Source organism: Peromyscus eremicus, chromosome 13 (assembly GCF_949786415.1).
Source record: "Peromyscus eremicus chromosome 13, PerEre_H2_v1, whole genome shotgun sequence".
Taxonomy (NCBI): domain Eukaryota; kingdom Metazoa; phylum Chordata; class Mammalia; order Rodentia; family Cricetidae; genus Peromyscus; species Peromyscus eremicus.
Window position 1 is genome coordinate 8,968,778 of NC_081429.1, and position 71,035 is coordinate 9,039,812.

General features: G+C 48.4%; 3 protein-coding genes across 3 annotated transcripts; 1 reads left to right on the forward strand and 2 right to left on the reverse strand.

The window, feature by feature from the left end:
- Positions 1-5,913: 5,913 nt before the first annotated feature.
- Positions 5,914-6,885, forward strand: LOC131923435 (olfactory receptor 9S13). Its single transcript, XM_059278467.1, has one exon. The coding sequence runs from the start codon at positions 5,914-5,916 to the stop codon at positions 6,883-6,885; it is 972 nt and encodes a 323-aa protein (XP_059134450.1).
- A 19,161-nt stretch (positions 6,886-26,046) lies between these two features.
- On the reverse strand, positions 26,047-31,568 carry Cops9 (COP9 signalosome subunit 9). The gene is made up of 3 exons (XM_059278150.1): positions 30,834-31,568; positions 29,064-29,136; positions 26,047-26,295 (listed from the first exon to the last, which is right to left on the reverse strand). Exons 1-3 carry the CDS (start codon positions 30,894-30,896, stop codon positions 26,258-26,260), a joined length of 174 nt encoding a protein of 57 aa, XP_059134133.1. The 5' UTR covers positions 30,897-31,568; the 3' UTR covers positions 26,047-26,257.
- Positions 31,569-33,441: 1,873 nt separating this feature from the next.
- Positions 33,442-34,378, reverse strand: Otos (otospiralin). The gene is made up of 3 exons (XM_059277962.1): positions 34,321-34,378; positions 34,157-34,183; positions 33,442-33,626 (listed from the first exon to the last, which is right to left on the reverse strand). The coding sequence occupies exons 1-3, from the start codon at positions 34,376-34,378 to the stop codon at positions 33,442-33,444; spliced, it is 270 nt and encodes an 89-aa protein (XP_059133945.1).
- Positions 34,379-71,035: the final 36,657 nt, after the last annotated feature.

The following is a 71,035-nucleotide window of genomic DNA, read 5'->3' on the forward strand; positions in this document are numbered from 1 at the left end:
GAGTAAAAGTGTGGATGAATTTTCAAGCAGCCTGTACAGCACTTTCTGCCACTATTATTTCCAGGCAGCAGGCAGAAAGTTTCCAGCTCAGTTTCAGCTTGATTTCTCTAATGTCCTGCAACCAAAGCATGTGATATCCTCAGCCATCCACTTTATATATTCAAATCACTTTTGGCTATAGACAAAATAATTTTTTCACCTGTCCAATCTGATCAAACATTTTACCACGAAACATATCTTTATAGGTGAACATCTTCCCTTAAGCCCTACTTAAATAGTCACATCAGAATTTTCACGGCTTAACAATTTCAGGCATTTTACTTTCATGTTTTCTAAATATTCATATGAAAGTCATGTCTCTTCAATAGCCTGATTTGGCTTTTACATCCCAGATGACAAAAATTCTGGGTCACTGTTTGGCTTTTGTTGGTCTGTGTTTGCTTCTGAGACAGGGTCTCACTGGTAGCTCAAGCTGACTTTGAACACGTGACCCTTCTGACGTAGCCTCCACAGTTCTGTGAGTACAGGCATCCTAGGCCACCATGCACAGCCTGATACTTTACATCAGTCCACATTTTAACTCTATTTAGTTGCTTATGAAGTGACTTTTACTTGATTAAAGTGATTCCTAATGGGTAAAAAAAAAAATAAGAAACAATTTTAGAATGAGTAGAGCCACAACTTCAGTAGAGTGAAAACCAGACTTGCTCTTGAGTTCTTGCTGGCACAGAAAGTACTGACCACTAGAGGGCACTAAGAGCCAACTTGCCGTTTTGAAATGGTCTCTAAAGAGCTAGATCAGTGGTCCTCAATCTATGGATCACATTGCATGTCCAATACCCTGCATATCAGATATTTACATTACAGTTCATAACAGTACCATAACTGCAGTTATGGAGTAGCAATAAAATAATTTTATGCTTGGGGGTCACCACGACATGAGGAACTGTATTAAAGAGTCTCAGCTTTAGGAAGGTTGAGAACCACAGAGCTAGATGGACCCAAAATTTCTCTGGCATTCCCCATATAAACGTACATACCAGGACATGGTGGCCAATGAGTAAATGTCTATTCTAAGGCCCAAAGACAAAACAAAGGTGGTTTCTCAGAGAGCAGTAGTTATCTGCACAGCCAAAATTGACTTCACAGAAGCATTGTAATCGTCACCATTTTAGAAACCTCACTGAATTAATGCAGCTGGGAAGTACTGTCAGAGGCTGTTTCCATCCAGAAGAAGACAGACAGGTACAATTCTCCTGAGAGAAGAGCCCCAAGCATCCACAGCACAGTCAGGTCAACAATGCCCATATGGTGACAATAACAAGTGGATTCCAACCAGGCCTCCAGGTTCAACTGACAGGGGGCACACAGCATGGAGGAGGCTAACAGGGAATTAATAGAACGGCACTATCAAGTTTGATCCATGGGAAATTCCACACATCTATTTTAAATAAATACAGCCAACATCCTCTGCTTCTTCATAAACAATAGCAACGAAGCAAAGTGATCAGATGGCCCTGCATACGTAGAAGACATCAGAGATCTGTAAGAAATTTTTTTAGCTTATTTGAATAGCCACACAAAAATCACATTATATAATGGGGTCATTGCATGGGTGGATGCTGAAGGATACTTGATAACATTGAGGAATTATTTTTCTTTAGGGAATGCAAATTCTACTCTGCACTTTTCTAAAAGTAAATACCTTACATTTTAGAGATGTGCAGAAAACACACGTGAAAGAAATTATGTAATGTTTGAGACTTTGTTTTGAAATAATGCAAGGAGCTGGAGGAGGAAGATTCCGTAGTCCTTGCCCAAGCTGACTGAGCTGGTTACTATTGAGTGAGTGAGAGGTATTTAAAGCTCACTACGTTATTCTGATTTTGTGCATATTTTAAATTACCATAATCACAGACTTAATTTGACCCAGAGAGTCGTTAGCAAAAATACACTAGCTCCACTCCAGGTCAGGATGGGGTAGCACAGATCTGACTCTCAGAAGAAGACACGGAGAGGTAAACTTTCAACTCCCTCCCCACAGAAGAATTTTACTCGTGTGGTAACAACAACAAAAGAAGGAAGAAAACGGATGTCCTCTACCTGGACTCCTAATAGTACTGAGGGGAGCCAAGTAAGGGCTTGGAAGGAGTGGGATAATGATGCTGCAGACCAGACTCCGCCCACATCCCCCTCACATCAACATGGCCGTGGGGAGCAGCAGAGGCAAGGGCTATGCCATGAGGCCATATCATCCCTACCCGGGGTAACTGCTCTGATGAGGTACACGGGGCACAGGGTCCCTCTGAATTCTTTTTGCTGAGGTCTTTGGGCTTCCTGCCAACCCACCAGAGAGTAGCGACGAGGTGTAATGGTTAAAGAAAGTCCACTTCATGCATCCATCTTGGCACCCACTGCTATTCCTCTGATACCAGTCCCTGGAAGTTAAGTCCCAGTAACCCTGACTCAGGGACCCCGACTCAGTGACCCCCACCCAAAAGTATACAGCCATGACCATCTACTTGTTGTGATGTGAACAACTGCTTTTTTTTTCTTTTTGGCTTCTGTAACTTGTTACAGAGATATCCAAAATTGTTTTGGGTTACTTAACCTCACAGAACAGACCAGTTTTGCTTGCTCGCTGTGGTAGTTTGAATGTAATTGGCCCCCAAAATCTCATAGGAAATGGCACTATTAGGAGGTATGGCTTTGTTGGAGTGGGCATGGCCTTGTTGGAGGAAGTGTGTCACTATGGGGCAGACTTTGAGGTTTCCTATGCTCAGGACACTGCCCAGTCGACTTCCTGTTGCCTGCAAGATGTAGGACTCTCAGCTCCAGCACCACGTCTGCCTGCATGCTGTCATGCTCCCTCATGATGATAATGGACTGAACCCCTGAAGCTGTAAGCCAGCCACCCCAATTAAATGTTTTCTTTATAAGAGTTTCTGTGGTCATAGTGTCTCTTAACAGCAATAAAAACCCTAACTAAGACATGGATAGGGGCAAGGGCTATGCCATTGGGCCTGTGGTGATATTTTAATTGTGCTGAAATGTGATTTTATTTGTATGTTAATAAATAAAGTTTGCCTGGAGATCAGAGGTCAGCAAGCCATAAACAGAAGTCAGGTGGTGGTAGCACATGCCCTTAATCCCAATCACATGGCAGGTCGAGTCTCTGTGTGGTCAAGGCCACAGCCAAGCGTGGTGATATGAGCCTTTAATCCCAGTACCAACCATAGGGACCTGGAGGTCTGTATAGACAGGCAGTGACAAGGAAGTCATGTGGCTAAACTTATAGCCAATGAGAAGGCAGAACAGGAAAGCAATAAAAGCACAGGTTAGGCAGGAAAAAGCTCTCTCGTGTGGGAAACTACAGCTTGGTGGTAAGCTAAAGGGTAGTCAGTGGCTCTTCGTTAATTCTCTTATCTCTTCGGCTATTACCCCTGTATTTGGCTCTGTGTTTCTTATTTACTAACACTGTTTAGAAATTCATCTACAGAGGCCGTATCATCCCTACCCGGGGGTGATATCTTACATAGATATTGAACATCTTCTTTAAAAATCCTTCCCTCACCACCACCACCCCCTGACCCTACCATCCCCGATTTCTCACAGCAATCTCGAATTTGGCTCAGAGAATGTTCATCCTGCCAGCAGCTAATCAATAAGTCTTTTAATTCTAATTGGATTGAGTCTGTGGTCTTTTCCCAGGAGTCACAAACTCCATAACAGAGGCAAAAAGGGCCACAGGCATGCTGCAGCTCTGAAGCCCAGGAAATTGGAATCCCAGCTGCCAGAGGCCAGTGCCTCCCTAATTGGCCACTGGAGGCTACAAGTCCCTGCTCTACCAGATGTAGGGAATCCTCTCAAGCAGAGTGACCCCAAGGGCAGGTGTCTCCACACACACTGTCCTGCTAATGGGAACAAGACAGGAGGCAAGACCTACATCCCTTTTCAGAAGACCTGCAGCTAGTGTAGCCAGAACTTGGACACCTAAAGTCTCGCAGGGACCCTGGTGCCCACCTGTGCGCATGCTCACTCTGCTCCACTACCCAGAGCCATGACTGATCTAAGAAAAGACAAGAGCAACTGGTACCCACTTCTCCATGTTCAACGGAGACCAGGCTCAGCGGTCCTGGGGCATTGAGAGCATGGACGTTGGCTGTGTGATCTTGGGGTAGACCTGACTCTCACCTCAGAAAGGTAAGTTCGGTATGTCACCTGTAAGGAGTCGGAAACCATGTGGGTAGAGAGCAGAATGATGGCATGAGTTCACAGTGTGCACTTGGGGCTTGCCTCAGTATGCTAACATGCCCTGTCCTGACCATCCCAGGCCTTCGTACAAGTCAGGGGGTGGGGGGACCTCTCCCTTTATTTAGTTCTGCAGACAGGTAGGCTGAAGCTCTGCATCCAACCAGACCGCAGGAGACAGTGATGGTGCTCACTCCAGAGGGGCAGGGTCAAGGGGCACAGAAGCTGTTTCTTCATAGACAATGGCAGTCAACTCTCTCACAATGGAGCAGCATCCTCAGCCCTTGGCCAGTTGCGATTTCCACTGACACTGAAGATACCCTGCATCCTTGGCAAGCTGGAGAGGTCATACTTGTCCTTCCTCCAGCAGGGAGAAAGGGACAGCCTTGACATGAACATTTCCCGGCATTTCACACTCCCTGTGAAGGAAAGTGTGATCCGGCAGTGGGAGGGTTGTGGGAATTGCTAAGAGTGTGAATGCAAAGCCAATACATTTACACCTTTGAGCTAGCAGTGAGATAGTCATGGTTGAGACAACAGTGCGTGGTTGTCTCAACTGGGTTCCTCCAACCCCCTCCCCCGCCACACACACACACACACAATGGAGGGAAAGAGTAGGTGCATTATTGGGGCTCACCCAGCCCAGGTCTCTGAGCCACCCAAGTCACCCCAGGACAATGGAGCCTCTTGAATCCCTTCTGGGAACAAACAGAAAAGTGGCAGCCACCTTCACATAGGACACTCCTGTGTTGTCAGTACTGTGATCACTGGGAATAAGAGAAAAGGATCATGAATGGCCCAAGGACAATGGGCAGAGGCCAGTTTTGACTAATTTTCAATAGCAAAGAGTGAAAACTTAGAAAACCCCAAAGCTGAGTGTAGCAGAGAGGAGAGATGCCAGTGAGATGGGGTTGGAAGCCATAACCAGGTCCCAAATACGTCTGGGCCCCAGCCTTGGTTTCTCAGTACATGGTTCTGGGTTACGGCCTCCCCACAACCTCTAACATCTAAAAATTAGCAGGAACCCTTCACAATCAATCAGAAGGTCTCTGCACACTGATTGTCACTCTGGATCAGGCTTGGAGCCAGAGCTACCGAAGTGTGGCCAGTATTCTGCAAGCCACAAAGACATGCAGCTTCAATGTAGGGATGGCTGATCCCTGCTCTGGATTCAGCCTACAGATAGAAGGGTCAGCTAGCATGAGGCTTGAAGGACAAGAGACCCTCCTAAACATTCTTTCATCAGTCAGATGAAGTGTGGAAAGTGTGGGTGGTTCTCGGCAGCCGGGTGTACCAAAGGCACTGCTCAGAAGCATCCTCTGCCATGGAGAATGAGCAACTCAGACACAACACAGGGATGCTAAAAGGCTGTTTGTAACCTGAGGGTCACCGGTGTCTTGATACCTCTTTGAATTCCTAGAGCATAGCTCAGTCTCATTCACAGAGAGAGCTTGACACAAATTAGGTAAACTAGAGGAAATGTCCCTCTTTCAGGCCATTCCAGCTCATCTGGTAGGAGACCAGAACAGCCAGTAAACCTTTGCACAGTGGACAGCATGTCACCAACAGGCTCCTGCAGCCTGTGGAACATCCAACGGCACCAGTGAGATCTGCTCCCTCTCGCTGCCTCCACTGCCATCCTCTCTGCATCTGTCCCCACTCATGGCCACACCAGTCCACAGAAACGCAAGTCTCTCAGCAGTGTCCTTGCATGTGTTTGTGCTGGTGGGATTTGGGGGAGGTGCAGAGACCCAGGCCCTGCTCTTTGTTGTCTTCCTGGTCCTGTACATTGTAACCATCCTTGGCAACCTCACCATGATCGTGGTCATCACCCTGGATGCCCGCCTGCACTCTCCAATGTACTTCTTCCTCAAGAACCTGTCCTTTGTCGACCTCTGCTACTCCTCTGTCATTGCCCCTAATGCCCTGGCCAACTTCTTTTCCTCCTCCAAGGTCATCAGCTTTGAGGGCTGTGCCACACAGTTCTTCTTTTTCTCTTTATTGGCTACCACTGAGACTTTTCTTTTAGCCGTGATGGCCTATGACCGTTTCATGGCCATTTGCAGTCCTCTGAGGTACCCTGTGACCATGTGCCACATGGCATGTGTTCGTCTGGTTCTGGGTACCTTCTGTGTGGGCTGCCTGAACTCCATCGTGCAGACCAGCCTCACATTCCAGCTGCCCTTCTGCAGTTCCAACCGCATCGACCACTTCTACTGCGACGTGCCCCCACTTCTCCAGCTGGCCTGTGCAGACACAGCTCTCAATGAGCTCCTTCTCTTCGGCCTCTGTGGGTTCATCATTGTGAGCACCACATTAGCTGTCCTGGTCTCCTATGGCTACATCACCGTGACCATCCTCAGGATGCACTCAGGATCCGGGCGGCACAAGGTTTTCTCCACCTGTGGCTCTCACCTGACGGCTGTGTCCTTGTTTTATGGGACTCTTTTCGTCATGTACGCACAGCCAGGAGCTGTGACATCCATGGAGCAGGGTAAGGTGGTCTCCATCTTCTACACCCTGGTCATCCCCATGCTCAACCCCCTCATCTACAGTCTGCGCAACAAGGATGTGACGGACGCCCTGTGGCGGCTGGGTCAGAGACACAGCCTCGTGAGGGAGGGTGGGCGGTGAAGGGCTGTCCGAAGCTGAGGGGAAGGATTCTGTGGGGATCGCTGATCAGTGAAAACCACCCCCTTCCTGTCTTCAAAATGGAAATGAATATGTGTGAAATCTATTTGCCCATTGACATTCGGTCTTCTTTTAAACTATTTCACGGACACAACATTGACCTACTGTGAGCTACAAAATTGAGCAGTTTACTCTGCATGCAGAATCCTAAAGGTTGAAAGGAGTGAGATCTCCAATCACATGAAGATCGACTGAGAACTTCAACCATCCACAAGTCAAAGCAGGGCTGGCTCTTCTACCAACCGCTTCTCAGCTTCTCTGGGCCATGTGCTGGCTTCCTCCATAGGAGAAGTTACGCATTTTTTATCTTGATCAAGTTTGTCAATAAACAAAATGTTTCTGTCCAATTAACCCTCCAACACCATGCCTGCTCTGGTGGCCATTTTTGAGAGGTAACTCCAACTTCCTCTCCTCTTCTGCCACTCACTTCTCAGCCCATTTTCCACACTACCGCCAAGAGATCTTTCGAAACAACAGCTTAGTCAGTGGCCAAGGCATCCTGGCCAGTGAAGCTGGTGTCAAGAAAGAGGAGATGGGCTAGGGCTATCTCAGAACTAACAAATGATACCTCTTTTAAGAAAGACACCCGCCCCCCGACCTGGGTCTGGAGAGATGGCTCAGTGGTTCAGAGCACTTGCTGCTCCTTCAGAGGACCTGAGTTCAATTCCCAGCACCCTTGACAGGCAGCTCACAACCAAGTGTTACACAGGTATTAAGTCTGAAACTACCTCCAGGGTGTCTGACCTCTGGCCTCCTTGGACACCTGCACTCATGTGCACATAACCACGTACACACAATCGTGCACATAATTAAAAGTAATAAAAAAAAGGTTTTTAAAGAAGGATCCTAGCTAGATGTCTGTGGGTTTGGGGTTGTTTCTTTTAAGCTAGAACCTTTGTTAGACTCCTGCTCCATCACGGCTCTCAGACGAATCCATTGACAGAGCGCCCAGCTTCTTGGAAGAGTTGTGTGAGGAAGTGTAGACATCCACTTCATATGTAAATTTACTGTAAACAATATATATATAGGATATATGCAAATATAAATTAATATAGACTTGCAGCATGTAAGAACACACTTGGATCATATCTGTAGTAGCTCAGCATGGTCAATACAACCAGATAAAGAGAAAGTGTTTGCTCAGATTTTACAGTGCCCTCACACCACTTCCTGACATTCCCCCTCAAGGTGAACTCCCACCCTGGATCCAACACACAGACACACTTCATCTCACACAGCTAGCTGTGAATAGAAGCGTACAGCTTTTCTTCCTCTGTGACTGGCTTTTGTTTCTCAATAATACCTTTCTAAGGTCAATGCATGCAATGGCCTATAACACCAGGCTCTCTGTAAAAGACTGTATTATTATATTGATTCCACCACAGATGTTCCCCAGTTTAACAAAAGTTTGCATCCTTATTAAATCATCACAAGTTTTTAATATCATAAATTGAAATGCATTTAATGCTTCTAACTTGGCAAATGTTCTAGCTAATATTGATGAGCTACCTTATAAGGTTGCAGTTGAGCAAAACTATCTGACTGTAATACAATGCCTGCTCTCTAGTAGAATGCTAGGTGTCTCATGTGGTCCAATACCGTACTAAATATGGAAAGTATACAACTGTAGAAGTGAGCCTTTACATAATTGTAAAGTTGAAAATAAGTTGATCCTGAACCTTTGCAAGCTCTGGAGACCGTCTGATATGGTATTACCATCATAATTTTATTTGTTCATCCTCCTGACATGAACATTTAGTTTGCTTCCACTTGTCAGTTTCGAAGGTAATTCTTGTTTAGCTTTATGTCTTTTAAATTTTGATTGATATACAAAGAAAAGAACTTCATGGTGATATATTCTTACACATACACACATATATTCATATGTATTATATATACTATGTATGTATGAAAATAGAAAGGGTGTCTATACATAAAAATAAATATCTATACACATAGCCATGCATATCATCACACTCAATTCCCCATTGCCATCCCCAATCTCCCCAGCTGGTCCCTTTCGTCCCTTGTCCCTCAAATAGTTCCATTTGCTTTCCTGACGTACACATTCTATTACCTTCACTGGTTCCTCCTCCCCACCCTTAGACATCCTTCTCTCCTCAAAAGTCCCCTTTCATACACATACATGTATTTGTATGTGTATATATATGTATATATGTATATATTCCATACACCAGAGAAAGATTGTGGTAATCGTTTCTGAGCCTGGCTTATCCCTCTTAACAGGATGATCTTCAGGTCCATGAAGTTTTCTACAAATGTCCTAATTTCATTTTCCTTTACAGCTGAATTAAAATTTCATTTTGCATGTACCTAGTTTTCTTCATTCATTCCCCTGGTGATGGACATCCACCTGGTTCCATACCTTGGTTGTTGTGACGAGTTCAGCAGTAAACATGGATGTGCAAGTGCCTCATTGGTACACTGACTCAGAGCCCGGTTACCCAAGGGTGATATATCTGGTCATGTGAGTTTCTGTTTAGTTTTTCAGGAAGCCCCATGCTGGTTCTTATAAAGGCTGCATTCATTTCTACTCCACCCCCAGTGTGTCAGTGCTCCTCTCCCCAGTGTGTAAGTGTTCCCCTCCCTCCCCAGTGTGTAAGTGTTCCCCTCACAGTGTGTCAGTGCTCTCCTCCCCAGTGTATCAGTGCTCCCCTCTCCAGTGTGTCAGTGTTCCCCTCCCCAATGTGTAAGTGCTCCCCTCCCCAGTGTGTAAGTGCTCCCCTCCCCAGTGTGTCAGTGCTCCCCTCCCCAGTGAGTAAGTGCTTCTCTCACAGTGTGTCAGTGTTCCCCTCCCCAGTGTGTCAGTGTTCCCCTCCCCAGTGTGTCAGTGTTCCCCTCCCCAGTGTGTCAGTGCTCCCCTCCCCAGTGTGTCAGTGTTCCCCTCCCCCAGTGTGTAAGTGTTCCCCTCCCCAGTGTGTCAGTGTTCCCCTCCCCAGTGTGTCAGTGTTCCCCTCCCCAGTGTGTCAGTGTTCCCCTCCCCAGTGTGTAAGCGTTCCCCTCCCCCCTGAAGTAGAGTATTTGAAGGTGTGTGACTTTTGTTTGTGTTGCGTTTGTTTAACTCTGTGAAGCTGTGTTACTTTGCCTGTGTAAAACACCTGATGGTCTAATAAAGAGCTGAACGGCCAATAGTGAGGCAGGAGAAAGGGTAGGCGGGGCTGGCAGGCAGGGAGGATATATAGGAGGAGAAATCTGGAAAAGGAGATCAAGTCGGAGCCAGAGAAGGAAGAGGATTCCAGGGGCCAGCCACCCAGCCACCCAGCCACCCAGCCACCCAGCCACACAGCCACACAGCCACCCAACCACACAGCCACAAAGCCACACAGTCACACAGCCACACAGTCACACAGCCACACAGCCACCCAGATCCACAGCCACACAGTCACACAGCCACACAGTCACACAGCCACACAGCCACACAGCCACACAGCCAACCACAGAGTAAGAGACAAAAAAAGGTATTAAGGAATAGAAAATGAAAAGCCCAGAGGCAAAAGGTAGTCAGGATACATTAAGAAAAGATGTCTAGAAACTAAACCAAGCTAAGGCCACACATCCATAAGTAATAATAAGCCTCCGTGTGTGCTTTATTTATTTGGGAGCTGGGTGGCGGGCCCCCCCAAAAAAGTAAAAACCCCTAACTATACCCCCCCAGCCTCCCAGCATTCAGTTTTCTTTTTTTATTAATTTTTTTATTCATTTTACTTCCCGACTGCAGTTTCCCCTCCCTCCTCCTCTCCCTCCTCCCCTCCCTCCTCTCCTTCCATCCCCTCCCCCACCTCTGTTTGTTTTCTTGATTATAGCCATTCTGACAGGAGTGAGATGACTCTCAACATGATTTTAATTTCCCTTTCCTTGCTGGCTAAAGGAGCTAAACACTTTTCCTAATCCTCATTGGCCAGTTGAATCTTCTCCTGTGAGAACTGTTTGCTCCATCTATTTGTGTATTTGTTGACTAGATGGATTTTTGAAGTCATTTGTAGGTTCTAGATATTGACTCTCTGTAGGATGCACAACTGACATAGATTTTTCTCCATTCTTCAGTATGCTGATGTGCTTTGCAGAGGCTTTTTAAATTCATCAAACCCCACTTGTCAATCATGGGGATTATTTCCTGTGTTATTGGAGTTCTTTTTAAAAGTCCTTACCTTTGCCTACATCTTGAAACATCTCCCCAGTCTTTCCTCTAGCTGTTTTGAAGTTGCTGTTTTGAAGTTTCTTACATTAAGGTCTTTGATTATTTTTTATTTGAGTTGGGTACAATGAGAGATACTTGTGATTTTGTCCTTTTAAGTGTGAGTGTCCAATTTTCCTGGTATCATTTGTTGAAGAGGCTGTCTTTTGACAAATGTATGTGTAGACATCTTTGTCAAGATTGGGGGGGCAGATGACTGGGTTTATTTCTGGGTGCTGTATTCTATTCCATTGGTTTGTCTGTCTGCTTTTGTGCCCACCACACTGAGTTCACTGTGGCTTGTTGTATACTGTGAAATCAGGAACTGCGGTGGCCCAGCATTGTTCTCTGCTTAGTGTGGCTTTGACTTGTCAAGATCTTTTGTGCTTCCTTCCAAATTTTAAGATCCCCTTTCTAGTTCTGAAAAGAACATCATTGGAATGTGATGGGGATTGTGTAGATCTATAATGCTTTTTTTTAACATAGTCATTTTCATATCTTGAATTCTGACAAGTTAAGGACATGGGAGGTCTTCTCATCTCCCACTGTCCTCCTCAATCCTTTTCTTTGGTGTTTTTTTTTTTTTTTTTTTTTTTTTGGTTTTTCGAGACAGGGTTTCTCTGTGTAGCTTTGCGCCTTTCCTGGAACTCGCTTTGGAGACCAGGCTGGCCTCGAACTCACAGAGATCCACCTGGCTCTGCCTCCCAAGTGCTGGAATTAAAGGTGTGCGCCACCACCGCCCGGCTTTTCTTTGGTGTTTTAAGGTTTTCACCATAGAGATTTTCACCTCTTTGGTTAGCTTTTACTCATTGGTATTTTTTAAGCTACTATAGATAGATTTTTCTTGGTTTCTTTTTTAGTAAGTTTTTTACTTACTAAAAGTTTTTTACTTTTGTAGAAAAGCTATTGATTATTGAATGTTGACTTTATACTTGCTATTTTGCTGAAAGTTTTAAGAATTTTCTTCTAGACCCTTTTAGAGTCTTGTATGTATGGGAACATGTCTTCTGAAAATATTTATAATTTGACTCTTTTTCTATTTTTATCCCTTTTGTTTCTTCTTTTGTCTTATTGCTCTAGCTAAGACTTCAAATAGTGTAGTCAGATGTTTTCCTGTGTCCCGGCCAACTAGCCGGCTGGTGATCAGGACAAGTCTCTCCCACTTTTGTCCCCCAAGTAAACACTCAGAGGCTTATATTAATTATAACTGCTTGGTCCTTAGCTCAGACTTATTACTGATAGCTCTTACACTTAAATTAACCCATAATTCTTAACTATGTTTAACCTTTTTTCAGTTCTGCCTTGACATCTTGCTTCCTCTGTGTCTGTCTGGTGACTCCTGATTCAGCCTTCTTCTTCCCAGAATTCTCCTCGTCTGCTTATCTCACCTATATGTCCTGCCTGGCTACTGGCCAATCAGTATTTTATTTATCAACACACATTCACAGCATACAGAATGATATTCACAGCATATAGAGTTAAATAAAAGGAGAGACAATGGGTTTTTGGGTTTTCTCCATTAAGTAAATGTTTGCTGTAGCATTGTCATAGATGGGGTTTTTGATGTTGGTATTTCTTCTGTTCCTCATTTCTTCTAGACTTCTTTCTTCTCTGGTCATTATTATTTCTTGCCATCTACTGCTTTTGGGTTAATTATTTGAGATCTTCCTGATTCTTCTCATGCTGTAAACAGTCATGATATAAACTTTCTTCTTATCGCTGCCTATTCACAGTTTCTAGAAAGCTGTGCTTTCATTCTCATCTCATTATGAAGCTTTCAAATTTCTTCCCCAGTTCCTTCCAAAGCACACTGTTCATTCCAGAGTGAATTGCTCAGTCTCCAAGTACTTGTATAGTTTTGTGAATTCTCTTACTATTGATATCTAGTTTGATCCTATTGTGATCAAATTATTTTAATTATTTTTTATTTGATAGGAGTTGCCTTGTGGTCTAGCATGTAATCTGTGCTCCTGAGAAAAATGAGTATTTTATGGTTTTGAATGGATTATTCTGTGGAGATCTGGAAAGTTCATTTGATTTATGACATAGTCTAACTCTGTGCTTTCTTTGTTCACATTCACTCAGGGGCCCTATCTGAAGATGTCAGTGGGGCATAGCATGTCACCCATTATTATTACAGCATGACATGCCTGTCCTCTTATGCTCATTAGTCATTTTTTATGAAATGTATTGATATATATTTACAACTGTTATATCTCTTGATGAACTCCCCTTTGTTAATATGTAATGCTTTTCATCTTCATCTTTTCTAATTGTGGATTCAAGTCTATGCCACCAGCTTGCTTATGGCTCCTCTCTGATTGGGAAACTGACTTTCAGACTATGAGTACCTTTGTCTATGAGGTGTGTTTCTTGCAGACAATAGATAGTTGGATGTTGGTTTGTTGTGTGTTTGTTTTTGTTTGCTTGTTTGTTTTGTTGTTGTTGTTTCCAACCATTTGCATCTCCTTATTGGTGAGTCCAAGTCATTTCAATGGGAGGTTGTTACTGAGAGGGCCTTGCTGATTCCTATGCCTTTGTTGGTTGTTCCCTGTGTGGCTGGATAGTTGTGTTGGTATTTTTGACTTGTTAGTTTACTTTGTTGGACATGATGGATCCTCCCTAGCTCTCCTTTGTTGTCTATTCCTCTCATGAAACTCAAGTTTCAAACCTAGTTTTGCTGGTTATTGTAATCTTGGTTGACAGTTATTTACTTTCAGGTATTGAATATATCATTCCGCACTTTCCTGTCTCTTCAGGTTGCTGATGGGAGGTTTGATATTATATTGATGTGTTTGCCTTTATAGATAAGGTGCTATTTCTCCATTCCAGCTTTTAGGTTTTTAAAAATATTTTTGACAGTTTGACTATACAATATACGGTGAAAAGGTTCAACTCTAGTTGTGTGTATTTGGATTTTTAAATGTCTCTTGTGTGTATTTATTTTTAATCTACTGAGTAAAATCAGTGTTGCCCATATGTACATGGGTACAGTTGGAAGAGAGATGTGTTAGGTGGTCCTGAGGAGAGTTGGAAAAGGGAAGAGTCAGGTAGATGTAATCAAGTTATATTATATACCTGGATGAAAATTTCAATGAATAAACTTAAAATATTACAAAAAAGAAATTCTAAATAAATATACAAAGAATTTAGATTTTAAAAAATAAATGCCTCTTCTGGTTTTGGATGTCCAGTTCTTTTTCTAGATTTGGGATTTTTTTCTATAATTTAATTGTCTTGATTCTCTATGCCCTTGGTTTTATCTCAGCTACTTCTTCAACTTTGTGGATTCTATGTGGTGATATAGTGTGCACCCCAATAAAACTTATCTGGGGATCAGAGGACAGAGCCAGCCACTAGATTAGACATAGAGGCCAGACAGTGATGGCACACACCTTTAATCCCAACACTTGAGATCTCATGCCTTTGCTTGGGAAGTACACATGCCTTTAATCCGAGGAAGTAAGATGGCAGGGTAGAAAAAGGTATATAAGGCATGAGGAAACAGGAACTCACTCTCTTGAGGCTGAGGATTTCGTAGAGGTAAAAATGTGACTGGCTTGCTCCGTTTCTCTGATCTTTCAGCTTTTACCCTGATATCTGGCTCTGGGTTTTTGTCTTTGTTTTTGTTTTTTATAAAAAAGACCATTTAAGATTCATGTTACATTTGGCATCCAAGGTGGGTCACAAATTCATGAAAAAGCCACTTGCCTGTTACCTTGCAGACCCCTGGCTCAGGCCTGAGCTGCACACAGCCAGAGTCTCCACCCCAAGTGGCCTGGAGTTTCTTTGGCTTCTTCTCTCCTGGTGGGTTGTGGGTTTTCTCTGGATCCCCATCTCAGACTGCTACCACACTTTGGTAGCTGCCTTGAAATCTGTTTGGGCTTCTACTGTTCTACAGAGAAGCAGTCAGCCTCACATCTGAATTGTCACTGTCAGCAAATTTGGTGAGTCAATTAAGATTTCTTAAAAGGAGAAATTAGTTAAAAGAGAATATTTTCTCACATTAAAAAATGGGAAACATTTTTACAATGGAGAGTGTCTGGTCTCTGTTTGATAACACATTAGGCAGTCTGAAAATGGAACAATTAAATGAGAGGATAATTAATGTTGATAGGATAGATGTAATGTCAATTATAAATATTATTTGTTTGATCATTTCTGTTTTATCATTAAAAAAAAAGTTGTTAATGTGAGTGCCAAGATAAAAATTTTAGAAAAACTTGTTAAAAACAGATCATAGAGAAATTCAGACCCAGACAAAGGAGTTTAAAGGTGAACCTATCTCAGCATTGCATTATAAGGTTACAGACAAACAGTCTAAGGCTTTCAAACAGCCAGCCTTAATCTATCCAGTAACCTTACAGGAATTGCCAAATGCTCAAGGCTGTGTACAAGCTGATTGGACTCCTGTGCAAATGTTAAATTAAAGAGATTCAAGGAAGCTATAGTGTTATATGATATACATTCTCTGTTTGTAAAGCAGATGTTAAACTCGTGGTCAACTTGTAATAGAATTATCCCTCAAGATTTGGTTACAGCTGTTTTAAAGTCTGGTCCACAGTTACAATGGAGAACCTGGTAGAAAGATAAGGCTAAGACTGTTGAACAACAATGTAGGGCTAGAGGTATGGAAATTTCCCAAGATCAACTTCTCGGAGAAGGTGGTTATGCTGACATACAAAGACAATCTTTATATGATGACCACACCCTAATTTTATGCCACATGGCAGCCTTGAATGCTTGGGACAGAATTGAAGAAGTAGGAAAAAGAATTGAGTCATTCACTAAAGTTATATAGGGCCCAAAAGAAACCATCATGAATTTCTTACAAAGGCTATCTTCAGCAGTAAATAGAATGATACCAAATTTAGAATCTAGACAGATAATAATTAAATCTCTGGCTTTTGAAAATACTATCACACAATGCAAAAGGGTAATTAGGCCATTAAAGGCAAGATCAGCACCCTTGGAGGAATGGATCCAAGATATAATTAGTATTGAATCTCATGACCATGATGATAGGAAAGGTGATTTCCAGAGGTTTGAAGAAAAATAGTAATGTCAAATGTTTCAATTGTGGTAAAGGAAGTCACCTAAAAAAGGACTATAAACAGGGCATTCCTAGAAACAACGTTTCTTCAAGGAACCATGCCTTTTGTGTTTCCAACTCTGTTCTTTTATCTCTTCTTGGAATCCAGTGTATTTTTCCCTCATTCTGACTCTCCTCCTTCACCGGGTCACACATTGGCAATTTACACCCTGACATCTCATTAGGACCCCAATTCTACATTCTTTACACATTATGTGTGTGGGGGGGGGGTGTGTGTGTGAATGAAACAGATTCCTGCAGGAAATTCTTATCAGGAATAATCTGCTGCTGTGCATCACTGTGGACAAGCACTGTCTTGTCTGTTCATCCACTTCATCCACTCCAGTGCATAGTGGGCATGTCACCACTGTAAGCATCCACAGTCAATGAGTTTAGCTTTTCTTATATTTATAGCCATTTGGATATTTGGAGGAAGTATACATGGCATGTCCATTCTCCTACTGTATTGTTTTCTTTTTCATATTTATTGTCAAAACTCTTTACATGTTCTGGATACAATCCCTTTATTGGTTACAGAATTTGCAAACCTTTCTCCCACTTTGCAGCTTCTGTAGTCATAGTAATACTAGTCTGTTTGTTTTTTTAACTTGAGTCAACACAATTTCTTAAACTCAGTTTAGTCATTCCCTCCAGGGTTACTGAATTCTGGCATCTTGAAAGAATATTTGTCTCCACTAGATCTCACAGAATACTTTTTTATTCTTTCTGTTTTCTTTTCTTACTCTTTCATTTTGGTATCTAATACATAGAAATGATTTTTATGTATTAAGTTTTGCTGTCTTTGTTTGTCTGTAAGTAATCAGTCATCCTGAACCATGACTGCCATGTCCCCATGTACTTTTGTAGCCCAGTATAAACAGACAAAACTGTGAGACTGGTGCATATAGTTCCATGATGTAGAACTTGGTGCTTGTGGTGCAAAGAATTTGTCATCCTGGGATAAGTCACTTTTGTCCCAGCCAATTCAGGAGCCCTTCTCTTGCCCAAATAGTGGGCACCCATGTGTTTTGCTCTTAACAGAAAGCCAACTACCTGCTGTTCAGTACTGTCCCAGTTCAGTCCACCTTCCTTCAGTCTCCTGACACACTAAGACTGTGTTTTTCCAGAACATTCCCCACTGATTGTTTTAAATATATTCCCCAGTGTTGTACCATGTCACCTGCCATAAACCAAGAGTCCCTGTATACACAGCCCATTTCTAGAGTCTATATGTTATTCTATCAGGCTATTTTGTCTATTTTATGCTGTTTTATTATTCAGCATTGGATTTTTAAGATAAAGCACAATATAAACTTTTAATACTTATGAGTAAAAGTAACAAGTGGCATATAAAGTATTTAGAAATCATATAAGATGTTATGGAAGACATAACGAGGGGTTAAGAGGTGCAGAAACAGGTCATAGGTTAGGTTTCAAGTTATGAATAAGCCAGCTATGAAATGTCATGGTACTATCAGCCCTATCATAAAGTACTGGACAAGTGGGCTCTAAAATACCTCTGCAGTAATCAGCTTTAAGAATAATCAATGAAATCCTCCCCCCAAAAATGTAGAACAGGAAGGAAGAATTGCTCAGTAGGAAGACGCCCACATTCTAGACCTTCACAGTTTGGATGATGAATGGCCCTGGACAAAGACCCTGTGTGATCTGCCCCACAGTCTCCCTGCACACTGTGGTCTCTTGGTATGCCATGGCAGCTGAAGTGTTCCACCAGGGTATTCATCAGACAATGTGGTGGTTTGGAAGAAAATGGCCCCTAATGGGAGTAGCAGTATTAGAAAGTGTGGCATTTCTAGAGGAAGTGTGTCACTGTGGGGGCGGGCTTTGAGGTCTCTTGCTCAAGCTTCCCTCAGTGTGACAGTCAGTTGACTTCCTGTTGCCTGCAAGATATAGGACTCTCAGCTACTCCAGCACCACCATGTTCCCATCATGATGATAATGGACTGAACTTCTAAAACTGTAAGTGAACCCCCTCAATTAAATGTTTTCTTTATAAGAGTTGCCATGGTCATGGTGTCTCTTCACAGCAATAGAAACCTAACTAAGACAAACAACTTGTGTGTGAAGCAACAAAAACTTAATACTCAGAGTTCTAGAAGCTAGAAGTCTAAAGTTAAGGCACCCTGCTTTCTTCTGAGGTCTTTCTTTGGATTACAGATTTTTAGCCCTGTGTTATACCCTATTCTCCTCTTATGAGGATAATAGCAATATTGGATTGACTCATTAATGCAACCTCAATTTACCTTAACAACTTACTTAAGGTTCTGTCTCCAGACTCAAACTTGCCACATTCTGAGGCACCAGGGGTGAGGACTATAAAATATGACTTTGGTGAAGGGGGAACACTATCTAATCTGTAACACCCCACTTTGGCCACTCGAAACTTCTGTCTTCTCATTTGCATACTACGCTAATCTCATCAAAAAAAATAAATCCAGGTCTTTAATCCATTCCAATACCAGCAAACATCCCATTTGTGCATCCCTAAAGCAGGTATAGATCATACTCAAGGTATGGTTCATCCTAGATAAAGCTGCTCTCTAGCTGTGAGCTTGTAAACAAGACAAGCTATCCCCTTCCAAAACAAAGTGCTGGGGCAGGAAGAAGGCCAAGAGTGAGGAACTGGAAGGCAGGGTGATACGCTTCACACTCATCTGAAGTGCAGTAAAGCAGGCTCCTCCAGATTTCAACCCTCATGCATTATCTGCTGCGACCTCTACACTCTCACCACTGAAACATTGTGCATTGTGGTGCATTGTGCTGGGAGCATTGTGCTGTGGCGCATTGTACATTGTGCATCTGGTGCATTGTGCTGGGAGGTGTTATTGCATTGATGTGTGTGTCAGTAACCTGCACTTTTTTGTTTGCATTCACTACCCCATTGTATAGATATAGCATATTTTAAATATTAGATGTATATCTGTGGTGGGCATCTTTTCAGTTTTGGATACTAATGAAGTAGTGAATGTTATGCATAAGGCTTTTTGTGATGGCATTTCCAATTTTCTTCATTAGGTGTCTAGGATTAAAACGGCTGCCCTGTTGAAGAGTGTGTCTGGCTTTATAAGAACCTGGTAAATCCTACTCCTGTGTGATTATAAATTTGTATCATCCCTACTGGTAAGTTCCAGTGGAGTCACATAACTCCTGACATTTAGAACTGTCACACTTAAAAATTTCGCTATCCTATGGATTATATATAAAGACAGTTTTCTCTGGTACAGTATCTACTCAGTATTTAGCCTACGGGGTGGAGGTGTTTATCTTCTTACTGGGGTTTTACAGGACAGTGAAAATATTTTTTGCTTTTCTGTTTTTCTTAAATTAGAAAAACTCCAAACAAGCTGAGGTTAACTGAGCATTTGCACAGAGGACACCCTCAAATCCAGAACAGGAACAAGAGCTCCAGTAGCCATGATGCTCTGGCACAGTCAGAAAGCAGGCGAGATTCGAGGACACACCTGCTTTCCCTTACCTAAATATGGTTGGCCATCTGTGACTGACTGCTACCAGGACACAGGCTGTGTTAGGTCTGGGCTTGCTTACTGACAAGCTCAGCTGAGGCTCATTACAGAGGGACTCAAGCACAGGGCATGTTTTCATGCCAAGCTCAGTTCAGCATATGTTCGTCGAGGAGTGTTAACTTTTAGATTGAGGTTACTAGTTTTTCCATTGTTTTTTATTTTGTCCTGAAACCTTGTGCACTGCTAAGACAGCCATGAAACTCTATTTTTGTTTGTTTGTTTTTGGTTGGTTTGCTGTTTTTTGTTTGTTTTGTTTTAGTAATGTAGCTTTCCATCAATGATCCACTTCAAATTAATTTTTATGTTCCATGTGAGGAAAGGGCTGGTGCTGTGGATATCACTGTATAAATAAAATGCTGATTGGCCAGTGGCCAGGCAGGAAGTATAGGCACGACAAGCAGAGAAGAGAATTCTGGGAAGTGGAAGGCTGAGGCAGAGAGACACTGCCAGCCACCGCCGTGACAAGCAGCATGTGAAGATGCTGGTAAGCCACGAGCCACGTGGCAAGGTATAGATTTATAGAAATGGATTAATTTAAGATATAAGAACAGTTAGCAAGAAGCCTGCCACGGCCATACAGTTTGTAAGCAATATAAGTCTCTGTGTTTACTTGGGTCTGAGCGGCTGTGGGATTGGCGGGTGACAGAGATTTGTCCTGACTGTGGGCCAGGCAGGAAAACTCCAGCTACAGGCTAGAGATAATAACTCCAAGTAAATATTTAGTTCAAGCACATCTGTCGAAAGGCTGTTGAATTTCCTTAATGCCTTCATTAAAAGCCACCTAACCCAGCCTGGGCTTGTTCAGGGATCTGTATTTATGCTGCGGTGTGCACCTTGGGAAAAATCTCTGTAGTGCATGCAATATTCCTCTTTTCTCTTGGGGAAATACCTACATGTGGACTTTGGGGGAAAGCATTCTGCACATCATATAATTTAGGAAACTGAAGCAAACTGAAGCTTTTCGATGTGATCACATCACATGGAACTCCTACTAGCTGTGGAAGTTCAAGGGTGACTCCATCATTGTGATGATATTTGGTGCCATCTTTTAAACTTCACACTTAGGTTGTTGAAATCAATGTGGACTAGATCTTCACTGTCCATTTAATTTGCATTTTGATGGTGGCTGATGGGGCTGGGCATCACATAGGAGCTCTCTGAACATTTATATGGAGTTACAAATATAAATGAGTTATACACAAAACATCTTTTGCCACTTTTTCATTAGCTTGGACATGCTTACTCTTGGTTTATAGTTTCTGACATAGGCAAACTGTTCTTGGCAAAACATGTCAGATGTGCGAACTGTGAACATCTCCTCAGAGTCTTAGCTTGTCCATTTCCTCAAGAGTATATAGCTGAACAGAAATTGTCAGTGTCTTGAAGTCAGTATTGCAGTCATCCCCCTCAGTGAAGACAACAGAGCACAGGTAGAGGAGACAGATGCCCTGCCTCAGGTCGCTAAGATAAGACCCAGAGTCTCTTACAGAGATGGAATTGCAGACAAAGACAGTCTATCCTGCTGCTCACCTCAGCACTAGACTGGGTGCCCATCCTACCCTCTGAGCTCCGGCTGCCCATCTGCAAACTGAGCCCACTGTGCCCTTCCTCAGAATGTTCTGAGGATAAATGCTAGGCTCCACACTGGCTTGCAATGAGTGACATCTTCTGGAACCATGTTTATCAGTAAGATGTCAAATAAATAAATCTATAATTACCCTAAATGTTACTTGTGGTGGGTCTTGTGGTTGTCCTGCCTCAGCAAGAGTTCTTTCAGGCTTTTCCAACATTTATGCAACTGCACTGGGTACAATTGGGGACACAAGGCTGAGCTTCCCAGGTCACAGTATAAATTAAGTCTCAGCAAAATAAAAACTGAAGTGAAAATAGACAAAAGCAAACACTAAGCAAACAAAACACCCAACCAGAGACTGCTGACCAGAACAAACATCCCAGGTCCTGCATGCAAAAAGCTCCAACCTGCGGACCTGCAGTTTAGAAGTCCACTTCTGCATTGCCACAATGTAAGCAGAGCAGACAGCCCTGAGTACAGGGAGACTGCAGGAGAGCCTGGTGCACCTGCTCTTTAGAGGAACTCCTCCCTCTGTAGGTCCCTTCCAGAGCAATACCCAGGTCATCCAGATAAAACTGGCTAGGGAAGAGGACTCGCATGCTTGCAGACCAAATGTACCTCAAGTCCCAGTGAGGGCCAAGCCATGAAGTCACTCACTCTTTCACAGCACACACCAGCTAATAGACCTTGTCCCTGGTGCTCAACCTTCCTTTTTATTTTAGCTATAGATAAACTAAAGAAAATGGAGTAAGACCCCAGCCTGGGCGCCAGCCTCTACCTAGGACGGCCCACCTCGGGTGGCCACACACCTTGGCTTTCCATCCTCCTCCCTCCCTCTAGACTAAGCACCTTCTCCTAAGGCTCCATCTAGGGGGTGCCACACTGTCCCTGCTCTCTGAGCTCCAGCTCTCACGCCTGATGTGCACATGCTTCCTCATAGGGCTGAAAGCATGACCTTTTAGGAACATTAGTATACACATACACATATAATCACACGTGTAGGTGTTTGTCCATAGATTAACACGGGCTGTACAGGTAATAAGTTTTGTATACATATATGCATCATATATACTCACCCAAAAAATATATACCTTTACTCACAGTGTACATTTTTTTGGTACATGTAAACAGGTAAAAATGTCACTTAATGCCACTCTGTATCTCACCTTTCCCACCCATAGGCCCTGAGGAGTCCCCTCTGTGATAAGGTAAGAAGTCTAGCTCACTGTTCAGTGAGTGCAGGATGGTACATATCACCTCCCCAGCAGCTGAGCATCCATTGTGGACCCACAATTTCGTTAGTGAAAACTCTGGAAGAAATGTCCGTTTACTGCACTGCTGTGTCAACGGCACACGCACCTTTGGTGTCCATCACTGTTGCCACAGGGCTGCCACACAGACCAACAGAAGACACTTGTCTCAGCATGGGGGAAGGATGTGTCCACTGCTGCTGTTATGTGGGACGCTCTGTGCATGCCTGTCAGGTATCCGCTCTAGGTTGGCTTTCCGTATCACTTTTATCTGGATAATCTGGCCACTGTGGTAAGGAAACTAGAGTGTCTTGCCATTATAGTGTTGTCCTATGTGCAGATGCTGGGTGCAGATTCGTGACATCAACCCCACCCCCACCCCTTCACCACCAACGGATAGGGTTTCATCTTCTCAGAACATTTACATCTTACCAGCTGTTTCTGAAGATTTACCATATGGACAGGCTGTTCTACTAACTCCTTTTTACTGTTTTCTGTGCCATTTCTAAGTCCACTTTTCTAAAGAATATTGCACTTTGGCTCTGTGACTTGCTTCAAGAGTGACTTCCAAACCAACCATCACCTGGCCTTGCTGATGGCCTCTGAGGAGAGAGGACACAGTATGGGGCCTGGCACCTTAGAATCCTGGACAACCGGGCCAAACGGCAAGTCAGTGTCCACCGGAAGGCCAGGAATCCACGGGGCTCAGGAGTTTACAGGAAAGCCAAGGGTAAGCAGAATTCTTGCAACCCATAATGTGTTAAAAACAGCTATTACACGGTACCTGGCTGCCATGTGCGGGACGCTGCTGAATGTTACCTGAGTAATTGGCTGACTCTCCTTGTAGGCACAGGAAGATGGAATTGCTACCTTAGAGCTCAGGAGACAGGCCAGCCTCAGACCACGGGGACAGTTGGGCTCTGACCCAAGCATTGAGCTCCAGGACCCTGGTAACCAGGCCCTCTCTCACACACACATCCTGGCCCAGGCAGCACACTGCAGGTGTGTTTAGGTCCTTGTCCTCTTTAGGTTGGTGTCAGGCTGTCCCTGTTTGCACATTCTCCAATTCCAAGGTCAGCTGTCTGCTTTTTGTGCTCCCCCCCCACACACACACACCCAGGAAACCCAGCCCCGAAAGTATGAGGAGGCACAGCCTTTGGGAGGTGACTTAAGTTGAGCCACCACAGATGGACTCAGGGCTCTTGCTGGGACAAGGCTTGGCATCTCTCTCCTCCTTAGGACCTAGGACATGGTCTGCAAATCCCATGCACATCAGGCATGCTGTTGTGTGGTTACAGTGAGCAGACATTTGCTGAGAACCTACCGTATGTCAGAAGGTTGGCCTGACGCTGGGGACAAGGTCATCCCTCACACAGTGACTGTTGCTAGACTTCCCTGCTGCCAACCTTGAGGTGACAAGCCACCTGACTGCACACATCATTGACTCTCCTCAAAAGTCACCTAGCAGCCGTTAGAACTGTATTCTGGTTCATCAGGGAACCATTATTCAGAACCTATGGTGTAGCTGGGACAATTCAATGCTGTCCAAAAATCTACACTAGCTGATCCAGGGCTGGATACTTCTGAAAGGCCTGTGGTGCCTCATAATCGCTGAAGCAGGAAGCTCAGTTGACCCTGGCTGGTACCCCACCTGGGGCCTGTAGGTCACGGTGGATAAAGGACAACACAAAGCTTTGGCCACTGGAGGGACAAGGGGCCTTTTGAGACTTTCTCAGCATCTCTTCCGGCTCCCAGCAGTAATCACAGCAGTGGAATTTCTAAACCAGTGAGGGCCCTCTTCTAAAAGTACGGCTATGTTAGCAGAGCGACTGGTTCAGCTTCAGTTTGCCACAAACTTGGATGCTTGCTGGACGGGGTGACACATACCTTTAGTGCCAGTGCTCGGGATGCAGATCTCTGTGAGTTTGAGGCCAGCCAGGTCTACACAGCAAGTTCCACGACAGGCGGGCATGCATAGTGAAACCTGTCTCAGAAACAAAACAACACAAACTCCGAGGTCCGTCTCCTCCCTAGCGCTTTCCCACATCTTGGTAACACACCTAAGTGTCTTCGCGCTCACATGGCTGGTGTTGATCCTGGGGCAGTGTCCACAGGGGGATGGAAGCTTTTACCCACCCCAGCAGCAAACCTGAAGCAGGAAGGAAGCACTCCCTCCAAAGTCCTTCCCTGTGGCAGACAGACTGAGACACCAAACACGGCTTCTCTACTGCTGTCTCAAAGGACATGCGACCCACACAGGACTCCCCTAGCACCCTCCCTCAGAGGCTGAACAAGGACCACAAAATTCTTGGTTAACAGAAAACATTCTCCAAATAAATCATGGCTGCTCCCCTGCCCTGGCTAAGAAAAGGCCCTCTCATGGAATGTTGGCATTTCCATCTCCCATAGCAGAAGCATGGCCACTGTTGGCTGTGAGATTGTGTGAGACCTGACAGAACGTAGACCAATCGAAATGTCCCCAAGTGTTCCTAATGAGGCACAAGCTCCATGAAGGTGTGTCACTGGAAAGAGCAGGTGCCAACAGCAGGCAGAAGCTGAAGTTCCTTTCCCCTGGAGTTGACCCTGACAGGTCAGAGAGGAGGGAGCTCCCTCCTCTCCTCAGCACTGAAGGAGCGGCAGGGCGTCTGTGAAGGGAAAGGTGGACACCACAGAGCATGCACAGGCTCACATGTGTAGATCACTACCCTGATGCAGCTTGGACTACACTAGTCTGAACTAAGGCCAGAAGGCAGTCCTCTGGGGTTCCTAGCTCTGGTCTCTTGGCCACGCCGTGTCCTTACAAGGTTCTCTGCACATGTGAGTGGTTACTACACAGCTCTCTTTACTTTACCTGAGGTCTTTCCTACATGCTGAAGACTGGGGATCCCCAAACCAGGAAGCACCTCAGACACCAGCATCCTTGTCTGCCAAGGACACTAGGGCACTGGCAACTCCTGCTCTGAAAGTGTAAACAGTGGAACCTGGTAAAGGCCTCCTCAAGACTTCACTGTGACACTGATACGAAATAGTAATCTTAACTGTCTCAGCCATTTGTGACCTTGGCTAGTAAGTCTTTTAAAACTGTCCCCCACAGCCTCTGTATCCTCCTTCGGGAAGAACCAGTCAGCATTTCTCATGGAGATGGCACCTCCTTAAAATCACCACTCTAGGCATCCCGAATCTTTCCACCTGGGGTTCTGCAATAGGAGCAGCTCTGAGAAGGAGCTGAAGAAAAATGTGTGCGCAGGGGTCTCCATCCACAGGGCAAGGGCAGCTTTAGACAGGTCTTCAAAGTGCTCTGGCAGGCATCTGCACAGCCTGCACAGCCCATGCTGGCCCAGACAGTGCATCCCCAGTCGCTGCACATGGAAAGCAGCAGCATGGTGTGTTTGCACAAGGGGAGGAGGAGACTGCGACACTCATCCACAAGTCAGGAATTACAATTACCCTGCGTGTCATGGTACTGTTTTTAATTTACGTAAGAACGAGGGGCTAGCATTCTCAGAGACAGCAGCGCTCAGCTGGTTCAGACAGTCCCCCTCCTTTGGCTGACCAGGTCCTGACTTCTAGTGATCTCTGCAAGGTCTCTATGATCATCCGATCCTGTCCTGAGAAATTCGAGACACATCACAAATGTGGAGCATATACGACTGGACAGCTTCACTGGACATCATCATCATCAAAGAGATCTTCAAAATCTACGAAAAAAAAAAAAAAAAACCCGCATTAACAAGTACCGAACAAGCAAGAGAGGACACTGCTTCAAAATGAATTTGACAACAGCTGGAAAGGCAGAGGAAGTGGTAGACAGCAGAGGACTCCCCAAGAAGGCTCTCAACTTTATCCAGCCAGGGGGAGCAGATGGAACTCTGGAGGATAGTACCGTCTACAGTATATTCTTAATTGGTGTGGGATGTCTTACTGTATGCTGTGAATATGTGTTGCTACTATTGGTTAATAAATAAGCTGCTTTGGCCTATGGCAAGGCAGAACAGAGCCAGGCGGGGAATCCAAGAGAGAGACAGGGAGGAGAAAGGCGGGGTCAGAGCAGACACCGCCAAGAGAAGCAAGATGTGAGAGAACAGGTAATGCCATGAAGCCACGTGGCAAAACATAGATTAATAGGAGTGGGTTGAGTTAAGTTGTAAGAGCTGGTTAATAATAAGCCTGAGCCTGTGGGATGTCTTTCTATACGCTATGAGTATGTGTTGCTACCACTGGTTAATAAATAAGCTGCTTTGGCCTATGGCAAGGCAGCTTAGAGGCAGGCGGGAAATCCAAGCAGAGATACCAGGAGGAGAAAGGCAGGGTTGGAGGAGACGCTGAGCGCTGCTGGGGGAGCAAGATGTAATGGAACACAGGGAAAGCCATGAAGCCACGTGGAAAAACATAGATTAATAGAAAAGGGTTAATTTAAGATCAAAGAGCTAGCTAGAAAGAAGCCTGAGCCATAGACCAAACAGTTTGTAATTAATATTAAGCCTCTGAGTGATTATTTTATAAGCTGCTGTGGGCCGGGCGGGGCACAGGAAATCTTCCGGCTACAATTAATCACGTTTTAATTTAGAAGGCATTTTTACTAAAGCACACGGGGTGCTGTGGACACATGCACAGCCACATTGCAGGGTGGAGGCCATCCCTGTGTGAGGACACCAGCAGTGCCGTCCCTGCACTGGGAGAGTAGAGTGTACAGAGTTTGTCTCCTGGGCGGCCAGAGCTGACGGGCAGGCAGGAAGCCTCCTGTCTCCCCACACTAGGCCTTTCTGGGCAAAGGCCATGTCCACAGTGCAGCTCTGGCCATGCAGGATGCTCCACTCTCCCGCCTCCTGACCTCGGCATCACCTGTCTCTCTGGGTGGTTACTGCCCTGACACCACTCCTGTCACCAGAGACGCTGCCCTATGATAGTGCTCTTCACACAACACTGCCCAGCCTGCCAGGGCCCTCATCTGCCTGTCTGCAGCCTGTGTAGATCTCCACTATTTATAAACCACAGGAAGGGAAGAGAGAGTCAGATCCAGTTAGGACCCATGTCCACCGGACAACAGCTCCAAAGCCCATCTGTCTAAGGAGCCAAAAGTCTCAAAGGCCTCCCACAATAAACAGCTTCCTGAGCACCGGGGTTTGGCACGAACTGTGGAACAGCACACACTCTCCTGAGCTCAGGCACTGAGTAGGCAGGAGCAGAGACAGGGACCCTTTCTATTCCTTCCCTGTCCAGCATGGTCACTGGGAGCTGGGTGTCTGTTGCCCAGGGTACCAGGTGCTCCCTAACAGTGCAGGCCAGGCCACCTGTTGCCTATAGGATCGCACGCAGTGACCACGGTGACAGCTGGTCCCTCAAGGACCGTGAGCTGACCCAGATGAATGGGACTCTGAAGGAGTCCTGTTTCAACACTACGAGCCCTTCAGGTGGCACACCCCACAGAGCCAGGAGCCTCCCAGGGGCCCACAAGGCTGCGCTGGGAAGCAGTCCTGCTCCATCTACTCCTTGAAGAGAATTTAGAGAAATGTCTTTGAAGGCTCCAGTGTTACATGTGTTGCCCCCCCCCCCGTCACCCTCAGCCCCTTCTAACACCAATTGGAGAGAAGCAATGTCCCCAGGGAGGAATGCACCATCTGACAGATGGCTTCCCCACTCAAGCAGCAGCCACCTGCCAGTGAGCCCCCAAACCCATCTGGACTCAGGACTTCAGGACCCTAGTAAGCTAGAAACCAACATGGCAGGATGAGTCACGGGTCTTTGGAAAGCCATGCACCACAGAGCTAAGGTGGGATGAAAGGGGAGAAAAACACTCCTACCCCCCAATAGGAAACTGAGTCTAAACTTCCATATGCCACTTGAACCTAAGTAAGGGTTAACTAGTAGGAATGAATCCCTCAGAAATCAGAAGCCAAGACGTACGTGCCCTGTCACATGCCTGGAGACTTTACAGTCGGCTTTCACTGTTTCTTTGGTAAAATATTCTAACCAAGAAAGCTCTGAGCGATGAGACAGAAGTACGCCCTCTGTCCTGACTTCAGACACAGGCTGAACTCAAGTACAGCACAGCTGTCCCTCTACAAAACCAGCAGAGGACATGAGAATCCAGGTGGGCAAACAGGTGTGACCCAGGAAAGATTAGACACAAACCACCAATAGGACAGAGCAGAGGGAAGGTCCCTATGCCCAGGTCTGGGATCCAGGCCATAAGCAATGTGTCCATTTGCATATGCTATCCATACCAGTGCTCAAACTCAACCTTGGGTAGTGAGCTGGGCAGGGATTTATTTCATGTTTTTCCCCTCAAATAGGGCTGACAGCCAGAGCTAACAGCCAGGTGACCACTCCATAAACTTGGCACAGGACTGAGAAGGGCATAAGCTCTGGGTTACACTATTCCACGATCCAAATTATCCATGACACAAAGCTGCCTACGGCAGAGGAAATTCAGATTAAGCCTGGCACCCAATCCTGGCACACTCACCATTAAAAAAGTCCGCATGAACTGCCTTTTCATTAGCTGCCAAGTCCATCAGGAGGCCGGTGCTCCCTCCAGCCTGGAGAATGAAAGGTGAGGTCCTTCATGTGTTTGTTTTCTAAAAGCAGGTGGTAGGTCCATTACCATATCCATCCTACTCCCTGGGACAGAACACTGGTGACAGGAAGAATGCTCAAGTTGGAGCCAGAATTTTCCAGACAAAGGGAGTAGTGTGAATGAGGAAGCCAAGCAAATTATTTTAGAGGTCTCTCAAGGTCCCGAGGTCCTTGAGTCCTCCTTGGCATTGCCCTGTGTAGGACTCTCTTGCTGGGGTCTTCAGCCCCCTCCTGGACCATGGCACAGGCCACAGAAGTGCAGCAGCAAGTCTGCTGACTGAGAACACAGCCCTTCCCCTTGGGAAGCTGACCATCCCAGCACTGAGGTCTGGGATGCTGGTCTCAGAGGACCCTCCAGGGCGGCCACCATATGGTGGTGGTCAAATTGGGCCTCACCCAATCTGTGAGATATGATGCTCTTGGGACTCTGTGCCATTTAGTTACCCGGAAGACAGGAGCAGAGACCTCAGGCAGCAGCGCCCTGGACAGCTGGCCCAGGCCCCTTTCTGCCTGGGCCCTAACGCCCCAAGGCTGCATGCTCAACCCTCTCCTGGTTCTCAAACGGCTGAACACCTCTGCTGTTCCCTTTCAAATCTGCTCTCTGGACTCTCTGCCTCCCTCCCCAACCCCATCACCACAGTAAGCCATACAGACTCTGCCTCTGAAATCCTGACCAAGCTCCCCCTACCTTCACTGCCTCATTCAGAACCTCTTCCAGTCTTAATCCTTCCTGTTTCCATTTCTCTACTGTCTCCCTACACATCCAAACTCCAGAGCCTCCAAAGGACCAACCTCCACAGGAAGTCGGCCTGTGTCTCCTCACTATGAAGCCCTCACACCACCTGCTCCAGTACTGAGGAGCTTGGGGCTGGACACAACGGCCTCAACACTGGATCACAGAGCCCATACACTCATTCTGCAGGCTCCATGATGCGGCCCTGCCTGTTCCCCTTCCTCCATGCCCAACTACATGGCATTCCCTTCCTTTTGTGGGCCAGGGAACATCACTCTTCCCGAGCTCTGCTCCGATGGCTCTTTTCCTCCATGTCTACATGACAACAGGACATATCCTTCACCATTTGACTCAAGGGAAGCTCCTCTTTTGAGCCTCAACTGCGCCAACCAAAATCCCATGGGTACTTCTGTAGGACACCCCACCCCCTACCCTTGCTATTATTACACTTCGGTTTTGCAATCCGCCTCTTCTGGCCATACCTGACCTCTCTTAAGGACAGGGCTGCATCTGAGCATCTCTCTACTCGCTGAGCTTTGAGGGGAGCAAGAGGCTACAAGAGCCGGCCACCTCACTGGAACACCTGTTGCAGATTAAAATCGCTCTGTGACCATGTTGGAGACCTAAGGCATAAGACCGCTCCAAAACTGTGTGTCTACACGAATTCACCGAGTCCCAGCGCAATGCACACAAATGCCACACATCGCCTCTTGCCCTTGCCCCCAGGGCTTGGTGCTGGCGGCCAGTCAGTCCATAGGCCTCGCTTGGGATTTCTCTCCCTTTGTCAGGACCACCAACACGGACTCCGGCCCTGCGACCGTCGCCACCGGCCTGCAGCTTTTGGATCCCCAAGGGCGTGGGCTCCCGCGCGTGTTTGCGGGCCGTGCTCCCGCCCCCGCGCCCCGCTCCGCGCTGCCGCAGCCCCACCTCATCCAGGTCCACGTAGGGCCCCGCGCCCTCGGGGAACATCTCATCCACGGCCGGCTTCATCTCGGGGCTGCGGCGTTGCGCTCACTTCCGGCCAGCCTCATCCACTTCCGGCGTGCCTCCGAACAGGTCTAGACGCGGGAGGACCGCGACTCGGTGGTGGCCCGCCGACCGGGCTCCTGGGCATCTGAGCTTTCTCCCTCGGAGGAGGCTAGGGCGGCGATGACCGGTTAAAGGGCCTGCAGCACCCCACGAGCACGAGTAGTTGGCGGAGAAAGGAGACTGTCCGTGTCCCAGAAGGGATGCAGTTCAAAACCGCCAGAATGGCTACTATACAGATACCGCAGGCGGTAATGCGGTAGCGAGAAGGTGGGGGTAATTGGACCCCCAGGCGCTGCTAGGAGTAGCAGACATCCAAAAGTTGTGCACAGTGGCCGTGACCCGGAATCCCAGCCTGGGTTCACTCGGCAATCGCTCAGGATCACCTCAGTCAAGTGGAGGAAGCAGCCCAGTACCCACCGATGCATGTGCGCAGACAAAACCAAAACAGGCGTTATCCACGCGGTGGGATGGTGTGGAGTCTTACCTAAGAAGGGATTTCTAACCCATGGGCATGGGCGAGCCTCGAAGATGCTGTTACGTGAAATAAAACAAACGCTGTGCCCCCACTCTTATGAGATCCCTAGGGCAGCGAAACTCCTAGAAGTGCCGCAGTGCAGTGGCTTGGGGGTGGCCGATGTTGAGGGGTGTCCGTTATATCAGTGGTGTGTTCACTGAGAGGTGTTTCATTTTAGGGTGCTATATTGTATTGTACCATGGTTTTTAAAGAATGAATGAAAAAGAGACGAGGAAGGGATGGAGGGAGGTCCATTGGGAGAGAAAGCCTGAGATGCTCTGACAGTCTAGACTATTCTAGTGAGGCTCCTGGATGTGCCCCTAGGACCCTCTGTGCGCCTCCTTCTAAGATCTAGGGGTTTATTTATTTATTTATTTATTTTATTTTATGTGCATTGGTGTTTCGCCATGGATGTTGGGTCCTCTGGAACTGGAGTTGCAGACGGGTGTGAGCTGCTATGTGGGTGCTGGGAATTGAACCTGGGTCCTCTGGAAGAGCAGTCAGTGTTCTTAACCATTGAGCCATCTCTCCAGCCCCAAGATCTAGGTAGGTTTAATAAACATCCCTGTGAAGTCAATGTAGCAAGAAGCCAGAAACCAACTGATATCTGCCAGCCCTCCATGTCTGATATAAGGCTCATCACCCTCCACTATCCCCAGATGGTGTCCTCCGACCCTTCCGTCAGCAAAACCCCTGTTACTCCTGAGTCATTTCCCATCTACCTCCCCCCCACCCCACCCCCACTCCTTGACTGTCAATCAGTCCCTGTTTGCTAACGTTGTTGAGCCAAGTCTCTCCATGCAGTACAAGGCTATGGCTCTTGTACCTGTCACAATGGCTTTGGATGGCCTCCCTTATTCTGATTTTACAGTGTTCAGGGACCGTTTCATTTTGTTGTGGTTGCTTGTTTGTTTTGTTTTGTTTTGTTTTTGTTTTTCCTGTAACAACTCTGAGAAGTCAAGCGCTCAGGGTCCGGGCTGCTAGAGTGAGCATGGGGGTCAAGGGAGAAGACGGCTCCAGGGAAACCGTCCTAGCCAAGATACAACGGGAACTGTGGCCTGGGCGGTCATTGTGTGCCCCACCCCCACCCCCCAGCCTAAGTGCAGGATCTGGGAGAAGTAAGCAATGACTGGAGAGCCTCAGATGCCAGGTCAGTGTTGTCCTGAGATGCCCAAGTGAAGGTCACAGCAAGGACGCTGAGACAGGCTGGCAGTCAAGAGGAGCTTGGTATTCAGTTTCTCTCCCAACTAGTGTGAGGGGGCATTAACCAGTGTGTTCTTGGCTTGTATGCCGGGGAAGCTCACCAATTGTACATCGGCTGCACCTGAACTATGTTACACTGTCTGCACATCCTCCCACACCCACAGGGCTACCCAGGGTGGCCATCCCCTTCCCCCAGCAGCCTCAACCTGGAATCTTTCCCTCAAAGACTGAGTGTGGGCTATGATTCTCCCTCACGGACAGGGATATGACTTCTTGATTCCTGCTTCTCCCAGGAATATGCTTTGTACTAAGCATGGGTGCCTGGCCCCAATGTGACTGCTGTTCATAGGCAGCCAAGGGGAGGAGCTGCCTGGGATGCTGTCTGGCTTGCCTAACTAGGCACGTGGCTTTGACAAGTCAGGCTGTACCGGTGTCTTTGTTTCAGGTTCCTCACCTACAATCTAGGGCCACTGCAGCCCACGCCCGGGTCACTATGAGGGTAGAATGACAAGGTGATACCTAAGGGTGCAAGACCTGATTGACACTCGTATGAATAGAAACCATGCCTGTTTTTATTAAAGACGTGCTCAGTACTCATCAGAATAAAGCCCAGCAAATTCACAGAGTGATATAGCACATATCGGCTCCTTGAAAGAAACCCACCGGGGTGTTATGCATCTTCATGGGGAGTTTATTGAGCACGAGTCCCATCCCTTGCCCATCACTGTGTCTTTAGACCACCTTAGGCCCCAGCCAGTGCAGCCAGGCAGGCAGCAGACTGGACACTGCTCAGTCCTCCTGGTAGGGGACATGGAAGCCCAGGGTGCTCCCCAGAGGGAAGTGGGCAAAGAAGGTTCTGGCCATGTCCTCAATCTGTGGGTAGGCACCCTGGGTCTGGAAATATTGCACGTAGTTCCAGAAGTCAGAGGTGGAGAAAGGCCAGTAGGGCATGGCTGGTGGCTGAGTGTACGGGTCTGAAAGACACGGGGAAGCACCTCAGGGCCTGTCCATCATCCCTGGAAGAACACCCCCTCTACAGCCAGGGCACATGGATGGTGTCCCCCATGGGGAGATGCTCGGCAGGGAGGCAGCTGGGTGATGGACGAGGGGCTCAGGCATCATGCCGGATGAGGCTTCAGAGAACACAGCACCCTTGTTCTAGGGCACAGGACAGGCCACCTTGCTGGGACTGGGCTGAGTTGGGACTCCTGAGAGAACCCAGGGTCTGAGCCCAGGCTGAGGGTGGGACCCTGAGGGCTCATCCATCTCCCTTCTGTCTCGGTGCTCCCACATGACAGAAGACAAGGCCGACCTGATGCTGTCCTGGATCCCTCAGCATGCACAGCTCCCTGCTGGCAACGGCATCTACATTGTCATACTCCCAGGAGAGCTGGGGCTCCCGCTCTTCTGTGTCTGCTGGGGATAAGCAACCTCTGCTCCCCACCCACCTGCCTGTACCAGTAACTTATGCCAGCGAAAGGAAAGACATCGAAAAAAAATGTACCTGCTTCCTCGGGCATCGGCTTGGCTCCTGCAAAAGAAAAGGAGAGCCATCACCCAGGGTAACCCTCCATTAACCACTGCAGACCTCAGCAAGGGCAGTGTGGAGGAGAGACATGGAGAGGCAGGGAAGCTATGGCTCCGTCCAGGCCCAGAGTGGCCCCTCACCTGCAGGAATCGCCAGCAGGATGCCAAGGGCCAGCCACCACAGCACGCAGGCTTGCATCCTCACCAAGGTGCACTCAATACACTCAGGACCACCTGCAGCAGGAGGAAGCCAGGGATGCTGCTGCTGCCCCCTAGGACTGGCCCATCCTGCCACCCCAAAGTGGACCACCCTTGGGAGCCCTAGCATCTTCATAGCTACTTCTGTTTCTGATTTCCTAAGCCATTACTCTGAAGTGAAATCTTATTAATTTTGACTATTTAAGAGATGACTCCCCACCCGCACCCCCACCACACACATCAGGTTCACCCTATCTGTAGAGAGAGCAGTCCAAACCCTCCCAGAGGGTACCGTGTTGCTGGTCTACTCCGCCCAATCTGCAGCCTTGTGGGGCAATTGCCAACGCTCAGGCTCCTCTTTATAGGAGGGCTGGGGACAAGGAAGGAAGCACCACCCGCCCAAGCCATCAAACTGAATATTTCATCCCCAGGCAGAGGACTATGGGTCTCTGTTTCCCTGCTGGCTGGAGGGAGGAGCTGGGGGAGCAGCTGGGGGAATTGGATCACAGATCAAATCCATCAGTTTTCAAAGCCGAGTTCAGCATGGGTGCAGCTAATACCCCTCCTCCTCACAAGGAGAGCCATTCTAAATCTGATATAGGAGCTGCTGAGACCCCAGTCCTGTGCTATGGACCCTCTGTGATCCCATGGCCTCCTCAGTAAGCCTGCAGACACTCCCTCACCCAGGACACTGGCAGAGCAGCCAGGACAGGAAGTGTGGAGCCAGGCTGGACCCCTTTCCCCAGACCAGAGCTTTCCTCCAAGCCTCTGCGGTGGGGGGGGGGGGGGACACTGTCCCAGCCAAGGGAATATCAGCAGCTAACAGAGATTCTTTGGCTCAGGCTACTGTGCTTATCCCTTACTAGAACCTGTGCCCACCTGTCCAAGTAAGTGCAGCTCTGTGGCCCCACCCCTGAGGTCTCAACGCTGCTGGACGCAGAGCCTATGTCCAGGTTAATGGTCTCCATTGTGCCCCTGGGGGTCCTAGCACCCTACTGGACACAGGGTCTGTTTCCAGGGTAATGATCTCCATGGTTCCCCAAATCTCGGGACTCTCAAGGATTCTGCTACCCCGTCCTGGAGTTGTGTGGCCCAAGGGTCCCAGATTCATCGTAGTTGTCTCTTAAGTCCTCATCCAAACAATTCATGACTTATACTTTCCCAAGTAGCAGCCTAAATATAACCAGAGACCCAGAGAGGGGTACAGCCCGGTAGTATTGGCATATAGCTACGCAGCAGAGAGCCTCCAGGTTTCATTTCCAGAACCCTGGCCTCTGTGCCACAAGAGGTGAGGCTGCTTTTATGAGCCATTATGTCAGGATCCATGAGCCACCTCCAGGTATATGATTCACAAGGACAGTCAGGGCAGCACAGCTGTGCTCACAGCTGTGATTTACAGCACGGGCACGGACAGCCTGGCGAAGGGAAAGGGGTCTAGTCAGAACCCAAAAGAGCAGACACCCTGAGCCTGAGCATCTGGCCATCAGAGGTCCTCCAGGGTGTGGTAGTCACCTGCCCACCGCTGATGAGCCTGTATCTGAAGACACCTGTGGTAGAAACATGGCATAGAAGGAAATGTGTGGTGCCTTTAAAACTGGTTTGCTAACATAAGACTGAGCTTAGAAAAGTCTGGAGTTAATAAGCAGCGATGGGTCTGGGAGGGGAACCTGGGTGTCTGCTTTCTCCTCCCTTTCTGGGTGTGTCTTTTTCTCAGTTTATTCCTTTTGCATAAGAATACTAAATTAAACAGGCCCACTGTCAGCAGCTCTCTATTACTTATGCTGGCTTACTGAGGTCAGTCGATCTCCCAGGTCTCTCATACCTTCCAGGACACACATCCTTCCCCACATCACATCTCCACTCCCCACACATTTTCACTCTACCTGAGTCTTTCAGGCTCCTTATCTCACTGACCTGGATAGAGACCCTCCCTGGCCCATCTGGAGGGCCACTGCCACTCAGAACACATCTCCATTGCACCTCACCCATCCATCTCTTTCTCTCTCCCTGTTATCCTGCAGATCACTCAAAATACGTTCAAGAGGGACCATTAAAATGGCCCAGCAGGTACAAGTTCTTGATGCTAAACCTGTAGGGCCTGATCTCTGATCTCCGATCTCCCATGTGTGAGGGGCAGGACCAGCTTTTCCATCCTTGTGATTCCAGAGCCAGCTTTCCCACCTGCTACAGGTGGCAAGGGGCAAAGGGGGAGGGCATCTTTCCCTCACCCATGCCACCACATGGCAGATGGGGGGCGGGGCAGGATCAGCTCTCCTGCTCTCAGGCCCTCAGGGCCAGCTCACCCACACCACCACCAACAGGGCCTGCTCTACCAAGTGCTGCAGATCCAAAACTGCAGGATCTCCATGGCAAGGCAGCAACAGGATATCCAAGAGGAGCCCTGAGGAGGGCCTAAGCATCTTATGGAGGGTGTAGCAGAAGCCAGAGGCCTCGAAGCAGACCAATGACTCATTCCAACGAATGAGTAAAGATGTATGGACTAAAGTGTGTACTGTGTGACTCACCGTGTCACACTACAGCTTCCATGCTGTGAGGGTTTTTTGTATGTTTGTTTGTTTTCCTTTTAAATTTTATTTTATTTTGGCACGGGGGAAGGCAGAGGGTGGATATGAAGGGATGGGGAGATGAGTGGGATCAGGATACATGATGTGAAATCCACAAAGAATCAATAAAAAGTAAAAAAAATAAAATAAAAGAGGCAATAACAACAAAAAAATGTTAAATGCCTTCCAAGGGCCTTGTATATTCACATTTGGTGGGAATCCCAAAACAAAGGATCTCATCCTTGAATAACATCTAGGATTCTTCCTAAAATTCAATGCTGTGGACGGGGAGGGATTGTATCCTCAGACACTCCCAAAGGATGGACCCAGGTTTAGTACCATATAGGGTGGGCAAGTTTGAAACCTGCCCAGTGACTGCCCTGAAGCCTGGAAGATATCCAGTGTCTGGGGGACAGTCCCTGCTCCCCTGCCTCACACAGAGCCTCCTGTGGAAACACCTAAGACTTGAGGAGTCTGTCTGCTTCGGGTCAGGAGATGTTTAGGCTACATAAGGCAGTCTTTTTGGACAGAGCGCCCCCCACCCCCTGTTACCTCCCATGGCAGTCAGCTTGGAAGGGCCAGTGATCAGAAGGAATGCCAAAATTGGGTATCATTCGGAGTTATCTGGCGCCCCCTGCTGTCTATCCTGGGACAGTACACATGGCTGTTGGATAGATCCTGAGTCTCACAATTGCCCCAGGCCTGTACTCCAAAGTGCCGGCCCAACCCACCTCTGTTCTCCTGGAAGGCGGAGCCCAGAGTAGCTGGCCTTCAGCTTTGAGCTGTCCCAACTTGGGCACAGACACTTGCTCCTAATTTAAAGTCCCGAGGCCACAGCCCATCCTGTCACTGTGCCTCCTACACTCTCCACCCCACCAAACCGTCAGCCTGGCTTTAATGTGTTCTGAATACTTCCGCGCTGTTTACACAGCCCCACGCTCCCAGGCCTCAGGCTGTAACCGATGCTAGGGTAGTTTCCTGCTTTCTGGACTGCACCTAGTGTTAGTAGGGAGAATAGGAGCTGCTTTCTCAGACTGCCTTCCCCAGCTGGGAACCCCGCTTCCTCGTCTACAGTCTCGGCTTTTCCTTTCATCTCCCAGCCTGTCACTCTGCCCCAATCCTCCATCCAGAAGGTAAATTGTCTTCCTTCTTGTGTGGTGTTATTGGATGGGTACCTGGGTGTTCCCGAGACTGATGGAATAGTGTCTGACTCACGGACAGGGCTGGGGCGTCTCCTGGCTGGACACACAGTCCAGGAGGGTGGTCTTACATCACCTGACTACACAGTGCTGGAACTCAGAAGGCTGCCATTCTGTCCTTTGTCCTTCTAAACACCCACTGGCAAACACGCTTCCCTCAGGAAGTGCTGTCCCTGATCCCACAAAGGGAGGGGACAACCTTCTAATGTCGCCTACATTTGTTCTCACATCTACAGAGTGCTATAGGACTGCAGTTTTAACGGAAGAGCGTAATTAAACATGATACCTTATAAACATCAAAAGGAAGTTGAGTGTTGGGCTGACTTGGAAAAGTCTGCCGAGGTGGGAGTCCCTACCATTGTCGCAGCTGATGTGGGTGTGACAGCTTTAAGAGACAGGAAACAGTGGAAATCTAGAAGGGCCTGCGGTGAGACAGCAGGTCCCAGGCTGTTTGGGGCTCAGAGGAACCCACACGAGGACTTCGAGTTGCATGTTCCCGAGATGGGCTCCAGGGGGCACCATGCTCACAGGGTACTGTGCAGCTGGCCCCCAAGACAGGATTTGTGTCCTTCGCAAAGGATCAAAGCCTCCTTGCGTGTCATAAGACTGACCACTTACAGATCTGCAGCTGAAATGGGCAAGCATGTGATCATCTTATTTTAAAATACCTCCTTCCCTTCTCTGAACTGACCATATAATCTCTGAACAGGTCCCAGGCCAAACCCAGAGCCTCCAGAAACAAAGGGGACCTGACCTGGGTTGGGATGAGATGTGGGGGTCGGGGGGGGGGGTGTGTCCTAGGAATGGCAGGATAGCTGGGAGAAATACAGGATGCATGGTTACATTTAAATTTCAAGCAATCCATGAGTGCTTTCCTAGTGTTAAGTTTTATGTCTCCAACATTTTCAGGGATCTGCTTGTACCTCGAATATTCGAGTTAGCAAAAACTATCTTCCACACATACGCATGCACGGGTATGTACACACTTACAATGCACACAAGCCGGCATCAGTCACTGCTATCCCATAGGGTAGGGGAAGAGCCTGGAGTCAGAAGGCATCTAGAGCAAGGTGGGTGTGGAGCTGCCTGAGGCCTGGGTCCAGAATCATCACTGTACCCCCAAGGCCCCCAAGAGCATCTGGGTTGCTGATGGCCAATGGATCCAGACACCAGCCCAGGCAGAACTGTAGGATCATGCTGAAGCCAAAGATCCAGTCATTGCTGCGGGCTCTGTCCTGAGCAGAGGAAGCTCCAAGGGCCCTAACTGGGGGCTTTGGGATGACCCAAGGTGTTAACTGAGCCCTGGAGCCAGACATCTCACTAGGAAGTTACTTAGTTTGCCGAAACTGAGTAACAGCGGCCAACTGCCTCCCTGAGAGTTGAGTGGGGTTCCCGGCCATGGATGTTTAGCATGTGGGCATCTGTGACCTCCCCCCCCCAACAGAGAGACGGGCCTCACATAACCTGTATGTTTTTGCCCATGGAATTCTTTAGCCTCTGTATTTCTCTGCCTCGTGGGAAAAGATTCCCAGGGACTCAGCAAGGGCTGGTGTTGACTCTGGGCTGAGAAGGATGTGCCTGAGGCGTTTCCTCCAAGGTGGACATGCTGACACAGGTCCGAGGATCTACCACAGACCCCCAGTCGGGGAACGGGTACCTGAGCAGCAGCAGAAGTGGCCACAACCCAGTGCTGTGCAGACCCTTTAGCAGACCTGCCCCTCCCCCACCCCCACCCCAGACTGCTGGAGAGCGCCTATCTGCCTGCCATAACCCAGCCCATCCCCCAGCTCCTCTGAACCAAGTGACTTACCTGCCATGTTTCTAACACAATAGAGAAGGTTAAATGTTTTCTAGGACCTGGCTAAGAATGTCCCCAGGGCTTTGCAGAGTAGTCTACAGGAGTCTCAGAAGCAATCAGGCCCTGTGGAGTGGGCTGTGGGGTGAGGTGTCCCGGGAAGGACCCGAGAGCTCAGAATCTAAGTAGGAATGTAAGTGGATCGATCCTGTTGCTGGGAAAAAGATTTTCCTGTCACCAGGGGTGACATGGACTGATGGGTCATTACCCAGTTGGAGTGCAGAGCATCAGTCTCCAGCCTACAGTTCACTGGCTGTCTCACAGACGTGCCTGGTTACCTCTCCAGGGTCACAGTGGGATCCTTCCTGGGGCTCAGCGCTCCTGGTTCAGGACTCAGCTTTTTACCAACGCCACACCTGCTCTGGGGGGAGGGGGGGTTCCTTTGTGGCTACCTTCAGAGGGGACACTTGATTGAGGGACCCTTTCCTTTCTTAGTCTCCTTTGGGGAAAGGACTGCCAGGCTCAACTCTTCCAGGATGTGACCTTCCGGAGTAGGGCCCTGAGCATCTGACAGCAGAGCCCCGAGAAGGCAGCCAGCACCACCAGACTGCAGATTCGGGCCCTTTGCGTTCTGAGACACCTGTGGAGAGGGCCGGCAAAGAAGAAGGGGAAGCAGACATGCCACGGTGTACTTTGGGGCAGGGAGGGTTTCTCTCCTTAGGAGATATGACCCCAGGCTAAGGGCCAATGGTGTCCACATGACAGGGCAAATATACAGCAGCCAGCCTTGGCCGCATCCTCCTGTGATTAAGATGAGGCCCGCCCAGCAGCAGACTCCAGGACTCTCAGTACCTAAAACTCAGTGGCATTTGGCTGCCTGGGGCTCTGGGCAGGGCCAGGGTTCCAGAGCCACTATGCTGAGCCTCCCGACTGCAAGAAGAGCCCCAGGCTGGGCCAGTTCTCTGTGGCCTGAAATAGATCCATTGTTTGTCCTATTCAACACCACATGAAAGCCGGATTTATGGGAACCAGGGCTCAGCGTGTTTCTCAGCCTGGATGAGGCATCTGGGCAGCGTGGTCAGTCCTGTTGCCCTCGGGGGGGCCCTAGGCTCGGTCTCTGCAGGTCTAGGCTGGAGTTGGCACCCGTCTCCTCCGAGCTTCCTGCTGACCACCCACTGCGTGCCTCTCTGACTTTTTGGCTCTCCTCCCCTGATGCCGGTGGAAACAGAGAGATGAAAGAGCAGGTCTCCAGTCTCGCTCTGGCTGACTGTCCTAGATTTGCGAGCCGTTGATTCATCCAAGAAGCAGGTATGATGAGCCCACAGCACGGGGCATCAGGAGGCTCGCTCTGGGCAGAGCCCGGCTAAGCCAAGAACCATGTCTGAGAATTAAAGGGCTGGTTGTGCTTTGAAGCATGTGCTAAATATGTCTCGGCGGAGGGCCGGGAAGCTCCTGTCCAGCCCATGGCCTTGAAAGCAGAACGCATTTCCCATCTTGCTCCCAGGGAGACATCAGCATCAGCTGCTGGCCCCAGAAGCAGGCTGAGGGGTATGTGCACACTGTAAATGGAGAAATCTTTGTAAAGTGGAAAAAGAGAAATGAAGTCCATTGCCTTCCATGCCCCCTGAATGAATACTCTATGGTATTGACCTGCCTGGACTTCTCCATCACTCTGGGCTGGATCTTCCGTGCATAGCCAGGCTCAATTACAGTCCTTCCCCATAATGGCATTTCTTCCTGGCTGATCTATTTTGCATGTCTGCCAGGTCCATATACTTTCAGGTTCACCCACTCTTCCTGGCAGTGACAGTACCTCACTGCAGTGTCTCGGTGGCTCATGGATCCTCTTGGTGGACAGGTCCTCTGCAGAGGAGTTGCCTTGTACACTGCAGTGTGTCGCTGTCCCTGGCCTCTGGCCCTTGGATGCCAGCAGCTCCCCTCAGTCAGAAACCTAGATACCTCAGATGTTGTCCACACCACTGGGGACACACTGAGGTTGGGAACACCACCCCACCGTATGCACAGTGCACTTCCTTAGCTGTCCCTTGTAGATGGGCACTGGATGTTTCCACTGCTCTGAGCAGGATGCCAAGGACAGCATGAAGTGGGTCATGGGTTCTTGGTTTTCCTTTGTGTGGTTGATTTCCTGAAATGGGATGACTAGGGACAGGAGTCTCACCTTGAACTCATGAGACATAAGACTCTGTGGGAACCCGACTGGTACTCTAAAGAGTCACACAGTATACTCATGAGTCACATGGTTTTGTAAAATTTTAAAACAAAACCAAAATGTCCTGGCAAAACCAAACCTTGGTATTTAAGGGGAACCAGTGAAGCCCATTATCTTCTTAGTATCCTGTCCCATCTTGTCCATTATATGCTAGCACGGACATCTAGGGTGTATGGGATCTTTAGTGTGGATTTGGGGACCTCATTTTCAGGTTTGTGTCCACACCCAGCAGAGCTGGCTCAGAGGGAGCTAGCTTAGGATGGGAGTGAGCCGCCACTGGTCCTGGTTGAGCCCTGTGCTGTGGCATGTGGAGCAGGGTCTGAAGTTACTTCAATTTGCAAAGGCAAGTGATAGCTTAGGATTTCATAGAGTTGGCTAGGAAGGGGCAGGACTATGCACAGGATCTGAGCACTCTGGAAATAGCTGAAAATTAATACAGGGGTCATTAATATGTCCACAAAAGGAAGCTATGTCTGCATGCCATGGGCCAGCACATGACTAGATGTCTTTCACTTCATAAGTGATGGGAAATGAGAGACGTAGAAACGCAGAATCCCTGTTTGGAGACAGCCTCATAACAAGGGAAATGTTCCTCCAAAGGCGAAGGTTGTGTGTGAAAGTTGATAGCTGGTGTCTCCCCACTAGAGTGTCACACCTCTGAGTCACTGATACATCTGGTCCGAACATTCCCAGACTCCAAGGTACATGAAGTTCATAAAGAGCTGTGAGATCCTCAAGTCTTCTTGGAGAGCTCAGAACAAGCTGACAATCGTGGATAATAATAAAAATGTAAACAGTATGCAAACTAGGGACCCTCACCCTGGATGAGACGCCTCCTGTTTTTGTCCCCAGTGCCATGGAGGGGTCTGGAATGGATGCCACTGCGCACCTTCTGAGCCTGTGTTCCTAGATGTGACCCGACATGGCATCTGGAGGGTCTTATGTCTCTATTGTCCCCCTGTGGGACAGGGACAACCACAGGCCTAGATGGTACATCAGTTCAATGACCCCACTCTCCTTCTCACTGTGAGGGAGTCTGGGACACGTGTGTCCTGCAAGAAGTGTTTTGTGTGTGCTAATAGAGTTACCAAAGTGTGTGGCCCCACCGCCAAGCAATTGGTGGTAGTTTTAGGACAGAGTTGACCTCTCCCTGTTAAGTCCCCACAGCCCTGGGGGCAGCGGAGCCTTCTCTCAGGCCGTGAAGATGCTGAGCAGTCATAATTCCTGATGTCCTCCCCCACAGCCCTGCCCCACTGAGAAGCTGCTCCTCTGAGTGCCTCCCGTTTACACCCAAGGGGAACAACACGCCTGGCATGTTCTGCTCAGCCTAGCCAAGCCAGTGGGGAGGCTGACCAGCACAAGATGAGCCTGAGTGGTGACCCTGAGGTCATGGGGAAGTCACTCAGGGCCAGGAGGCCTGAGTCCAGGATCAAATGAGTCTTTGCTCAGGGGTTGAGGGCATGATCCCCAAGAACCTAGCACAGCATACCCCCAAAGGAACCTCTGGAGTTGGAGTGAGCATCACTGGGTGCAGGACCCAGAAGTCCCACCCACCCCCATCCTGGCTCTCAGGCAGGCTTCTGACCTGATCCTCTGAACCTCCACCTGCCGCCCGCTAACTAGTCCCATGCTAGGCCCCACATAGCAGGCTCAAAGCTTGGGGTGCAGGACTTGGACCCCCACTATCCTTGGCTTGTCTCCATACACGCTTCCTGCTGGCTTTGATCTTGCAGGCTCTTTCAGAGTCCTTCTGACAAGCAGTGTCCAGGAAGAAAAGCCACAGGAATGTGGCACAACAGCACTACAAGCTGCCACGCCAGCCCAGGCTATTCCTTCCCGGTCTTTAGCCAGAAAGGCTGAGCTTCCAGCAGAATAACGGAACACAACATGATCAGCACTAACCCACGTGACCGAGACATCTCTGCCGCAAGGAAGCGCTTGTTCCAAAGTGGCCTTGCTTCAGAGTGTGCATAAGCATACATACGTGCACACACACACACATATACACATGCTTATCCACATAGGTGCACATACATGCATTTACCCGCCACACAAGTGCATGCTCCCTATGCTGTATGACTTTTCAAGGAGATCTGGATGTTTTCCTGCCATATTGATCTGCCCATTAGTGATCTTGTGATGTTTACCCATCACTCACCATATGCCCAGATCTGTTTTTAGGAGAAGAAACAAAACAAAAGCTTTGCTGCTCTGTGCAGTGGGACTCAGGTAATGTCCAGCCACAGTCCCCTGCATGAGCAAACCCCACCCAGAAGGAGTCTCTGCTCCCTCAGACTGATGGTCGCGCAACCGGGGCGGGATAGTTAGTTGGAGCGGGCGTTTTCCCCACACAGATACTGAGACTCACTCAGCTTTGGGTCCATGAGTGGATGGATGATCCGGGGTCCCCAGAGCAGAGGATAGAGAAGAGTTGGAATCAAAGTTTGTCTCTAAGTCGTGGAGCAGATTCCAGCTGAGGATCTGACCCTGTCCATGTCGGAGGATCCCATCACCTGCTGAGCGCAGATGATCTGCTGGTATGGTGCCAGGTCCTGGGACCTCAAGCACGTGTGGGAGGTGAGATGTCACAGAACAGGGGGTGAGGAGGGGTCCCAGGTGGTGGGGACCAGGTTCAATGCCATTTGTCATGTTTGCACCCCCAAACAGCCCAGAAACCCACTAACGGCCAAGGCACTGTACTTTGGGTTTTGTCTCTTCCTCCCCCCTTCCCACCCCAAGACTTGATGCCGTGCTTGAGACAGCTCAGGAGAGCATGCTGAGACTTTGCATGCAGCCTCGCCTATGGGTATGCTAGCCTGGGCTCCAAGACAGAGTCGTCATGGAAAGCCTTCTACTGACCTGTGCTGCAGCTGCTGCTGGGCCTGCCCAGCCTGGAAGGGATGAATGAGGCTATCCCAGCCTGGAAGGGGTGAATGAGGCTATCCCAGCCTGGAAGGGGTGAATGAGGCTATCCCAGCCTGGAAGGGGTGAATGAGGCTATCCCAGCCTGGAAGGGGTGAATGAGGCTATCCCAGCCTGGAAGGGGTGAATGTGGTTATCCAAGTTCTCTTCTCGTGGAGGAGCACAGGATGAGACCATGCTCTGAGGCCCAGCATGGGGCCTGCTCCTACCAGAGACTAGCTTGATGCAGAAGAGGTTGGATGGAGGCCCCAGATTTAGGAAAAACTGGGCTGTTGGGGGTAGACACATTTTTCCTAGGAGGGGTGGAAGCTGGGTGGTCTCCTGCAGAGCCCATCGGGGAGTTGGTGTGGGTTTGGGTGGACAGACATAAAATGCTCTGTGTCTTGGCCTGAGTGGCTTACAAGGATAGAGTGAGCAGCACCTTTACCACTTCTCCTCCAGGGAGAAGAAGGGACAGGGAATGAAATGGTCTGTGACCGGCCTCTGAACAAAAGGGCAGAGCGATGTGAAGGTCGGGGTCTTCTCTCCCCAGCAGTCTTCCAGAAGTCTGGTATCTGATACTCATGGCTTTTCTTGGCGCTATTCCTGGGCTCCCAGCAACCTTTGCCAGGTGGAAACCCCGTGTCCATGGCAGGCCCTTGCTCTGGCTTCTGCCTGTGGGGTGGGGATCACCTTTCTTCCTCTCCGTGCTCCCTAATTGGGCCACCCCCACTGTTCAGAACAGCAGGGTGGGTTCCCAGGAGGAGGCACCGAAAGCTCCCGCTCATCACTCATTTGACCATTAGCAAGGTGTCTTTTAGGAAATTGATTTTTGCCCAATTTGTCTCGACTTGATGGTCTGTGTGGTGACTGAAGGGCTCGTTCCTCATGAAGTATGAGGCCAGGCAGCAGTGAGAAACGAGCATGAGAGACAGGCGTCCCCTGTCCCGCATGCCACCGGAGCCTTCATGCCCAGCTCACACCAAGAATTCTGTGCACTTGTTCTAGTGTGAGCCGCTAACGAATCCAGGCTGAGCCTGGCAACGGACAATGGCTGTAAGGGATGAGACTGCAGGGTCCATGAAGGCCCTTGCAGGGTGGAAGCCAAGACCGGAAGGAAACTGGAGGGGGCAGAGTGGTAAAGGTGCTGCAGCAAAGTCACAGACAAGGTCACCAGAATTAGAGACACCAGCTGGAACCTTCTAGACATAGCTTGGAAAGGTATGGTAGAGGCAAGTCTGGGCTTGGAAGATCACAGGTTCCTGAGCCGAGAACCTGCCCTCTTTGTAATCCACAGTAGAAGCCCTAGGGGGCCACGGACACAAAATGATACTGAGGGAAATGGGATGATGAGGTTGTGAGTTTCATGTTACCCCTTGCCTGAACCAGGGTGTCCTGGAGGCCCTGGACAGGAGCAAATGATCAGAGCTAGGTTAAGCATGAGGTGGGAAGACAGTGCTTCCTTGCCGCGACTTGAATTGTGTCCCCCCCCAAAATGACTAACCCCACCCATCAGCACTTCCTGTCCAGTCTCTCTCTGCTCCTTGATCTGCCCAAAGTGACTGACCTCTGCTGCTCCAGCCGTGAACCACTCCTACACCCAGGGTAGACTGCACCCTCAAGTCATGAGCTCGAGTAAATTCTTCTCTCTCAAGTTGCTTCCCGTCCGTGATAAGGACGGTAAACGACACAGGGACATTTGCAAACTTCATGACTCCGATGGGAGTTCAGATGGGAGCCATGTGTCAGCGTCTAGGTCCCAACTCAGTGGCTCCCTGTGGTGAGGTCACTCCATAATTGTTGCTGTTCTAAAAGATCAGGCGTGGAGGACCTATCTGATCTGTGTACCCAGAACTTTTCCTGTAGGCTACATGGTGGGATAAACAGGGCAGCCACCTGCTGGGCAAGGGGTGAAGAGGGACCAGTCTCATAGTGTGGTGGCAGTCCATAACATGCACACAGAGGCAGGCTTTTCTAAATTATCCACAGATAAATGTCCAGAAAGGAGCCAGTGGACGTCATGTTTGGAAGAAATCTTCCAGCCTCCTGTTCCAACATGTCCTTGACAGGCCCTTCTCCCTAAGCCTCAGTGGCCCAGGCTGCTTGTTCCCCATCCCACCATTAGAGAACTTTCTAGCAGGGCCCCCTGAGTTTTCCAGGCTCTGAGGATGGCCCTGGAGCAGAAGTGAGTTAATGGCCGAAGCTCTCTCTCTCTCCCAAGCTGCCACCAGTCTTGACAAATGCAGTCAAGGTGAAATTGCTCTTGTGGCCTGGGGCCAGTGGAGGGTGGAGAGCCATAAATCCCAGGTGGAGACCACTGTAGGAGGGAGGACAGCTCTCTGCTAATGGCACACTCAATCCAGTGGCACGTGTCCCTCCAGCCCCCCATGATTAAGGGGCCTGGGGTGAGAGATCAGTGTCAGGCCCAGTTGGTGATTAATGAAGGGCTGGCCGGCAGGGACCACACATCGGCTTCTCAGACAACTTCACTGGCAAGGATGTCTACCACAGGCTGTGACACCCAGGGGCCAGCGGTGACCTCCTGAGATCTGAAGCCGTTCCCATGCAGGTCTGTCCACAGGGACTCACAGCACAAGGCGGGGCCTGGCCACAGTGGCTTAGGAGGAGCTGGCAGAGCCATCTTAGGACAGCTGTCCCCAAGCATCTGGCCAGATACAAGATATTGGTAGCAAAATGGGGTTCAGTGTCAGAGTGGTGAGCGACCTCATTACCAAGTCAGGGCTGAAGGTCGCCTTCATCTGTCACCCGGGGTCATGAGGTAACAGTCTGCCACTTCCAAGTACCTATAGCATGCTGAGCCTGAGGGTCATGTCTTTAATTTTTCTAGGGTCACTGTTGTCCTATGCAAGACACTGAGATGGAGCACACTGGCCTGGGGTTCCCAGGAAACAGCCCGGGCTTTCCATATATACACGCATACTAGAGATGAAACTGAGTTTTGCACACAGACTCCAGAGTGCCCTAGCACCCTCATGGCGCCCTCATTCAGCAGGTGCCAGTGCTGCCTGCCAGGCATGAGGAACTCCCTCTTCAAATGAGAAAACGCCAGACCTCCCACAGGGTCAAGTGCCGCAGAGGAAAGGATTGACATAGACTCAGAAGCCCCCAAGAGCTCTGGGGGGCATGTGTCTGTGGGGAATGGGTCAGAGGGAGCAGGCTTGGCTAGCCCCACCCCAGATGTTCTCCACTGGTCCCATCTGGGCTGTGTGCCCAGAGCGCAGCACAGGAGCTGCTCCTGTTCCCCTCAGAAGTTGAGACTCACCATGTCAGAAGCATAAACTGCAAGGATGAGAACACTCCCAATCAGCAGGTCCGGTCTACCCTTAGGCAGCTTCCAGAATGAGGATGTGGGCATAGCCCAGGCTATCTATTATAGGATCTCAGGTGGACATGGGACCCAGGGTCCCTGGCACAGTAAGGGTATCAAAGGAGCTAAGCCTATTGAGTGAGGCACGGTGATACAACCTTGGGCATCTTACCTCACCTCTTGGAGCCTGTCCTATATGTACAGGGGTATCCTGCAGGGCCAGTGTGGGTGTGGTGAGCATATGGAACCCTGGAACTTGATAACTAGTAAGTGAGCAACTTCCTGACATCGGCAACAGGGTACAAGAGAAATCAGGGCTCCCTCTGGGTCCTGGTGTCACAAGAGACCATTTAAGAGGACCATGAGCACAAAGGAGGGCCCACAAGTACATAGCAGGACCCTCAGTAGAGTCTCTTGGATTGCAATATCAAAGGGAGCCGCTCTCTTCCTCTTATTCACCTCCTAGGGTAGTCACAAAAATAGTGGGGAGAAATGGATAAAAACAGTAGAAACCCATTTCTCTCAGGGCTGGAGTCCAGAAAGTACAAGACCCAGGACAAGTGAGGACTGGCTTCCTGGTTCACAACCAGTATCTCCTTGCTGACCCTAGACCCAGTCCTCACCCTGGTTCACAGGCAGTACCTCCTTACTGCTTCCTCATGTGGTGGCAAGGCAGAGCTTTGGAGTCACCTCTCTAAGGGCTCAATGCCACCTTGAGGCCCCCCTCACAACCTAACTACCCCTCCAGAGTCCCTGTTTCTTGTACTATTACCTTGGGGTGAGAACTTCAGCAGAATAGAGGACACAGCTATTCATGAGCCCATAGGCTCTCTCTGGCCTCTACTTTTCTCTGCATTTCTTCACTTCTTGAGACCTACAGGCCTGGGAAGAGGTCCCCATCTCTTCCAGAGAGGAGCCAGCTTCCAGTCCTTTGCTGGTGTGTTCTATGCTCCACCATGGGGGACTGGGATGGAGGAGGTCCTGGGGACCTAGAAAAGGTAGCAATCATGTTCAATATGTTCAATCCTACCTCTGCTCCAGTAGCGAGACCAGTCCCTATACAGGACCGCTCCTAACACAGCGATAGCAGGGACATAGGGATGAAGCAGAGGTTCCAAAAATAGGGATCTCTCTATTGGCTTGTGAAAGGTGGGCATACCTCTGCCTCCATGGGCAGACCTGCAGGCTGTAGGCTAGCCTGTTTATTAAGAGTTACCACTCACTTTCAAAGGTGCCCTGGTCAGTTGGGTGACAAGTTATGTAGTATCTCTGAGGCCTGGGAATGTGGAACTTGGACATGATGGCCAGGTAAGGGGCCAGAGTCATCTCTCCCCTTGAACCCTTGGGCAGGATAAGAGCCATGCTTCCCAAGCCAGTGCCTAAGGTCTTAACAGGGCCACTTAACAGCCCACACATGGAGCCTCAGGACAAATGGCCTGAGGGACAATCTCTGGGGTGAGTGTGTCACTGGGGCCATGTATCTTCCTTCCCTCAGCTCTGAACAGAACTGCAGCGAGATCACAGAGATTTTCTGAAAATGCCAAGTGTTTGATTTTCTTCCATCTTCAATGGAAAGTGGTTAGAATGTGATTTCAAGACTGTTTATTAAGTTGAGATACATTTTACCATTTTATTATGTCAACAGTATTGAGTCAGTTGAGAATTTGATTTTGAGAGCCAAGGAAGCAGTTGTTTATATAACTAAGTTAATTATTTTTTTAAAATACTGTTTCTGTGGTTAACACATTTTCATGAACTCAGTTTGGGCTGAAGATTAAAAACTCAATAATGATCAAACTTTATTTTTGTGGCTGGCTTGGGCTTGGCTAGTACCTCCTGAATCTGGCCACTGAATCCAGCCATGTTAAATCCCACCCGGCACTTCATTTCAATTGCAGGAAGCAAATGATGTTGTCAATCGGATCTTTTAATGAAATAATGAGTCTGTTCTCACTTAGGAAACAGCGATTTCTGGATGCCCCTGTCTTGTGCAGAGGACATACAGGCTCCTGGATCCCAGGTACTCATGGGGACCCAGGTAGGATCACCACGAGGGACCAGTCTCTGAGTCCATAAAGTTTTGACCTGTATAGGGTGGTGTCAGGATTGTCCTGTTGCTGTGGACTTTACAGTCGGCAAGTAGATCTCTGGCTCCGGTGGGTAGGGACCCACTTACACATCACACAATCATGAGTGACATCTCATCACCTGTGCCACACTGAGCCACTTAGATGTACTTAGACTCTGCAGCCTCCACCACAGAGAGTGGGGAGGAGTATTGAGGGGATGTGTGACTCACCAAGTGGCACCCTAGGCTGTCGGTAAAGGAAGACAGAGGCTTTAGTAAAACTGAGGGAGGTTTTCATCCAGAGCAGGTGGGGCACACAGAAGGCCAGGACCTCCAGGGCTGGAGTCTGCAGGGCCAGGGGTCTGCAGCGTAGGTGAATTAGTGCTAAAGGTTTGGGTGTGGTTGAAGAATTTAAATTAAGTAGTGGGAGCTGTGCGTAGATTTAAATGGGATCATTTGTTTGTTTGTTTATTTCCAGTGCTGGGGATTGAACCCAGGACCTTGCATATGACCTTTGGCTCTTTGAGCAGGATGACACTAAGTGCTCCAGACTAGCTTTGATCTGATCAGCCTGCCTCAGCCTGCCAGGTGCTAGGATTATAGACTTGCACCAGCACATGTGGGTTTTTTGTTTGTTTGGTACATTACTATGTAAATAGGTGACAGAGGGCTTTGGGGCCAGTTATTTGGCCTCCGTCTTTGTTACGAGCACCCCATGATGGCCAGAGCAGTTACCTGATACTTGCTGCTCAGTGATCCCACCACTGCCCTGGTTGGGATCTTGGGAGTCATCAGTAGAAGGAGTCTTCTACTGGAAAAAAAATATGCATATGGGTGTTTTGCCTGCGTGTGTATTTCTACACCAGGTACATCTGTGGTGTCCATGGGGACCAGAAGAGGGCACTGGATGCCTTAGAACTGAAGTTACAGAAAATTGCAAATCACCATGTAGGTAGTGGGACTCAAACCTAGGTCCTCTGGAAGAGCAGCCAGTATCCTTAACCACTGAGCCGTTTCTCCAGTCCCTGGTCCTCTGCTTCTTACCACATTCATATGGTTACTCCTCAGGCTGTTTGGAAAGTCCAGAATAATTATACTTGTTTTCTTCCTTCATTTAGCTTCTGGGGATTTTTCTCTTTACAGGAAAAATTGATTACCCAGAGACTGTAAATGTAACACATGCCTCATATGGATGTTCAAACTTTATGAGAGTGTGTATTAAAAACAGTGGAAGTCCTCTTTAACCCTATCCATGTCTGCACAACCACATGAACACTTGCCAAGATCATTTTTTATGCATGTATAATTTATTTTATGTAACTGAACTCCTGCTCTCCATGTTTGTAGCTTTGAACAATGCTTTAAGAGTCTTTCTGGGGGCCTGCAGGATGGCTCAGGGGGTGAAGTTGCTTGCCACTAAGGCTGACGACCTGAGTTCAATCCCAGGGACCCACATGGTTCAAGGAGAGAACCAACTCCTACCAATTGCCCCCTGCCCTCCACAAGTGCTCCAAGGAATTCGTGTACGCAAATGCTCACACGTAAAAGAAATGTGAAAAATACTCAAGGTCCAATTTGGGCGTTAACTAGGAGTTGAAATAAAAATTAGGGAAATAGCAGCTGGGAAGATGGCTCAGCAGTTAAGACCACTCACCGCTCTTGCAGAGGACCCGAGTTCAGTTTCCAGCTCCCACATCAGAGAGTTCACAAGTGTCTGTAACTCGAGCTCCAGGGAACCCGATGCCCCTGGACTCCACGGGCCCCTGCAGTCATGTGCACTCTCCCACACACATACACAGAATTTAAATAAAATAAATCCTTAAAAATTAGGGAAATGAGGGCTGGGGTACAGCTGAGAAGCAGAGGCCCTGCCTACTGTGTGTGAGGCCCTGGGTTCAATACCCAGTACTACTAAGAAGAGGCAGGAAATAGATTTTTACCCCAATTGTGGGCAGTTTTTTGCTTAACTTGGTTTCTTACTGATGCTTGGGGTTTGAAAGTTAGGCCATAATAATTCTGATTTATTAAACTTTTCGACTTTTTTTTTTTTTTTAAAGATCAGTGGACCCTAAAATGATGATGGATCCAGCCCTTTCCATATTTCCTGCCCCCGTTCTTGATCTGTTATCTTGAGGAGAATAGGAGGGGTGGCGGGAAGAAGGGCTTTGCTTCTGGGTCATGCACTGGGGAAGGGAGCATGGCCAGCCCTCTGCCCCTTAGTTTCATACTAGAGTGAGTAGCACTTCTAGAACTCGGCTTTTAGTGCGGACACTGGGGTCACGTCACTGGAGCTCAGACACTGAGCACAGACTGGGGCTGTAGGTGGAGACAGGTGGGAGCTGTCCAAAGAAGGGACAAAGGTGCCCCTCCCCCACGGCTAAGGTGTCAGAGGCAGCTGAAGTGTCTGCAGCACAGACAAGGGCGGGGTGCGTGTGCACACCGACATCGTAGCGAGGGAACATTGAGTTTCCACCATGAGGCCTGACGGAGGCTGTGGAGTTTCTTTTGGATAAACATGCTCAAAATAGTTCTGTCTTATCATTAGCTTTCTCAGATTCTTTTTGTTTTTGTTTTTCAAGACAGGGTTTCTCTGTGTAACAGCCCTGGCTGTCCTGGAACTCACTCTGCAGACCAGGCTGGCCTCGAACTCAGAGATCCGCCTGCCTCTCCCTCCTGAGTGCTGGGATCAAAGGTGTGCTCCACCACTGCCTAGCCCTCGGAATTTTTTATCGGGCATGAAAACTGGATTTTACTAAATAAATCGTTAGCATTTATTGACATAAACATACGATTTGTTTACTTCTTTTTTTTGCAGTTAAATTTTTCAAATGTTAAACCAACCTGCAGTAACATGACAAGGCACATCACAGGTTATCTTTTTACGTAGTATTTGGGCCAGTGCACTAAAATTTGGCTCACAGTTTGGGCAACTCTGCAGGAAAGACCGTAGTCGGTGGTTTCCTTAGTGTGAGCTCGGATTTGGTATTGGGGTAATGTCGCCTTTACAGGGTGAGCTGACGGTCTTCTGAAAGACTTTTGTCGAAAGAGACTCTATCTCCTCCACACATTTGGCTCAGTTCCTCTGTGAGGCTATGGGACTTGTAGAAGGTTTTTGCTATGTGTTCAGTCTATTTAATGAAGAAGTGGTCACTGAAATGCGTTTTTGCCATGAGTGAGCTTTAGTAATTGCAAAGAATGTGTCTATGTCATCTAAGGTGTCAGATCCATTAGCATAAAGTTGGCCACAGTGGTCCCTTATTATCCTCTGATATCCGAGAAATCTGTCATGATGTCACCTCCCCATTCCTCACGTTGGCAATTTGTGTCTTCTCCCTTTTTTCCTGATACATCTGACTGGAAGATTTATCACTTTTATTGATCTACTTTAAGAACCAGTGTTTGCCTTTATGGATTTTTCCCTCTTTTTTTTTGTTTTCTAGCTCATTGATTTCCATTGTAATCCTGGTTTTTCCCCTTTTCTGTTTACACTGTGCTCACTTAATCTTTTTCTGGTATCTTAATGTAAGAGATGGGCCATCAGTCTGCAACTGCTCTTTCTTCCTGGATTGGGCGTTCCATGCTCAAAAACCCTACTTAGCCGCACTTGCACACGGCCCCAAAGTGCATGCGGAAAGCCTGGGTTTCCATGCTCACTTCGTTCCGTTTTCCATTCCCCCTTTGATTTCTTCTTTGAATTATGGGTTATTTGAGTGTGCTATTCAACTCCCAGGTACTTGTAAACCCCTCTGCTGATGAATTGGAATTTAATTCCATTTTGTCGGGGTGCATGTTTTTGTGACCTACATCTTTAAGAATTGGTGCTTTGCTTTACGTTTCAGCAGATGGTCTGTCTTAGTTCAAATGTTCACTCAAAGGAATACTTAGTATGTGGCTGTTGGGCAGAGTAATCTCTGCATGTATGACACCATGTTTTCTGATTGTGGCATTCAAGTATACTTCCCCCATTTGGCTTCCTGTTTTTATTATTGAAAAAGGGGGTAACTGAAATGCTCACAAGGTGTTTCCACTCTGTTGGCATCATAAACAACACAACAGTGAACATCATTGGCACTCTCAATGGCTCTAGGCAGCTAGGGAATACTGATACATCCCATCTTCTAAGGGTGTGGCCAAGGTTTAGTCAGGGTTTAGATTGTGTCAGGCACTATCCAAAGCTGTTCCCCAAGTGGTCTCCATGCAGCTTTAACAAGCTCCAGACCACAGGGTGGGACCTAGGTGTGGGGTAATGAGGTTCATGTACACAGGGGAGGGTATGGGAATGGGCCGATTAGAGTGCACAGGAAACAGAAGGACTTTGGAAAAGGAAGGAATAAGCAACAGGGTCCCACACTGGAAAGGAGACAGTGTCTGCCCGACCTTCTCTAGCGCCACCTACAGCTCTGGAGGAGTCCTGCAAGACGGGAGGGAGTGCCTTTCTTGTATCCCCAGGCAGGTAGGTGAGCTTTTCAACTTGAAAGTACAGCCTCCTGATGCTGTGGACAGCACCTGCAGCAGACCTGAGGGGTTATGGCCCGTCCTGCTAAAGCCTGGGGCTGGAAATGCTGACAGTCTTGTGGGAAGCCCAGACAGAGATTTATGGAGGGTTCTTTTCACCAGTGAGAACCACACAAAACAGGATCCATAAAATATTGACTGAAAAAATAGGATTGCAGACAGATCCTCATTGATTGCCATTTCTCTGTGCATGGCCTCATTTCTCCCCTTCCTGTAAAGAAGCCAGATGTCTCTTGCTTTTGGAAGGGTCCCCATGTGGGTCCTCTTCCCCAAGCCTGCCTTAGCCCCTGCCTATGGTATTCCATGAACTCATATAACCCACATGTGAAGACTGACTCACTTCTGGAGGCTCTCTTAGCCTTCCTCCCCCACTCTTCCTGGCTTTCCCCCTCCCTCTAGCCCTCTTGTCCACCCGCCACCACTCACCTCCTCTGAACACTCTCCAGTGACTGTGTAGTGGGCCACAAGTTCAGTGTGGAAAGGAACCGACGACCTATCCAATGGCCAGGAAGAACCCAAATCCTAACAGCAGTCACGTGTATGAGCTTAAAAGTGGGTTGTTCCCCAGAGAGCCTGTGTTGGCTCCAGCCTTAGGTGATGTCAGGATTCTAGACTCTACTGAGCCTGAGTTAGGGTACTAAGCTAAACTGTGCTTGAAACCTTCACCTTCAGAGAGTATAAATGTGTGTTTTATGATGCTAAGTTGATGATCATTTGTTACACAGCTGTAGATGACTAATACATAAACCAATACAACTCTTGCTTCCTCTGTTCTTATTTTTCCCATCTGTCTTTACATCTTCACTCTTCGTGGGTGTACAATCTTTTTGCCTTGATTTCTCTATGTCCACACTCCTTGGCCACCCTCCACATAGCCAGAGCCTCCTGAAAGGCCTCTTGGGGGGCCTCTAGGTTCACAATGCACTGCAGACTTACTCATGTTCCCTGTGCTTGTGGGTGAAACCCACCATTGATATTTGTATTTGTTTGGGGGGGGGTTGCCACAAAGTACCCGAGACTGGATAACTTCAAACAACTCAAATGTACTCTTTCACAGTCCTGGAGGTCAAAAGTCCGAACCAAGCAGTCAGAGGGCTCCAGGGAAGAGTGATGCTGGGGCTTTCCCAGAATCCTCGGTCTTCTTTTGGCTTGGGGCATCATCATTCCAACTTCTGTCTGTGTATATCTGTGAACAAATTTTCTTCCTCTTAAAAGGACACAAGAATCACCCTAATCCAGTGACCTCTTCCAGCTGATTATATCTGCAGTGATACTATTTCCAGATAATGTCACACTCACAGGTCCTGTAGGTGAGACAAGAATGGCCGAGGCACTGGTCAACCAAGTAGAGTACTCAGGGAGCACTTATCTCCCTTATCTCCAGCTTTCCCCATCTCTCCGTGTGCTGTATGAAGGCCCCCAGTGGAGAAGACCTACTCCTTGTGTGACCCTTGTGCTACATGTTGGTGCCTTTCAAAGGTGAACCTCCTTCCCAAGTCCAGTCCCAGCATCAGGCTCTCCTCAGCACATCCCTGCATTCTGGTGAGCTGTGCATGTCCTCTCCACATCCCCAGGCTTGCACTCAAAGCACCAGCCATGGTTATGATGTTTGGGCCCGTGTCATCTCTGTCTGGGGCGTCCGCCTCAGAGGACGTGATTGCAGCCTGAGGTGATCTGAGGGCTGAGTCTGATGGAACGGGCATGGGCTGGGTTGGGAGAGAGGCACTGAGAGAAACACAGCCAGCAGGGGGAACTTGTCAGCTTTGAGGGCAAGGTCCTACATGCCTGCTATTCTGAGGGCAAGGGAAGCCCTCCTACCTCTCCAAGCCTCAGTTTTCTGGACTGTTGTGGGAAAATGATTGAATCCCTTGCAGCTACCTTAGGTGTCTGGTGGTGGGTCTCTGAAAATGCTTAGGATACCCAGCCTACAGTGCTCTGCAGCCTTGGAAACCCCACACCAAGAGTCCCAGATGCATTTGCCATGATGCCCATGAGGTCATGCCCCAAATGTCGTGGAAGTCACATCCTTTTTGAGGACAGACTTCAAGAGTGAAGGGTCTAGCTGGAACCCAAAGGCATCCCTGAGTAGCCCTGGGGCACTGGGGCTATCCCCTGTGGTTCTAAGGTTTGCTCTGGCCTCTGGGATCAATGCAGACTCTAGACTACACTCAACTGGTTTTTTGTCTGTTTGGTTGGTTGGTTTTTGTTTTGTTTTTATTGTTTTGTTTTTTAGCATGGTCCAGACAAGGAGCCAGTAGGAGCTCTGCTTGGGGCTATGACTACATCAGAACCTGAGGCCTCTGTGGGTGATGCAGGAAGGACTGAGGGAGACAGCTGCCTGGTGGAACATTCTTCCCTCCTACTGGAGTAGAGCTTGTTCACCACAGTGTTGACCTGGAATGTCCTGGGTTATTATCAAGCCTGTCCTTCATGTGCCCTCGCCATCCCTTTCTGGGGCTGAGCACTTCAGTCACTCAGAGGGCAGGGCTTTGGCACCAGCTGGTCAGGCAACCAAGCTCTAGACACATGCTGGATGTGGTTTTTCCTCTCCTTAATTGTCAAGCATATGTGATCTCTCTGGGTAGCACATGAGGTCTTGTTTGATGTCCAAAGACCCTGCATATGGTAGTGAAGATACCAGAGTACCTGCAGCTTCCATGATCGCTCTGTCTTCACCTGGTCTGCTACCCAGTCCTGCCTTGGTATTCTTCCCATTACACTACCCCAGAGCTTCCTACCAGTGGGCACCTGGGCTCCACTTAATTCACAAGCATTTACCTTAGGATCATGCCTCCCACTATACTCTCATCTATGCTCAGTCTGAGCTCTGTCTTGGTCCCCATGAAAGCCTTAGACAGTGTTCTGGGGTTCAGAGGTGACCCCAGTGGAGGTCATTTCCAGCCTTTAGAGAGGGGATGCAGCCAGGAAGGAGAGAGTCGACCTGGGAGGCAGGGTCCTGGGATGGAGAGTCATCGGGTCTGCTGGGGCTCGGAGTGAGAGGAAGGGCCAAGGGAAGAGGTCTGAAGGACGGGAACCACAGATGGGGCTCACGGCAGTGGCAGACCAAATTGTTCCTGCTACCAGGCAGAGCTGCTGTGGGTGGTCCACTGCCCTTGCCCGTGTGCTGTGCTACTGTGGTTCCCCATTATGTTTCACAAGTTTAATTAAGTCTCCCCAGGACTTGGGACTTTTCAAGCATTCTTCAAAATGACCTGGCAGGTATTCCTCAGAGGATGCCATCTTGATTAAAAAGAAAATTGAAAATCTTCACACCTTTTGCCTCATGATAATGAGGAATGGAAAACTTGAAGATCTTTCCATTCAAACACCACCAAGCTGCCATCATACAGCCCTCATCAAGTAGGACCCACAGGGGGTTCTGAGACACTAGAACAAAGATAGCAGGGAGGCTATTTCAAGCAAAAGAGCTACGATCAGCAGGAAGACTGGGACATTAAGCCCACGGTGTCTACACCCCTCCATGCAGGTGTTCTCAGGAATAATCTGGTATCAGGTGCTCACTGCTCTTGGAGGAAGCAGTTAACTGGGGTAAGCTACTCAAAAGCCAGGTTAGGACATGTTCCAATAGTCACCATAATGTTCAAGCTCTCTGTGTGCTCAGGACATGCCTTGCTCCTGTGAGTTGTTAAAGGGCTAGGTGTTAAAGGACTAGGTGTTCAAATCAAAGCGAAATCTGTCTCGTTTGGTAAGTGTTGAGGTGGGTGCTGCAGCACATTGCAGTGTGCCTCAGTGGACTGCATGTGTTCAAAACTGCGGAGAAGTTTTTAATGGCAAAACAAGATACTCTGAAATAAATACACAATGATCAACAACCAGAGTGTCACTAGTCTGCCACCAAGCAGACATTTGCTAGGTGGACAGATGTCCTCACAGAATGGCTTCTTACATAGGGCTGTAGTGGCTGTCTCAGTTACTGTTCCACTGCTGTGAAGAGACACCATGACCAAGGCAACTTATACAAGACAGAGTTTATCGGGGCTCCCAGTTCCAGAGGGTGAGTCCATGACCACAGTGGCGGGGAGCATGGCCGCAGAGGCCATGGTACTGGAGCTTACATCAGATCCACAAACACAGGGTACAGGGAAAGCTATTTAGAAATGGCATGGTCTTTTGAAACCTCAAAGTCCACCTCCAGTGACACACCTCCTTCCCCAGGATCACACCCCCTAATCCTTCCCAAACAGTTCCACCAACATGAAACAAAGCATTCAACCATAAGAGCCTATGGGGGCCATTCTCATTCAAACCACCACAGTGGTCTTGTGGGTAAAAGGCTTCTGGCAGAGTCTTTATGGGAATTGCTACTGAGCAATCCCATGAACAACTACCTTTTCACAACCTCCCAGCTTTCCTTGGCCATGACAAATTCTACAAAGTGCTAGTCTTCCCAGAGACATTTCTATACATAAACATGATGTGCTTTGATCATGCTGTTCTCTCTGTTGCCCTTCCACAGCCCACTGCACACCTCCTACCCCCCTTGACATCTCCAATAGTTCACTTTTACGATAGAAAAATGTGACATTTATTTCCCAAGTCTGTCTTATTTTGATCTGACACATGACAATCTCAAGCCTGTCACAGCCATTTTCCTGCAAATGAAATAACTTCATTCTTCTTCATGGTTGAATAATACTGGGGTGTGTGTGTGTGTGTGTGTGTGTGTGTGTGTGTGTGTGTGTGTTAGTGCTGTGATAAACATGAGCACTTGCTTTTCTTTGCTTGTGTGGCAAAGTGGTTCCATTTTTATTTTGTCACCTTTCACATTTGATCCCCAAATCTATGACAAAGTGGTAAGGAGGTGACTGTCTCTTCTGAGCCCAGTTTTGCAGCTGTCTTAACCTCTTCAGCCCTGGGATTTGTTCGGATGCAAATCTGCAACCATATGGCTGTGTTATGAGCTACCTGTGGAGAAGCACAGGCTTCCCGGATCTAAAGTGGTCCAGGGAACAACGACCCCTGTGAGCTTGGGAATGAATCACTTCCCATGAGCCTTCAAATGAGACCACAGTCCTCACCAGCAGCCTGGCGGAAGAGCCTTGAGTAGGGGTGAGCCTTTGAAGGTTTCACCTGCCCTGCTCCACCCCCACCCCTGCCATCTGCAGAGCAGTCTGTCCTTTCTGCCCTGCCAAACTGAAAAGACCCATCCTGCTACCATGAACTGCCATGTGGATACAGGGGTTTTGAGAATAACAGGACCTTTCACAGCCCAGCTTTGGGTGGCTCAAAGATTTAAGATGCTGGACAGTCATAGTCATCAAAGATCAACCTAGGGTAGTGGCTCAGAGTTCGTTAGCGTAAGATTAAGGACATTGGATTTTATGGGAGTATGTGAAGGAGAAGTGAGTTTTTTTTATTTTTATTTTTTTTAGAATCGTGGTTAGAATTAAAATGTCCCCATTGCCTCTGTCATTTGAACACTTAGTTCCCAGGTGGTGGTGCTGTTGGGGGGGGGGGGAGTCGAAGAGATGTGATCTCACAGGAAGTGGGTCACAGGAAGTGGGAGGGCGGGACACATGAGGTCCTAAAGCCTTGTACCCTCCCAGTTTGCTCTCTCCACTTCCTGCTGTGGTTCACACTGTGAGCTCTCAGCTTGTTGCTCTAGCTGCCAATGCTGCTGCTTCCCCACCAGGATGGACTCGAACCCTCTGGAACCCGTAGGCCAAATAAACCCTTCCTTCTCTAAATTGCCTTGGTCTTGGTGTTTTTCCACAGCAGCAGAAGAGGAAGCAATACAAGAATTATTGCAGAAGAGTAAAAAGTTGAAAGGGAAAAGTGCGAGAAACTCTGGACTGGGAGAGGTTTCCAAGAAAGGAAAAGCCATCAGCTCCCTCTGCCTAGGAGCTGTGGAATGAAAGTGGACAGCGGCTAAGGTAACCTACACTGAGGTTGGTTCTCTGGGGACTGTGGAGCGGCCATTGGCTTGGCCACACACTCTGCACATCCCCCAGGCCCAAACAGAGCGATGAGTGGGTGTTGTTCTTGCATTGCCCACACGGTGAAGGGTGGTTGGAACCCCATCGTCCCCAGCCCATCTCTGCCCTTGATTGTCTGCTAGCTGTTAGCCCTGGCCAATGCTGCCACCACCAGCCTGGCAGGTGTCTAGACATACGCTAATTAGATGATGTTCTCTTTGTTCTCATAGCTACTTGACCGATTTGTAGTTTTACCGTGGCAGAGAGTTAACCCCGTCGTCACCAGCAAGACGTAGCAGCAGTCTTTCTTGGTTATCTCCTTGTCTATGAGATGGTTGGGGTCTCTTTCCTGATATAGATGGAGGGTTCTTTTTAGAAAACCATCCATACTCGTATTACAGTTAGTTGCCATAATCTGCAAAAGAAGCAAGGGTATATGAAAGGACAATGATGCGTTGTGTGTGTGCGTATGTGTGTGTGTGTGTGTGTGTGTGTGTGTGTGTGTGTGTGTGTGTTCCTAAGGTGATGGGGCAGGGGTTGGGAGGTTGGGGGTTGGGAGGTTGGGGGTTGGGGCATTGAGGGGCTGGGCAGTGGACTGTTTTCACTGCCCACAGCCCTGTCTCTCCCCTAATCTAATTAGCTTCGTTATCTCCTGCCCAGCTAAAACCCCTTTTATTCACCTTCCTCCACGCTCCAGACGTTTACATTTTAATCCCTTATTTTCCTTTAATCCCAGCCTGCTCTCACTGCAATGTCTGCGAGCAACTTAACTATTTCACCACTTTTCTGTGCTGTCTACAGAGAGCTGGGCCCTGGACAGAGACTGTTCTCCTGGAATCACGAGAACAACTAAACCCCCCTCCCCCTCAAATTACTCCTGCTAGGTGGGTACTTTGTCACAGAGACTGGACAAAAACCAGTACAGAGAATTACTTCCAGACAAGTGAGGCCGCCGCTGAGACTTAGCCTCGCTGTGTGAGCCTCCAGTTTTTGGAACAGGCGTGTGGAAGAGTTTGGAGATACGGGCTGGGGGAATCCCTAGCATGCTGTAACCCAAGATTACTGGATGATTCCGACAGGAATTTGGAAGGCCGGAGTGTTGACAGAAAGGCAGACGTTTAAGAGTGTGCTTATGAAGTTTCGGGTGGGAAGAGCTATGAGGAGGTGGGTTCTAGGCTACATGTGTTTTATTTGGCAAAGAGTCTGGCTTCATTTGGCCTGTGTATTAAACACTTGAGTGAAGCTGAATTCAAAAGCAACGGACTAATTAATTGGCAGAGAACATTTCAAGACGGCATAGCATCCAGGCTGTCACATGGTTATTGGTGGTCACTTGAAACCAAGTTTACAGTGAAAAACCAGAGCCAGAAGCAGAGCAGAAGGAAGCCATGCATCACTTGGCTAAGAAAGGAGTGTGAACATATTTAACGTTGTGGACAAAGTGGCTGTCAGAAGATTGGAACCTTTAAAGAAACGCTAAGATTGGTCTTTGCACTGGGACAATGGGAAAGGAATTGAGAGGGCAAAATTTCACCTATGGGAGGCTTCAAGGTATAAAACTATGACTTTCATTTGAAAAGAGAATGCCACCAGGGTCCACTGCCTACACAAGTGTTCCTCAGACTCAGCCACAGAGACGAAGGCTCCTTTAGCAAGGGTGGCACAAGGGAGCTTGGCTGTTTCTCACACTGGCAGCAGAACTCAGTAACGTCAGTGTGACACTCACTTTGCAGACATACAGACTACAGGAGTTAGGGAGTCACGGAGGCTTGAACCAACACGCTGTCACTCCGGGGTTGACTATCAGCCTCTTAACTAGTGGCGCTCAACCTTCCAAATGCTGCAACCCCTTATTACAGTTCCTCATGGTATGGTGACCCCCAACAATAGCATTATTTTTGTTGCTACTTCATAACTGCAATTGCTATTGTTATGAATTGAAATGTAAGTACTGATATGCAGATGGTCTTAGGAGACCATTGCTCTAAACATTTCGTATCAGACATTCTTTCTGATATAGATGAGAACAGCTATGTCTACGACAATCTGATACACTTTAACCAGAAACATCAATTGAGCTGTTAAGTACTGCTGCTGCAGTGGTCAGGAGTGCTTGTGGTACTTGGGGTAGCCCTCAGGTTCCTCTCACCCACAGCAGAGGCTTTAGGGTGGTGGAATCCTTGGGTGGCCCAACCAGGACTCTTACTCATTGAAGCACGCATGCTCCCACTCACTCACATGGCCCATCCTGCTGAGTGTGGCTTAGCGCTGGGACAAAGGTCTTGCTGCCTGGTGTTGGCTTCTGTGTCTCAGAGCACTAGAAGCAAAGCATAGCTTCTGCGGGGGTAGAAACTGCCGTTCATGCTGCCCAGATGCTGCAATGGATGTCACCGCGCGGATTGGGGAAAGCATGGAATGCTTTTCAAGAGGCGATGGCCCAGCTAGTATTAGACAAAGGGAGAGAAGCCACACACAGGACAAGGGTGTGTGCAGCAGGCAGCAAAGTGGCTCTGAGCCAAGCGCAACAGTGGCCATGTTGTCGGCAGATCCCTGCTTGCCCGTGGGACTTCTGTCTTCCTGGGATTTGCCTGTTCTCTGAGGACGTGTCTAGTGGAGAACATCTACATATTTCCTGCTTTTCTGACTTTGGGTTTGAGCTGCACTTTCCGTAGACGCTAGCTTCACAGGACTAGCAGATCCCTTACAGTCCGGTTCTGATGGCCCCTTAACCACAGGAATCAGTCTTACTGAACGCCCCACCTCTTTATTGGACTGGGGAGAGGTTTGGACATAGCTCCATCCTCCTTCCTCATCAGTTTTCTCTACTAGCTCATTCCCTGAAGCTTATGAAATTTGATTAAAATAAGGAAAGGAATGTATTTCTCTCAACACCTTCCACTGGAAAATCATAGTTAAAGTAATTCTGGGTGCTGTGGATTCAATTAAGATCAGATTCTGAGTGCTGGGGATTAGATTAGCGTTAAGCATTTGGTCTAGAAGCTCTCTGATGGCTATAGCTAAGATGTAAGGTTTCAGGTAAGTTCTTTCTGCTGTCTGGACCTCTAGGTGACCTTTTGCTTTGATTTGATGAACTCTGGAAGTTGCTTACTTCCCCTCTGGTTTTCTGTGTTATCAGTGTATCAGATGGAGAAAGGAATTGCCACTGTGAGCTGTTCCCTTGAGCAGAAGAAGAAAACAGAGTGGGACCCTGTCATTACTGCCAAGCCGTGACCCCTGCCTGGCTTCTCCACTGGCAGGATGCTGTCTTCTGTGGCTGGAAGAGTAGTGTATACCAGGAACCCTGAGAGCAGATGGTGTCCTGGCTTGAAAACAAGACCTTACTTAGTAAACGGAGTTAGTTGAGGATGTCAGGATGAAATCATCTTGGGTTTAGAGCATGCCCTGAATCCAGTGTAGGCATCCTTATAACAGGGGAAGGAAAATGAAGATTTTCAGGGAAGACCATGTGATGACAGAGGCAGGCTGGAGCAATGCAGCCATCAGCCAAGGAAGCCCTGGGCCCAGAGGCTGAGGGAGACAGAATCATTAGCCCCCTGGATTTCAGACTCACAGCCCCCAGACCATGGAAGGAGAGAAATGGGACCTGGTCCGGAGCTCTCTCCACCCCTGAGTCCTTTGGGTCTCCAGGATGCCAGGCAGTGTATTAACAGTAGTCTGTCTGCTGTTTTAGAACAGAGCAACCCAGCCTGCCACATCCATAGCCAAGGCCTGCAAAGGGCCCCAGCCCTGGACCCTTTTCTATAGCCTCAAGCCCACAGCCTCAACTGTGGGTGGACACTGCATCTGGTTGTTCCACTCAGCTTCTTGGGACCTGGCCTGCTTTCTGCTCCTGGGCCTTTTTCTGTTCTGTGTCTACCATTGTCTAGGAGCCTGCCATGACTGGATGTTGTCAGGTCCTTTTCCCAGCACAGCCCTGAGATGTCTGCTGAATACAGCCATTCACTCACTGCCCGGCAGTCCTGGGAACCCACTTGCTCGTCCCTAGCCACTGAGGGGATTTAGCCAGAAGCCATGATTATGAGTCAGGATGGATGAGCTCAGTTAAAGAAAAGACTTCCAATATCTGACAATACTTGGATGATTTGATTGTCTGGTGATCTGACTTCTGTGTGTGGAGACCAGGGGTGCCCAGAACAGCCCCTACCACAACTAGGACTGGCTGCTGGGAGCTCTGGGAGGCACCTAGGCAGGGCTGCGATGCCCCTATACCTCTTACAGAGAGACCTGGACAGCCCCTTACTGGGCCCCAAGGGTCAGCTCACATCCACTGGTGCTTGGATCTTTGTCCCCAGCCATATTGGCCTCCCATGAGAGGACATGGTCCATCCAGGATGTCCTTGGTAGGAGGAGGGGTGCTTCATCCCATTTCCCAGCCCTCCTGCCTGGAGACCCCCCACTGATGCCCTCACAGCCCTCACCCCACTCCTGGCTCATTGTCATCGGCCATCCCTTCGTCTCATACCCCTGCAAAGTTTCCTGGGTAGTTTATTTGGAAGGTGGCATGCATGGCTGGCCACATGGCAATGGCTTAGATCTCAGGCTGTCTTGCATACCCCCATCCTCCACCATCGCCCAGTTGGAAGTCCGATGCCCCATGGGATGGTCAAGCTGAAGCTGGTGCAAACCTTGAACAGCCAGCCATATGGAGAGCTGTTGCCTGCCTGGACGGCCCTGTCCTTGTCCCACATAGACCCTAGGGGCATCTAGGGATTCCAGGTAAATCAAGTCTTTTAGGGACCCTCTGTGGATAGCTATATGGACCCTGTCTAGTCCCAGGTGTACAGGCAGGGCTCCCATGGCCCTGTGTCTCCTATTGTGAGTTGGGAGCTCAGATGGTCACATTCACTGATGCCCAAGTCTTTGTCTCCAGCCATCAAGGTCTTCCACCCTAGCTAACCCTGCTCTCCCCACAGTGGAGGCCCATCACCCACCATGCTTCCCCTTCTACAACCAGTAGACACACGGGAGAGCAGGGCCCCTGGGACCAGTTCTGGGCCGGTGACTCTTGGTCCTAACAACCACTTCCTGAGTCTCCCCAGCTTTCTTGGGTAGTTTTGCAGAGGAGTAACTGGAGGGCCCATCCCCCACCATCAGGGTACCATGAGCACAGGAGTTTGCCAGGGACAGAAATGGTCTTTCATCTTGAGAAGCCATCCCCACCGCTGTCTCTTTTGATGTCTGCCTGTGGCCATGTGCACCGTGCGATTTGTTCTGTGACTTCAGTTGACATTGCTTCCCCAAGCAGTGTGCTGCCTTACACTCCCAGCATGCATTTGGTGCGGGTTTGCTGCTGGTGGTTCCTAATAATATGTGTGGTGGTCATCTTCATTGTCCACTGGACTGGATTTGGGATCACCTAGGAGACACACTTCTGGGTGTGTCTGGGAAGAAGCTTCCTTCCTCTAATAAATGGTCTTCTGCGCCATGTTTTGGTCAATAGCCATGAGAAAAGTAACTAATGGTGTGATGTGTAATCCAGACTGTATTCAGAATGATCTTCTCAAGTCCTGCTTCTCCCAGGAAGTGGGGTCAGCAGAAGCTGTGGAGGTGGTGTGGAATGAATTCATCAATTTTTGAGGTCCTGCCCAACAAGTGGAGCTGCTTCCTGTCCCCTTGAATGTGACTGGACCCAGAGGCCAGCTTCTCACAGAAGCACACAGCAGCGGAAGTGACAGCTGAGGGACCAAGGCTCCCAGGAAGGATGCAAAAAAGACAGCACTAGTCTTGGGCTGTTCTCAATTCTCCTATCTGTCATCTCTCATTCTAAACCTCAGCTTCCACCTTGCACCCTGTGGAGAGACCCAAACCCACAATGTGTGAGGACTCATGGCTGGCCGACAGCCGTGCCCAGCTATCCCCACAGCTGAGCTGAACCTCTGTGTGCACACTCACTGAGTCCCACTGTGGGATGAGCTAACACCACATGCTGGGAGCCTCAGATGACAGAGAAAGATTCCCCCAGGCCCCCAGGATCCTGCATGGACAGCAGAGGAGGGCAGGACACCCAGCACCTTGGTACCAATGAGGGCTGCAGGCACGTGGAACATCCAGGCACACAAGCCTGGAGTGCAGTGCACAGTGCTCCCCTCAGTGATTCACATGTGCGGCCTCTCCAAGGTGGCGGAGCTCAAGGCCAGCTGTTGGTCCTACTGACCCATGCCACGTACAAATATTTAAGGATGCATGCACCAGCAGGGAAAAAAAATATTGAAGGGAGGTGTGGAGGGAGGAGGAATCAGCCAGAGACCTCATCAGGGAATCTTATTAACCACACAGTGCACAGCTGTTAATTACATAGAAATTAAATTGGCGATAACTCAAGCAGAAACCTCCAGTTTGACACCTTTCTCATCCCTCGCTACAGAGACAACGTAATCTTAATTAGCAGTAGAATCCAGTTCTTTGCCCTCCTGTGCCCCAGCCCATTCCTTTCGTCTGCCTGGGTCAGCTCTCACAGCCCTGCTTCAGCCCTGGCAATCCCAGCAGATAGAAGGAGGGCTCCTGGGCAGAGAAGGAAGTGGGGTGGACACCTGTTCTTCACGGTGGTCAGGGATGAGTTGACAAGGAGGTGTTCTACACTGTGGCCTGCCCACTGGAGAGCCTGTGGCTCCTGTGATGTCCCCTGCACCATGTGCCAGGAGAAGTCCCTGCCCTGCTGCTTGCCACTGACTGCCAATGGTGAGCCTGCCAATGGCGGTACACACTCAAGGCAGCGCCTACCCGGGACTTTGAAAATTCAGTTCCGCGGGTTCCAGAGCTGCAGTCAGTGGAGGCTCAGCAGGCAACCCCTGCCCCTCCCACCCACACAGGCACAGCTAATTCACTGCACTGTTCCGCCCCCTCCCACTGCTTCTTGGAGAAAATGCTGCAAGGGATGACCCTAGCCCCTTCCCTCTGAGGATGCTCCTTCTCTTTCATGTGCCTCCATGTGCTACTTTAGAGACCTAAACTACAATGCTGTATGATAATCTCCTCTTCTGACTGTACGGAATAATTTGATTACGGTTAATGGAACTGCCTTGAATAATTAAGCAGCTTCTGGAACCCAGGCAGAGTTCGGAAGCCTCCTCTCCTTTATACTTAGAACTGGGAATCTAAATGCAAGTGTGGTCAGGCCCTATCCTGCCCAAGGTTCAGTATGCCTTCTGACTGGGCTCTGGAGTGATATCTGTGGGTCCTGACTTACAGCGAGTCCACTGGAAACCCCCATCCTTCATGCCTCTGGGCTTGCCCCCTCCCTCCACTTCCCTAAGTAAGCTCATTCTCTGCGGCTCTGGGCTTGGACCCCATGCCTGATGCCACTTTCTTCAACAAGCTCATCTGTGTTGAGGCTCCTCTAGCCCACTGGGAAGTAATGTGTCCCCATGTTCATCTCCAGAAACATCTAGAAGCTATTCATAGAAAACCCCACAAAATTCCAATAAAGTGTAAGGCATTTCTCAGTCCTTAATAGGGCAAGTAGATTAAAGAGCAATTCAGAATTCAGCTTATGAACGTTTTAAAATTAATTTTCATTTAGGTGTGTATCCTGTGTACAAAAATATATATTCATTACACATCACGGAAATATTTACAAACATAGATTGTGTGCTGAACAAGTGAGGTCTCAACATTTTCTTTAGGCCCAAGATATCTATTGATTTATCTATAAATTATTAATCATAATATGACACAGATGTGAATCATAGCATGCCCACTGTAGCTGTGACCACAGCGCTTGTAGGTGTGAGTTTTGACTCTCCCGCTCTGTACCCTGCATACCTGCTGAATGCACATGACTCCCTCAAACATAGACAGATTTCTTTTCACAGCTGAGATAAGTTTAACTTTGTACTTAAATCTATCAAGTATTCTAGGAAAGAAAACCCACAGACTTTTGATGACCATATCTTAAACAAAGTATTAGGATCTGAGATTTACCAGTATGTCTGGAAAACTAAGTCCTGCATTTACTCACAACGAGAATGCAAGGATGGTTCAATGTTAAGAAATCTACAAAATTCACACATTAAAGCGTAAAAGGAGGAAACAATGTATCCATTGCAGCAGCTTTTATGGCCAGCTGAAAGCTGTCTGTGAACCAAACATACATCAAAGTGGATGGAGTGGATGAATTAGTGATAGACAGCTCTCAGGATGGCCTGTTATGCAGCCATCTGAAAGAGTTAGATAGATCTGTGTGTCCTGAATGGGAAGAGTTTCAACATTAATTATTAAATGAAAATAGAAAGCAGAGAAGCAGGAGTATATTAATATCTAAATACATGAGACATAAATATGAATAAAGTATTTTATGTATTTATATAAATATGATGCATAATTTATGTATAAATTATGTATGTACAATTCACAAACAATTGATACATAACACAAGATGTAATTTACATCTATAATTTATAAGTATGCATGTGTGTTTGTCCCTTGTGTATTTCAGGCAGGCCTCAACAGTGCGGATATTCAAAGGAAGCTGCACATGATGTTATACCAATTGTACTCCATCCATGCTAGGATCTGCCTTCCTTCTTGAGAGACCCCAGGCTCCTTCAGAGTGCTATGGGTTACACTCCCAGGGGTCACTGCCACTGGGCAGGGCACCACTCTCTCAAGGAGGATGGGGGTGCTCTCCCCTCATTCTGAAGTCAACCCATTGGTCTCTGTATGGTCTCCAAGGCTTCGTTGCTGAAGAGTGTTGTTGTTAGTTATTTACTCTTTAGTCTTTGGGGGGCCCACCACCCAGCTCCCAACTAAATCACACTGAGGCTTTTTCTTTCTTATAAATGCCTGGCCTTAACTTGGCTTGTTTCTAGCCAGCTTTTCTTAAATTATCCCATCTATCTTTTGCCTCTGGGCTTTTATCCTTCTCTATTCCTGTATACCTTTCTTTACTTTTTTCTCCATGGCTTGCTGTGTAGCTGGGTGGCTGGCCACTGAAGTTCTCCTTCTTTTCTCGTTCCTCACTCCTTCCTCCCAGATTTCTCCTATTTATTCTCTCTGCCTACCAGCCCCACCTATCCTTTCTCCTGCCTCACTATTGGCTGTTCAGCTCTTTATTAGACCATCAGGTATTTTAGACAGGCAAAGTAACACAGCTTCACAGAGTTAAACAAATGCAACATAAAAGGATGCAACACATCTTTGCATCATTAAATAAGTGTTTCACAGCATAAACAATGTAACACATCTTAAAATAATATTCCACAACAGAAGAGCATCCATCCAGGGCTGGAGTGATATGTATTCTTGTTGTTTACCTGGACAGGCAGAGGATACCCATCCCTGAGGCTAGTAGAGGTCTGCTGGGCTTCAAACCCTAGGTCCTAGCCCTTCTGAGCCCAGAGGAAGAAGGGGTTGGTGTGGAGGTCCACCGGTCCCTGGTACCCTCAGATATGTATCATGAGTCTGGTGCCATGTGAACGATGATGCCCCTGCCTTTCTGCCACTGGCTGATGGCATAGTGCTTGCCCACTTAGAGCAGAAAGGCCCCCTTCCCTGCTTCAAAGACCTTTTTACTTCTGTTCTCAAAATATATCCCACAATGCATAAACAGCCCCTAGGAATATCACCCTGCCTAAGGGGGCTTCTCCTGAACTCCACCCCCAGACCTGAGCTCTCTAGGCCATCACCAGATGGAAGTCAGGGGCTTGCCTGGTGAGTGGTCAGGGGTCAGAAGTTTCCGTGGAGCTTCTCTATGAGAGAATTCCAGATTACAGCCCATGCATGGGTCCAGGTGGGCCCATGGCGTCCACAGTCTAGGGTCTGATATTTAGAGAAAGCAGAGAGCGCCTATATAGGATTGCCCAACAGGAATCACAAATCTCACTCCTGTAAGGGAATCAGGCACAATTTGGATCTGTGACCAACTTCGGGCACAGTTTAGATCTGTAATCAATTTCCCAGCGTCTTCTTGGCTCTAAAGCAGTTCCTTCCCAGAGCGCTGCCTTGAGCCCCAAATGAATTCTTTTCTCTAGATCCCAGCTGGGTGAGTGCTCCACGGGTGTCTTCTGCCCTCAAGATACCCCATTTCCAGCATAGGGGCTGCAGCTGTGAGTCCCCCTCAGCCCCAGCGTCACCATCTAAAAATAGTTTCTGCCTAGGCATTTC

Bases quoted from the DNA above. Each gene is read 5' to 3' on its own strand.
- LOC131923435 (XM_059278467.1), top strand. From the start codon at position 5,914: ATGGCCACACCAGTCCACAGAAACGCAAGTCTCTCAGCAGTGTCCTTG.
- Cops9 (XM_059278150.1), bottom strand. From the start codon at position 30,896: ATGAAGCCGGCCGTGGATGAGATGTTCCCCGAGGGCGCGGGGCCCTAC. The intron at 29,137-30,833 runs GTGGGGCTGCGG...TTCATTCTCCAG, and splicing joins CCTACGTGGACCTGGATGAG to GCTGGAGGGAGCACCGGCCT. The intron at 26,296-29,063 runs GTGAGTGTGCCA...TTTTTTTCGTAG, and splicing joins TCATGCGGACTTTTTTAATG to ATTTTGAAGATCTCTTTGAT.
- Otos (XM_059277962.1), bottom strand. From the start codon at position 34,378: ATGCAAGCCTGCGTGCTGTGGTGGCTGGCCCTTGGCATCCTGCTGGCG. The intron at 34,184-34,320 runs GTGAGGGGCCAC...TTTCTTTTGCAG, and splicing joins CCTGCTGGCGATTCCTGCAG to GAGCCAAGCCGATGCCCGAG. The intron at 33,627-34,156 runs GTACATTTTTTT...CGTGTCTTTCAG, and splicing joins GCCGATGCCCGAGGAAGCAG to ACCCGTACACTCAGCCACCA.